The sequence below is a fragment of the Hyalella azteca genome, unplaced genomic scaffold (genome assembly GCF_000764305.2).
Source record: "Hyalella azteca isolate HAZT.00-mixed unplaced genomic scaffold, Hazt_2.0.2 contig8436, whole genome shotgun sequence".
NCBI lineage: Eukaryota > Metazoa > Arthropoda > Malacostraca > Amphipoda > Hyalellidae > Hyalella > Hyalella azteca.
In genome coordinates, this window is record NW_025938530.1 from 1 (window position 1) to 72,089 (window position 72,089).

A 72,089-nucleotide genomic window follows, 5' to 3' on the forward strand; every position below is an offset into this window, starting at 1 on the left:
ATTCCCAATTTCGTTTGACCAGTGGTTAGACTAATGATAAAATTTCTAATGACACGAACGAATAAAGACAAGTAAGAAAATTTATATTAACGCTAAAACTAAGATGCGTCATCGATCAAACTAGCCTACTCGTATACATAAGTTTGCTGTTATGATATGATATCTTACATCCAATCTGCCTCTCGCTTTGTCAAGAATTCAACCGAAAGAGTAGCTATCTCTCGCTGCATCAACAACCATATGAATCTAGGCAAAGCCTTTTAAAAATATAACTACAAATAAATCTGGTGGTGAACAAAGAACTCTAAAAATATTTGGTGATTTGTTATGACAAATTTCAATGTTTATATTCAAAGAATGTTAAAAGCAGCATAGAACAAGAATGAGTTGAAAAGAAAACGAAGCGGTGGCATAACCATACTAATGAAACCCGCCTTAGTTGATGCTCGGGGTGGCCAAACATACCCCATTTCGATAGTATTGCCTTAAGGCTTAAATGGTTTTAAAACCGGCGAGAGTTCATCTACTTTGCTAGGTCTCGGAGCTAAAACTATTAGTTGACTAATCTAACAGTGCTTAACTAAATAAATAATAATTATTACTTATTTAGTTAAGCACTGTTAGATTAGTCAACTAACAGCGGCTACTAGGGGTCCTTCGCCCATTTCCTCTTCGATCAAACTGCCGGAGTTCCAGGTTTAATTCATGCCTCATCCCACAAATATAAACCCAGCGTGCCCTACCTCCTCAGTTCACTCTGCCTCCCCACCTTCCAGCAGCCAATCACCGGAAGGGTTAGGTCCGGGAAGATTTGCTTAAGCATTGAGTCGGTATGAGCGCGCAGATACGTGCACACTCAGCTTCGAATCTCAGTGTCTAAGCTTCGAATCACCAACATGTGGAACAGCCTCCCCGATGACATCGTTGGCGCTCCAAGTATGAACGAGTTAAAGAACAGACTAGATGAAGCTATGGAATAATATATGTTCAGATTTGAAATGCCTAGCACCATATCGAACCCGGTGAAAGTCGAGTAGCTATTTCTAACTATCATCAGTCTTGAAAAGATCCGGTCAAATGACACGATTTTAGATCTTCTGTGAACAAGTCACGAAAAGTTCAAGAATCGGCGACAGGCCACATCAGGCCTCTTTAGCGCCGACATCACTATGCTATGCTGTGTTATGTTATTATGGGTTTGTGTTGTGACGTTGAGAAGTTTCAAGAAGTGGTTGAGGACTTACGGTTCCTATGGCATTTCATAGCCATTTCCTTATAGACTACTAATAAGCCCTAGATCATACGTACCTACCTAATACAATGTTTTTTTTTATGAAGTATTAGTGAAGGGACCGAAGGTGGTCTTCAACACATATCCCGAAATGAATTTGAGGCAAGAGCGGTGAAGAGGTTTGGGAGTGAGAGGTGAAAGGGGCACGTTAGCTTGTGCGTGGAGAGGGTCGAGTAATCGACGGTTGAAGTGCATTCAGAAGCTCGGCTTAGAGGGCCGCCAATCCAGCGAAATTCACCCTGCCTGTCAACTGCTCAGTTGAGTTGACAAATAAAATATATTGGGCCTCATGGGACGTTTCAGTAATATTTGCAAGCATGGTTGAACTATATAAGGTTGACCCACGAGAAGTTCCGTCTTTCAGTTCAGCTTTCTTGTTACGTCACGTAGATCGAGAAACGTAAACAATCCCGTCCATGGTTAAACTAGTAGAATATAGTTCAACCATGAATCCCGTCATTCCCATGACGGATTTGTTGACTGGTTCGACCACATTTCGGTGAATGGTTAATGCCCGTGACGTCACTGAGATCAGTGACGTCTGAGGCGAACAAAAAGCTCTATCCACGAAAATGAGCTTCTCATGGGTCAACCTTATACTAGTTCAACCATGATTTGCATGTACTAGTTCTAACTCCAGTCTTTTCAGAATAAGAAAAATTCACAATCTCATCTTGTCTAGAGAAGGTGTCAATTTTTCCTTTTATTTACATCTTAAATATAGCTTATTTTTAAGTTTATTTGGTCAATGATTTGTAATAAAGCACTATTATAATATTCAAGACCTATTTATTTGGCTATTTCACCAAATAATTTTTTCAGGAGCATGTATTCGATATTTTCTTGTTTCTATCACACATGTTGTTTTTCCATTAATACCAGTTTGTAACTTTTGAGGTTTTAGCTGATTATATTTACAAAATTCCTTAGAAACCTATCCGAGATACCGCAAAAATTTGCTAAAGTATTGCGAGATTTTCAATGTAATAGGAAACGCCAACATAGTGATAGCACGGGTGCCCAGATTTTCCTATGTTTTGAGCCGCGCATACGAGCAGATAAATAGAACACTTAATAGAACGGGATACTTTTAATTATTGATGCAGAAGAGTGGCAAGAGAAAATGTCGCTAGGCAGTAGTTAACGTACGACGATTAGCCAAGTCTAAACGGGGATTTTAAATCAGGTCTTTTTCGAGTCCCTAATGTGTGGTTACCATTTACCGCTTACCGTTTTCGAACTGAAACGCATCACATCGTCGAGCAGCACACAGCATCGCACACCGAGGGTGGCTGCTCATTGGGATGGACCCGAATTGGGCAGAGAGCGACAGGCACGTGTTTGGTCTTCGAGAGTCCACCCAGAAAACGGACCCTACAAACTCCCACACGAGGCACTGAGAGAAAAGCAGGAGGCTACCCCATACATACGAATACATTTTGAACAAATTACTTTAATTTGTATCTGATGAAAGGAGTTTGATCAATCCACCTTCAAATTCTTTTTACGCACTTGTACAGTTTTCAGTCTTGATGTATTGTTCCTTCAAAAACTTTTGACTTTACAATATTTCGATAAGATAAACAAACGTGCGTTGGCTGAAGTATGATGATGGTGTAATTATACCTCAATAATAGATTGGCCCTTTGTCACTATTCTAATTTCATTGTCTATTTCGGAAACGTGTGCAGAAAATTTATTTTCTTAAAAATACGTTCGTAATAGTATTTGAACAATACAATTCACGTAGTGGGACGAGATCGAGTTATGTGCTTCCACTGCTACTGACTAGTAATGTATGGAACGTCCAGTTGAAACCCCATGCGTCGACCCTGCTAATAATTAACAGTAACGCATGATCGACCTCCGATTATTAGAACGTGGATACTTATTATTCTTCCAACATCAACTCTAAAAACTTATTGTCATGAACTTAATTATTAATATTTTAATACTATGAACATGTGCGTGCACAATCTATTGATTTGAATGTCCAAAAGTTTGGGCATTTGTTGAACTGAGGTTGATCTTTTGCTGACGAAAAACAGAGAGTAATTTCGTGGACTAACTGAATCATCATAAACACCCGACCAATTTTCATTTATCTGTGTAACCAGTCAACGTGTAGTGAACATAATACAAAAATTTTAAATGTAGTGTTCTATTTTTTATTAATTTTTTATTCTGACTAGATTTTCGAGCAAAATATTTCAACTCGCGAAGAAACATTGTAGTTAAAGTGAATAAACTAGCATACTATATTATAGGTTGTATTACAGAATATGTGTCCATCTTTTTCTTGCTATTTGGCATTACTGCTCATGATAATGACTACCGGCCGTGACACATTAATCTATGTATAACTTTTTGTACTATTTGCATGTTTTTTTTTGTGTCTGAGAAAATAAACAGGTTTTGATGTTGAAGCTTCTAAAAAATGTACATAATGTGTATCATGAAAGGGTTCATTAAACCCGCAAAACTAATCAAAACTTTTATACTTTTCTTTAATGGACGAACAACTTTTTCATTTGCCGCTGGTACGCTCCTTAATCTCGCACTGCATCAAAAAAGTTAGCTACGCAGCGTGACGAGCACAATGCTGACATGTGTTTTTTACGCTTACAAATATATTCACGGGAAAGTTCTGCAATTTTAAATGTGATCGTCAATGTTCAGTTGGATATTTTTAAAATTATTTTTCAATCAGTACCCAATCGTGCTGTTGAAGAATCGTATAGCAACTACTAAAGACAAGGCAACGTTTTATTTAGTGCACGTAAATCACGGTAAATGTAACATTGATCGCAATTTGGTCATTCACTCGCTGGAGCATACTTTACCATTGATAACATAACATAACATAACATAGTGATGTCGCCGCTGAAGTGTAGGCCTGATGTGGCCTGTCGCCGATTCTTTTCCTTTTCGTGCCTTGTTCATAGATCTAAACTCGTGTCATTTGACCGGATCTTTTCATGACTAGCGATAGTTTGAAGTAGCTACTAGACTTCCACCGGGTTCGATAAGGAGCTTGGCATTTCAAATCTGAACATATATTTTTCCATAGCTTTATCTAGTCTGTTCTTGAACGCGTTCATACTTGGAGCGCACACGATGTCATTGGGGAGGCTGTTCCACATGTCGGTGATTCGAAGCGAGAAGAAATTTTGTCGCGTGGAGAAGTTGCAGCGCAGTTTTTTTAGCTTATAGCCGTGGCCCCTGGTGTTGGTTCTTGTTTCAAATTCTAGGAACCCTTCAGGGACCTTGTATAGACCATGAGTATACTTGTATACTTCAATGAGGTCCCCACGAAGACGTCGATAACTGAGGCTTGGAAGTTCATAATCTTCAATCTTTCTTCATAGGACTTGCCCTTCAAGCCTGGAATTATCCTTGTTGCACGTCTCTGAACATTCTCTATTAAATTTCTGTCCTTTTCAAATCTCGGTGACCTCACAACGTTTCCAAACTCTAAACTCGGGCGTACGACGGCAACAAACAACTGCTTCATCGTTTCTGCATCTAGGAACTCGTATGAGCGTCTGATTAGTCCAAGAAGTTTGTTGGATGTGTTAGCTTGCGTTTCGACATGCTTAGAAAATTTCAGCTCCTTGTCGACATCCGAGATCTTTTTCCACACTAGACTTTTCAATCATTACTCTTTCGTTGCAACCATGTCTTCTCATACTGTAATCTTGCTGTTCATTGTTCTTCCCGAGGTGAAGTACTTTACACTTGTCAGCATTAAACCGCAACTGCCACGTATCAGCCCAGTTAACTAAGCTGTCAAGATCATCTTGCTATTGCGCTTTATTTGACGCATTCTTCACTGAATTATAAACTTTTGTGTCGTCGGCATACATGGAGCACACGCTGGACACTACTTCTGGCAGATCATTTATAAAAGCAACGAACAAAATAGGCCCCAGGACGCTTCCTTGTGGCACGCCACTGCGCACTGATGCCCAGTCTGACACGGTTCCGTTAATACTGACACGTTGTCGTCTACCTACTAGAAAATCTCTGATCCATTGGAGTACGTTTCCCTCAATTCCCAAGGACTTCACTTTACGTAACAGCCGCTCATGCGGAACACTGCCAAATGCTTTGGCAAAATCGAGGTACAATGCATCCCCTGGCTCCCTTTCGTCCAGCAGGCGAGTCCAATCGTTCAACGTAGATAATAAGTTAGTGGTGCAGGATCTGCCGACAATAAAACCCTGTTGACAATCTGATATGAGATGGTGAGCAGTCAAGTGATCGATAATCCTATCCCTCACAACAGATTCCATTAGCTTACAAACAACACTTGTCAGACTGACATGGCGATAGTTGCCGGGGCTGCTTTTGTCACCTTTTTTGAACAATGGTGTTACTTGAGCTTCTTTCCAGTCGGACGGCAAAAGCTGAAGAACTGATTAAGAACGTTAGCCTTGCCCTCATCAGAAAAAATCTTTCGTTGGTCTACTTTCAAATCAGAAATACCGTCCTTTGACTTACATTTCGAACTAGCGTACAAAAAGAAGGCTTTCAGATTCTTTTTTGCATTTTTAGCAATATTTTTTTCGAAGTTTTTCACTGCAGCGCGACAAACTTTTTTAGCATGATACCGAGCTCTGGCATACAGGTTATAATCAGACTCGCTGCGAGTTCGTAAATAACGCTTGTAGGCTTCTTTCTTGGTCTTTAGCTGAGTCTCAACTGCACTGTTCATCCACTGGGACTTTTTACTCCTCCAAGCGTAATCTTGGGTACACAAGCATCAACTGCAGACATAACCGTGTCTTTGAGAAACGACCACGAATCAGCCACATTCATGTCCTTAATACATTCCGAAATATTCGCCGCATTCACCGTTTCACGGAGTGTATCATAGTCGCCTTTCGCAAAGTTCAAACGTTCACGCTTCCGAAGCGTCTTTTCTGCACAACACTTAATATTGAAAAAACAATGATTGGTGGTGGCTTTTGCCCAACGGAGCCTCGTGGCGAAGCTCATCTATCATTGATTCTTCACTAGTAAACACAAGATCTAGAATACTTGGGGTCTGTTTACCCCTAAAATGGGTTGGCTTGGTGATGTTCTGGATTAAAAATGAGTCTCGCACAGACTCCAATAACAAGGATGCTGGGTGATTCTCATCTCTTGGAGAAGATTCATCTGCCCAGTCTATTTCTGGATGGTTAAAGTCACCAACGATCAACGTATGCGACCTGCTGAATGACATGCTCGGTAAATGGCTGTTTAGTACTTTATTGTTATCAGAGGAGCTGTTAGGTGATCTGTAAATGACCCCTATGAGAAGGCTATCTTTGCCTTTTAGAGTAAGTTCACACCACACTGACAACAAACACCAAATATTGGCTGACAACAAACACCAAATAGTTCAGTATATCACCAGGTGAAACGGGAGGTAGTCCTACAAAATCTGCACACCACTGCTTTGCTGGAACTACGTAGGGATCAACATCGTTAATGTTGAACAATTTTCTTAAATACTGGTCTCTCGCTGGAGGAAGGAGTTTTTGACAATAGCTTAATCCTTTCTGCTTTGATCTGTCTTTTTCCATTGCCACCAAAACATCCAAACGTTTAGGAACGAAAGAGTAAGCTAAGGCGCGAGTGTGCAACAAACATGACGGCGTAGCAACGCCACGTAAATGGAAACGCGGGAGCTTGGCGAGTCCGATACCGGGCATTACAGCAAGATTGAGTACAAGTAAATAGGAGAAGTAACAGTAAGAGAAGTACAAGTAAGAGAAGTATAGAAAATTGTGACGGTGTCAGGGATTATCCATGGAATGGGTATTACATGGAATGATGGCGAACTGGATAAATTGGAGTTTGTACAGAATAGATAGCTAGACTGGCACTTGGGGCCTCCAGATGGACTGCGATAGAGGCTTTGAGAGGAGATATGGCTTGGATCACGTTTAGAGTGAGAAGAATGAAAGCAGCTTTGAGATATAAAGTACGAATGGAAAGAATGGATGATGAACGTTGGGAGCGAAAGATGTGCCCGTGGAACTTGAGGGTGAGCAAATGGGAACGTAAGTGTCATGCAATATGACAAACCCGTAAGTGTCATCAGAGGTGGGCAGTAGCGCGCTCCATGTAGCGGCCGACATGTAGTCAAACTCCACTTAGTTTTGAATCAAAAAGTCATGAAGATATTATTTTAGTGAATGATCATAAAACTCTTAGATACGAATATCAAGATTTGCTTGCAAATTATAGCACAAAAGGAAAAGAAATTAGCTGGCATAACTTGATTGAAATTTTTTTTCTCATTGTCTCCAGGCTGTCTCTTATACACATCAGATGTGTATAAGAGACAGCAGAGATACTGTCAAGTATTTCAATGCTAACAGCATCAAAATCCACACAGAAACGTAAAATTTTAATAGGTTTTACACTGAAATTTACGATCCTNAATTGTCACTGAACTAACTAGAGAGACCCTGCTGTTAGATGGCTCCATTGCAGACCCCATCTGTCCAGATCCAGCCCCATACCAGGTCCCCAGCAACAAAACTTTCTATATCCCTGTCAGCCAACCAAACTCAGCGGGTCCTCCTGGGGCAACAAATACGGAAACGACAGAGGACCACATTGAGCCATCTCCTGTCATAGGAAAAAACAACAAGAAAACAGCCCAGAATGCAGCAATGATGGAGGAGGACCTAATTGAGCCATCTCCTATCATTGGAAAAAACATCAGGAAAACAGCCCAGGGATCTTCAAAACTAGGCCGGAATCAAATGGCAAATCAAAGTAAAAGTAAACCCAAAAGCGTCTTCCCTCTGCAGCCAGAAAACAAAGATAAAGCTAACACAAATACTAAATGTCTTCCCATCAAGAAATAAGGATACTCCAGTGGAACTGCCATAGCCTCAGTAACAAACTCAGCAACCTAAAACTGCACATTTACTCCAACAAGCCACATGTAGTATGTCTGTCCGAAACATGGCTTTCACCAAACTTTGAACCAACATTTATTAACTATAACACCATTTATAAACATAGAGAGGCTCCTCAGGCTGGAGGAGGGCTTGCTCTGCTGATCAGGAGTGATGTTACCTACTTGGAACATGACTTACAACCCTTTCAACGGGGCCTTCTGGAAGTTTGTGGGATCAAAATATACCTGAAAAATAACAATGTGCCAGTATCAATACTAAATCTCTACAACCCTAATAAAAATGTCACCTATCAAGAGTTTGATTTCTATTTCTCACAGTTAGAACCCTCATGCCTCATCGTGGGTGATTTCAATGCCCATAGTCCAGTTTGGGAGCCAGGCAAAATCCCAAACCAGAGTGGAAGGAACTTAGAAAATATCCTACTAAACAACAGCAGACTAGCTCTTCTGACCCTGTCTCTTATACACATCTAGATGTGTATAAGAGACAGGTAGTGAAGTGTTTTGAGAGTCATGTGAAGGCAACAGAACTTACGTAACGCATACGTTTTTTTTATAGTTTTTCATTTCTCGATGCGTCCTTAAATTGTCGGAATATACCGCGTTTACCCTATAAGTAGACCAGTAAAGTATCCTGGATACCAGCAGTATCATACATAAGAAATTGATTTAAATCTTGGGTAAACGAGGAAATTAAAAATGAACTGATTCTAAAAAATCTGTGGTTTGCCACTATGACCGACTTGACCGTGGCCCCTGTAAGGCTGTAAGAGTCATTCATTGTTGATGTTGTAAACTTGTAAATGACAATAGGTATAGTCAATAGTGAATATATAGGCTAGCATGTCTGTGGCATACAATTAAAAAACAGTTTTTCCTAGAACAAAATTCATCAATCATTAAGTCTACAGATGAATTTTTTTAGCACATTTTCTCAGTTATGGCACATTTCTTTTTTTCTTTAGCATTTCTCATAATGCACAATAGTGCATTATGAAACTGCTCGCTATGTCCGTCCATGGTGGCAATCCATAGGTTATTCAAAAGAACCTGTTCTTATGTCATTTTGAACCGATCAACGCTTCTTTACGGACCGATCGTAAAACACATTATGAGACCATAACTGAGAAAATGTTGCTCAATGGGTTAGTCCAGTCGTAAATGAGACTTTCGTTATTCCCTTCCTACCCCCCCCCCCCCCCCCGCTGAGCCGGACCGGGCGATGCTCTTGCAAACGCATAAGTACTCACAATAATTCCCTGCCACCATGTGTCCGTCTGTCTGTCTATCCATCCGTCCATGTCCCGTGACTTCAACTTCTCAAGTTATCGTCAATGATTAGGTAAATGCGCTCTCTGTAACTCACTGCAGTGAGTACTGAGTCACTACTGACTCTGAGTTACCTATATTAATCATAGTGGCAAACCAGAGATTTTGTAGAATCAGTTCATTTTTAATTTTCTCATTTACTCAAGATTTAAACAAATTTCTTAAGTATGATAGTGCTGGTATCCATGATACTTTACTAGTCTACTTATAGGACTCAAAAATGAACTTGAGGCAGTGTCTAAATAACTCTCTGCTTTGCCACTATGCTATATTTCTTTACTCTATAGGGCAGGCCAAGATGTTGTTAAAATTTGCGTCAGACCAGAGGCTCCGATCATATTACTGAGATAGTGGCAAACGAGAGCTTTTTTAGAATCAGTTCATTTTTAATTTCCTCGTTTACCAAAGATTTAAAGTGAGATTAGCCTAGGTAGGGCCTACCTAGTTTCCGAGAAACAGTCGAAATCAAAATTCATAAGGTAACTTAGGTTTAACCGTTTAAGTATATTATCCAAATCAGTGAGTCGCTCATCGATAGCATTTTTGTGAATTAAACATAAAATAAATAAATCAATAAAAGACATTACATTAATGATTTAATCAATTACATAATTACTCACCATCTCAAAATCCTTGAACAAGCCCCCTCATACACAAATGTCATTCACAACTTGCCGCTGCGGAACGCAATGACACCGCTCTGTACTTGTTTTTACGTGTATACTTGAAGTAATGCGGACTAGTCGATGGACAACACATTCACTTTATCCTAATTTGATACATTTTAATGAATTAATAGTTTCACTTTTAGACAATCGCTCGAAGCAATACAAATTGAATGAGGACATATGATTTGTCAAGAATCTCGTTCCCTCATTTTTCAGAATGAGTTTGTGTTTGAAAATGAAGTTGGAAACCTGAATGTTACAATGAATGAGGGAAAGTGACTTGGAGTAATAATAGTATAATAATATAGCGATTTCAGCGTTTAATATGCCGTCGGCCTGTCGCAGATTCCTAACATCACAGAACCTCCACAGTGTGTTGCGGTCTCAATCTTGCAATCACTGCTACAATTTTGCTTTGCCTAACCGCCAAAATTACAAACGGGGAGGTGTGTAGTGACTTGAATTATATCTCGCACTAGTATTTCTCTTGAAGGCCATAATTAAATTATATAAAATTGCATCAATCAATTACGGAAGAGGGAAGGCTGCCGTAAAATCTTACTCAAACCCCAACCACTATAAAAACCTCCCTCTTCTTCAGGTGAAACGGGCGGTTGAGCGACTGAAAAATAATAAGGCAGCTGGAATAGATGAGATACCATATGAGATGTATAAGTATGGAGGTGGGAGTGCAATTGGCCGACTGATTGATCTATTCAATGTTGTTTGGGTTTGATGCATGGAATGAAAGCCGGGCAACCTTGTTGCACCAGGGAGGCCACAGGAGCAAGAAGGAGCTGAAAAACTGCAGACCAATTGCTCCTGCAGACATATTTTTCATATCATATCATATGGATGTTGGCGCTGAAGAATAGGCCTGATGTGGCCTTTCAACGGGTATAATTGAGCTTGGCAATTATTTTAAGGGGACCGGCTATCATCCGGAAAAACTTCTACAGTTATTATCCGATCATCATAAAACTTCACATACGTACGTAAAATGTAAAAATAAGAACATTTTGCTTCTATGAATTTTTCGACTCTCACATCACTTTTTCATTTTCCACATAGTTTTTTATGGCGTTTTTTCCCATTTTTCTCATTTTCCCCCCATCCGCCCCACCTTCTCCCCCATATAAAAAACGAACCAGACTGAAATTCAAAAAAGTGATGTGACAATCGATAGGTATGGTCTTTACGGATCGAATGGTATATGTCTCATTACTGTAGCTTGAAAACTGTAGGAGGAGATAGGTTTGCCGTGAGACCAATCGGAGGTTTTCACCACGCCCAAAAAACTGCCGGGCGGCACGTAAAATGACGTAAAAGAGTCGTAACGTAGCCAACATACCGTAAGTAAGCCTCAAACCAAGTCAGGAAGGCATAGAGCAACTGGCTGCATACCTTTCACCTCGCTGTCATGATGGGCACTAACTGCTTTGGCGACAGCAGGCTGTATATATAGTCCCGCTTTTGAATTAGTCTCATAGGGATTACTGAAGGCCGCCCAGTACCGCCCCCTGTTCCACGGTGCGTTGTGTATGTAAAAATGCACGTAGAAAGATGATTCTGGTACCGTTACACGCGTCAGAAAGCAAGCTTTAAGATGAGTATATACACCGGATAATGCCATAATTGGCCGCTTTACGTCAGACGTTCCTTTTTAGTGTGTCCAGCCTTCGAATTAATCCCATAGATATTATTGAAGGGGCCTCAAATCCGCCCCCCTTTGGGGAGCTGTCACGAAATCATTTTTCGACGTAGAGAGATGATTCTGGTACCGTTACACGCGTCAGAAAGTAAGCTTTAAGACGAGCACAAAAACCGGAAAACGCCAAAATTGAAAATTTTAAGGTATTTAAGGTAGCCGGTCCCCTTATTGTGCGCTTTAGCCCAGAGAACAATCAGAAGAGACAGGTGCTAGTTGTGACTGGAACAGCTGAGGATGTGGATAGAGTGTGGCAGCTGGAAGTGATTGGGATGACAAATGAGTATGAGTACTTAATAATGAGTGTTGAAATAAAAGGATGCGAGAGTTAAAGCGTGAGTCTTAGCAAAGCAAATCAGTGGTTAGGAATCGGCTTTGAAAGGATGACGTTACGGCACCGAATCGCGAAATGCATTGTGGGATCGGCTGCCATACTTGCCGCACGGTCTGGCTTTTGCCTATGTTTTCTATTTACCGCGCTTGTCTCCTTTTGAAGTTTTTGCTTGAAAATTGGACGTTTCTGCGCCGCTGTTGGATTTTAAACAGACAACTGGAGAATGGAATGCGTTTCTTCAGTTTACCAGCCGTGATGGAAGGCCAAGGCAGCGAAGTTTTCGACGTTACCACATGACGTCGATGGGCATGGGTGGCGGCGATTCGTCGTAGGTTTGAATTATTGGAATAATAATTTACTTATTAAAGATTCTTGAATTCTTGATGTTGCAAGATGTATTGGCTGACTTGCAAAGCGTATTGTATTAACATAACATAGTGATGTCGGCGCTGAAGTGTAGGCCTGATGTGGCCTGTCGCCGATTCTTTTCCTTTTCGTGCCTTGTTCATAGATCTAAACTCGTGTCATTTGACCGGATCTTTTCATGACTGGCGATAGTTTGAAGTAGCTACTAGACTTCCACCGGGTTCGATAAGGAGCTAGGCATTTCAAATCTGAACATATTTTTTTCCATAGCTTTAACTAGTCTGTTCTTGAACGCGTTCATACTTGGAGCGCCAACGATGTCATCGGGGAGGCTGTTCCACATGTCGGTGATTCGAAGCGAGAAAAAAATTTTGTCGCGTGGAGAAGTTGCAGCGCAATTTTTTTAGCTTGTAGCCGTGGCCCCTGGTGTTGGTTCTTGTTTCAAATTCTAGTAACCCTTCAGGGACCTTGTATAGACCATGAGTATACTTGTATACTTCAATGAGGTCCCCACGCAGACGTCGATAACTGAGGCTTGGAAGCTTCATAATCTTCAATCTTTCTTCATAGGACTTGCCCTTCAAGCCTGGAATTATCCTTGTTGCACGTCTTTGAACATTCTCTATTAAATTTCTGTCCTTTTCAAATCTCGGTGACCACACAACGTTTCCAACTCTAGATTCGGGCGTACGACGGCAACAAACAACTGCTTCATCGCTTCTGCATCTAGGAACTCGTATGAGCGTCTGATTAGTCCAAGAAGTTTGTTGGATGTGTTAGCTTGCGTTTCAACATGCTTAGAAAATTTCAGCTCCTTGTCGACATAAACTCCGAGATCTTTTTCCACACTAGACTTTTCAATCATTACTCTCTCGTTGCAACCATGTCTACTCATACTGTAATCTTGCTGTTCATTGTTCTTCCCGAGGTGAAGTACTTTACACTTGTCAGCATTAAACCGCAGCTGCCACGTATCAGCCCAGTTAACTAAATTGTCAAGATCATCTTGTAATTGCGCTTTATTTGACGCATTCTTCACTGTATTATAAACTTTTGTGTCGTCGGCATACATGGAGCACACGCTGGAGACTGCTTCTGGCATGCAAATCGCTTATAAAAGCAACGAACAAAATAGGCCAAAGACCGCTTCCTTGTGGAACGCCACTGCGCACTGATACCCAGTCTGACACGGTTCCGTTAATACTGACACGTTGTCGTCTACCGACTAGAAAATCTCTGATCCATTGGAGTACGTTTCTCTCAATTCCCAAAGACTTCACTTTTCGCAACAGCCGCTCATGCGGAACACTGTCAAATGCTTTGGCAAAATCGAGGTACAATGCATCCACTGGCTTCCTTTCGTCCAGCAGGCGAGTCCAATCGTTCAACGTAGATAATAAGTTAGTGGTGCAGGATCTACCGGCGATAAAACAATGTTGACAATCTGATATGAGATGGTGATCAGTCAAGTGATCGATAATCCTATCCCTCACAACATAAGCCTATCTCATGGCTTATACAAGGTCCCAGAAGGATTATTAGAATTTGAAACAAGAACTAACAAATGGGGCCACGACTAAAAACTAAAAAAATTGCGTTGCAACACATCCATGCGACAAAATTTCTTTTCGCTTCGAGTCACCGACATGTGGAATAGCCTCCCTGATAGTGATAGCATCGTTAACGCTCCCAGTATGAACGCCTTCAAAAACAGACTTGACGAAGCTATGCAGGAGCATATGTTCAGTCTTAAAATGCCTAGCAAATTACGGACCTATGTGATAAGTCCAGTAGCTATCTCGATCAATCGTCAGTTATGGAAGGATCAGGTTCCAAAGGCCGGATCCCTTGTGAATCAGGTCACGAAAAATTCAAGAATCGGCAACAGGCCATGGGCCTATTTGCTTCAATGCCGACACTTCTATTCTATGCTAGGCTCGCTCATTCGTTCGGTAAGTGCTGGTTTTCTACCAGACGACATCCTGATCAAAGGCAGCGTCAGGTAACTTTGCTAGTCAAATTTTTCTTGAACGTCACTTAGCCCTCTAACATATCACATTTCCGCTATCAATACGCAACCACAGAACGTTTAACCCAGCCCGTACACGCAAGACGTTACAACGTCGACCCAAAGAGTATCATGTCACATTTTGTTATGAAGATCATCGCGTCGAGTCTTAAGCTTCACGGCGAAGTCGGTGCTCCAGATGAAGAGCAATCTCAAAATTTATACGGTTATATTGGCCTCAATAACTTGTTGAACTGGAAACAAAGAAAACTCAATACATCGATGTAGATATGTGATGACACCAGTCCAGGGGAACTGATAAGCAGAGGTGGGCAGTAGCGCGCTACATGTAGCGGATGCTACATTTGCGGTGGCGGTAGCGGTAGCGGCTCTATATTCAAGGCAATGTAGCGGTAGCGGTAGCGCCCGCTACATATTTAAGTAGCGATACGAGGTTTTGCCGCAACAGCGCTACCGCTACATTTATAGATAAAGCCTTTAGATTTTACTTAAGGAGGCCGGCTACCCTCCAACAAAACTTTTTTGTTTACAGACGGATCGTTTTGAAACTTGGTACACATATGTCAAATAGAAATCTAAGACCTTTTTGTTCATGTAAATTAAAAAAAATGAAAGAAAACGTGTAATTAATAGAAAACGGCAAATAAGGGGTACTCTAAAAAAGTTTATAACTTTTGCAAATCTTATGCTACAATGTCGAGGCACATATCATTCGATTTGTAACAACAATATCTAGCGACCGTAGAGCCCCGATTTTTGATTTTCCTCATCGTTTTTTTCGCGTTCTTCCCATTTTTTCACATTTTTACCCCCCACCTTCCTCCCCCTCCCATATATAAGTCAAACCATGCTCATATTAAAAATAAGGCTTCTAGAGTCGCTAGGTATTGTTTTTACAAATCGAATGGTATGTCTCTCATAGCCGTAGCTTAAAAACTGTTGGAGTTATAATTTTTTTAAGATGGCGTTTTCGGATTTTTAAATTGTTCAGGGGAGCCAAATAAAGTAAAATTCAATGAAAACAGAAGAATATGCCCAAAAAGTCTTGATATTGTAGCCCAAGCTTTCCCATTGCCAATTAATTGCATTTAAGGTACCAGCATGCGTCTTTAGACCTATTTATATTAAATTCAAAGTGAATAATAGGCTATAAATGGGACTTTTTATATATAAATATATATATAAGCGTCTTGTTTGTAGCTTTCAAACGAGTGCAAACACTTTGCAATTAACCTAAATAATGACATATAAATACCATTTATTTGTAAATAATGATATAAAATGATCATTTTATAAAAGTTTAAGACTGCATTACACAAAAAAGTATTGCATGTACATCTATGGTAGTTGTTTTGTTGAACGCGTCTCGTTTGTAGCTCCCAGTAGAAATACGTGCAATAAAGCATGTTCCCCTAGGTTGCCCTGGATATAACTGTTATAGAACTATTATATAATCACTACGGAACTTATTTATAACAGTTATATCCAGGACAACCTAGGGGAACATGCTTTATTGAGAGTTGGTTGCATTGGTTGCTAGAAAAAAGGCTCCCAGTAGAAATACGTGCAATAAAGCATGTTCCCCTGGATATAACTGATATAGAACCATTATATAATCACTACGGAACAGTATGGAAGCAAGGAACTGAGAGAAAGGACAGCCTGAGGTTGTAAAGATGAAAGAGATACCAAAGTACAACTGCATATATGATAGCAGTAGAGATTGAGACCTAATGTTCTGCATGAGAGCAAATACTTTGAGTGTGAATGCACGGACATACAGGTGGAATGAAAGATAAGAGGATATTTGTTTTATGTGTGACAAAGGTGAGAGGGAAACTATGGAGCATCTGATGATGGAGTGTGATGCATATGAGTGGGAGAGACTGGAGAGTGATACTGGATGAGAGGGGTGAGGGTGATGGTGTAATGTATGAGTATGACTGTATGAGAGAACGGGAGACAAATGGATTGCGATGATAGCGGGTTTGTCAGCAGAGGTGGCTGCTGCCATGACTGAAAGTGGAAAGCGATATTTGCATAGTTAATGGAGAATGCGGGAGAGGAAGAAGTTGGCGAGAATGGAGGCCAAAGAAGAATAAAGAATCAAGCAATAATAAAATTATAATAAATGTAAATAGGACACAAATAATAACTCGGGGTCTGGGAAATACCAATATTAATATGAGCCTTAAAACTACAGTGCAATAAGTGATACATAGCAAAATATAATAGACCAAAGAACTTTCTTCTTGAACTTCTTTTCCTTGTTTTCTCTTTATTGAATGTTGAATGTTAAGAATCGGCGACAGCCTATGGCCTAATAAACGCTGAAACCTCTATTATTATTATTATTATTATTATTATTATTATTAACACAAATTTTTCACCTTCTAGCCTCTGCTATAATATTCTCTCTACCTAACCTCGTTTCCTTTTTCTCCTGCTAACAAAAACGAAACGTGACGAAATAGGTGACCGATATAAAGACCTGACTCCTGAAGACAGGCATTTCTCCTGATAAAGTCTTTTTCAGGGTAATCACGCTCCGCATATGATATAAAAAATGATTTCATAGTGTTACGAACGAGCAAGTAAATTATTATTTCAATAGTTTTTGCACAATTTTAATTGAAATCAAGTGCTTTAACAAGTATCAGCTATATAACAGTTTCGATAGCACTTTCCTTAACAGAGCATTGCTAAATACGACTTTTAAGAGCCGATAAAATTTTACCGAGTATATTAGCGTTTTGCTAAGTGGCGCAAACTCACTTATGGACAATAAACAACAGTCTATCAATCGATTATTTAATGTTTATTAAACACTTATATAATCATAAATTAAGATGTTTTCTATAGCAATCATACATATACAATTCTTAATAACCTTCTCATGAAAATCAATACGAGCGGTCCATTGCATGCTTAAAAAAATTTAATAATAAATAAGTCTTATCACACGTACATTCATGCTAACGCAGAGACAAACTAATGTTTTATTAGGTCTTTTAAATGACATCAGAGTCATGAGCTGTTGTTTCGGCATAATATCTTTCATGCCTAATAGGTTTCTCACGGCTTAAACGACCGCTACTATTTCCGATATGCTTAAGCCCATCGCTAACTCCATTTCCAATGTCATCTAATTGTCTCTTAGGAGTTTCGAATCCTTCTATGGGGTTGAATTTTCCATCAGGTTCGATCTCCAACTCCTTACCTCGATTAAAACCTCCGCCTGGGAAACCTCGGCCTATTGTTCCTCCATGCGAGTGACCAATGAACCCTGGACCTCCGTGTCCTCTTATATCATGTCCTCCATGACTTGTTGGGTGTCCCAAGTGCTGTCTAGTAATCAATGTGTGCCTCGGCCCCCCATGCTCGAAAATCTGGCCTATTCCATGAGCCTCACGTAAATCATGCGCTATTAGGCCGCTGTGACCAATGTCATGAATACCCACTCCTCCTATAAATCCGCCATGTCCTCCAACTGGCCCACCTAGACCTCCATGCACACCGTGGCCTATGCGCCCATCAAAACCTCCAGGCTCAACATGGCTCCTGAAACCTAAAGGAGCACCATGGACTCCTGGCCCAATGAATCCCACGCTTGGCCCACCAGGGTTTCCTATGTGTCCTCTGGAACCTAATTGTCCTGAAATAGGGTGACCAAAGAGCCCATGACGTCCGTGATGTACGGGGTGGGAAGTCACTACAGACGTGAACGGGCCATCGTTGAGACCTCGTCCATGGAACGGTCCGCCACCGTGAGGATGGATTCGGACGTGTTTAGTAAGACCGTATCCCGACGTGATCCGATTTTCATCATAGTTCTCATCATCGTCTTCATGGTACTCGTCATTGTTGTCGTCATGGTGATTATCATCTCTGACCTTATGATGAATCACTCTGTGCTTATGTTGTTGCGTCCCATGGATGGGATGACCTCCGATGTCGTAAGTAAAATCATACCCGAGACCTCTTGATCGCACTCGGCCTCCAACTGGTCCTCCTTGAAAGTTAAAATCCGGATGACTTAGATGCCTAAAATTGTCTTGATGGCTCTGATGGCCTGGATGAACAAGATGAGCTCCTGGGTTTGGGGGCCTGTCATTTATATGCCCACCAATTAGATGTCCACCAAGTCCAACAGGATGCCCACGAGGATGACCATCATGTGGATGACCTCTAAGGATATGTATACTTTGGAGATGATCAGCTCCATGGTGCGGAGGTCCGTGACTTGGGATGAACGCGTGTTGAGACGGATGCACCTGATGAGGATGAAATGCTCCAAATGATTGAGCTTCCGCGGAAGCTGAAGCTTCAGCTATTGCATCTGGCTGTGATGTGGCGTCAGAACTCGCGTCCGCAACCGCTTCTGGCGCCGGTTCAGCTTCCGCGTTTCGCTTATTGATGTTGTGCTTTAGTGAAGCATCAAATGCATTGGAGAAGCGCAGGGTGGCGTAAGGGGCAGCGTCTGCTTCGAGTAACGAAAGCCAAACGAAGTAGATGATGCCGAGAAACTGCACGAAAGAACTCGACGTTAGCTTGACTTTGAACAAACACACTGATTATCACTTATTCTTTAACAAACACACTGATTATCTCTTATTCTTTAAATAGAATTGAGCCCAACATACATCAGCATATTTGCAGAAGACTTGTGCGAACAACTGACTTGCATGGCGACAGTTAATATCTGGATGTAGTTTTGATATATTGTGCAACTCTACCGCTGGCCCGCGGTAGAGTTGAACGAAATATGATTAATCCAATTCTCACTATTTGGAAGAAAAATGATTCACTACTGACTACGGCTAAATTATGAGCCAATGACGAGGAAAGATCGAAGAAGAAATCCCGACAATGAGGTGCGAAGGTGAATTCAGAGCGAACATAGACTTAATTCTCTTCATGAACTTTGAGAGTACATTTTTAAAATAAGACATATAATTAAAATAAGAGGAAAATGAGTTATTTGATTATATAGTTTCTGATATAAAACTTTCTGCTCCATCGAAACTATTCGTTCATACATATATCATATACCATTGTGAATAGTAAAACAATTCCGTACATACTATTTATTTATCAGTATGACGAATCCTGCGCTATTGTTTTATGCACTAGTTCCGCTTAGAAAATTTGTTCTGGTGTACAAAAATTACATATTTCATCTTAAATATTACATTCAAATTCTCCAATGCATCGTGCGGAGCATAGTAGTGTGTCCGACATAGCATTGGGGTCCGACATACCTTGGGATCAAGCATCGTGGAGTCACTTTTTTTACTGTAACCTCAAAAAACTGAAAATTATTCTAATGGAGACTTTCAATTTTTCTTTAATTTAATGGACAAGTTTCGTTCTCCGCTGATATCGTTCGCAATTATCCTGCGTACTTTGAAACTTTTTGTCCGTATACAAAGCAAAGACAAAGTTATCTATGTATCAATCATATATATATTTCCTTTTAATATTTCACTGTTGAACGTGGAGACACAGAGTGGCACCAACATAGCTCCGGTGCGAAGGCAGTCCAATGAAAGGAACGGAGACTGACAATTGTTTTTATAGACGACAGTCGCACTGGCCGTGACCATTGCGATGTGAACTCATCATAGCGTCACGCAAACCATACGCTTATGCAACTTCAGCGCATCATGCATGCTTGCTCGGTACGATGGATCGTCCAAGTCCATGCAAGACGATACATCTCACACGAACAAGGCCTTTGATGGCCTCAACGACGGACACCGAAGTATTGAGCCAAACCACACAACGTGATACTTTAATTAAAGAAAATTCTCATTTTTTAAATAATGTATTGTGATTACCATTCACACAAAGTATATTTGAAGTATTATTTTGATTATCTAACAGTTTATTCACATAATGTAATATTATGCATTAAAACTTTATTTAAAATTGCACATCATGAGCGTGGCTCGTTTTGGCAATATTTGTAAGTTTACATGAGCCGCGTAGCCACATCCTTAGAATCAATAACGAGTGTGTAGTTTTTCTTCAAAGCGAGCTACTGAAGAGATGAGAAGCCTATAAGACTAACACATTTCTGGAACTACGGCTCGATGTACTCATTAAATATATTAAAAGCACATAAGGAAATTACCCGAATTACAGAATGTAGTTGTGCAACTGTGATATCCCCAAAAAACTCAATACAAAATCTGAGAGCGCGTTTGTTCTATCGCAGGCAGGCACAATATTATTATGCGCTATTATATGAACTATCGTTAATTATTCGTCTGAAACTCGATAGTTTTCAACCAATTAAATAGTACAATAATATAACTCAGTACACACTGCAGTGAGTGACAGAGAGCGCATTTTCTCGTCGACGAAAACGTGGTCACGGACGGACAGACGGACAGACAGACAGACGGACATGGCGAGCACAATAATGCATTTTTTCCATAAATGAGAAAATGCGCTAATAATACAAAAAACATTTGAGCAAAGATAGTCAAATCTTATGTGATATTTTTTTGGAATGAACACCCTACCAAACTTTCCTTTATATATGGTCACATAGTTCGAGGGTTGGTGACGAAAATTTAAAGAGATCCGAAGAAAATATGACGTAAAGATTCGGTTACTAACCCTCAAGTGCGTTGCCGTTTCATAATAAATGGAATTATTGACGCCATTTCTATGCAAAACAGGACATCCAATCCACATGTAGCAAGCAAAATAACTTCATTAACTAAAAAAGCCTCCAAACTAAGCGAATTTAACAGAGGCCATCTCAATTTCGAATGAGATCCTGTTTTCCTGTTATAGTACCTTACGAGTTGATTATTTTAATATAAAGTAAAAAATTCTATTACATCGAATAATACGGATAATATATTTATTTTTGTATGGTAATGAGGCATATATGATATGAATGCTACGAAAGGTTCTGCCGTTGCAACATTGCGCGAACTACTTCTAGCAGCAAACGACAAATTCGAGCGGAACATTAAGAGTGCAAATCATCGGATAGTGCATATATCATCCGTCACTATTTACGATGTTTGTGTAATGCGCATCGAGGCCATATCAATGAGCTTACGATGCTTGCGTTATACTCTGTTTTGTCACGCACGCGCCAATCATTGATGTTAAACTGCCGCGATTTTTATGAGCTCTAACATTCAATGGACTATCGGTTGGTACTCCTGATGTTCCTTCATATAAACGTCACATGAAAAGAACTTGCACACACCAACAGAAAGAAATGTATTTAACTTAATGGAAATAAACGGAGGAACAAATTTCGGCTTTTATTAACAGTAAAACGTTTTCCGTTCACATTTAGCAAAGATTTCTGTTGCAGTCTTCCCTTCGATTTTTTACAGTTTATTTATGTTCTACAAGTCCTTTAATTGAGGCCAATAAAGGAGAGGCAAATGCAAATACATTTACAATCAAACATAATTTGGATCGTACTTGCAATTGAATGATTACGTGAAATTCATCAGCAACATGAAATTTTGGTAGGTACGTTTTCTTAAGTGTGAAACAAAGGGATAAATGCAAACGCCATGTATACCTGAATGTTGCAGAAAAGAATTTCTGCAATATTAACTTTAATTAAACCATAAATTATGCATTGACCAATGTCAGGGATACCTTCATGTATTCCTCTGGTTGCATCTGATTTGCCTCTCCCCTACGTACGTTACCCGATCACAAACCACTAGCTGTGACAACGCTTCCTTCGAAAGCTTTCCTTTCACCAACGCTGCCCGTGAGAGCCATCGCGTCCAATGTTTGTATGTCTTACCGTCAAGAAACAGACACTCGAAATCGCTCAATGACCGTACAGTGCAATATTTTTCATTTGTCCGCGCATTCAACCGACGTTCACGTTTCCCTTCTTTTCTGTTGTTTGATGCTGCAACAATGCCCCGCAGCCAACCGTTTTGGTACAGTCATGATTTCTCTCCTTCACACGGATACCTCAACACATTGAAATCTTCACGACTAAGACTTCTGACGTCATTTGTATTTTTGTAGAAACCAAGGAAAATATATTGGTCTATGAGTGTGTATCATTTGCCATCATATTCAACTTACTCAAAGATATTTTAGCATTTTGACGCTGAAGCTACAAGTTTAGTCAAGGCTTGAGCGATTCATGGTCATTAAAATGTATTCCTATGGCATATACCCACCATCTTCAAGCAGTGACGACCTTTGCATCCCTAATAATCTAACAAGTTAATGAATCAAAGTAAATTTGCTTCACGATAACGATGATGAAATTTTATCCAATGCACGGGAAACTATTTTAGTTTTTCACAATTTTTTCAAGCTTTCGTATTTTAATGGAATTTGTGAAAGCTCCGCGTAAAATTAAATACTCCACATCGTGTTTTCTTGATACGTAGCTGAATAAGTAGTTTAAACTGATGGAGTGGCCTATGCAGCCTTTCATTTTCGAATTACTTTTTCATAACCTTCGTTTGAGAAGCAGCTCTACTCCACTTGCGCATTAATTATTTTATCATATGTAAGTCAAGGCTAGAAACATGTATCCTTCAAATCATAATTAACCGTTATCTTAATAAATTTTACTAGAAGATAGCTAAGTGTCTGTGTCAGATCTCTGTGATATGTCGTCACCTCCTTGCGTGGCAAGGCCAAGCAGAACGTGGAGGGCGTCTGCCGCGCGACCATCCTAGGCTGACACTTTAATGAGCTTCTCGTGTGCTCGTCTCGAGATTGTTTCCCAGCGCTGAGCATTGAATAAGTTTCGCTGCGATGGCATTCGTCTCATAATGTCCAAGGTGTTACACGAATTAGACTGTTACCAAGGAAATTAACTAAACGAACAAAGGTTGGCTTCACTTTATTGTTCTTGTAAGCTGGAAGTGAATCAAATACGAATCTTACTAGAGGCGTGACGATGGGAGATACACAATAAAGCAAAGCCAGAAGAGAAGTCACTCCAACGCTAGCGCCAGTCTATTGGTGGCAATATGAAGATCATAAACCAGCTTTGACACACATCGCAAGAAAAGAATTGCATAAAGTAACTACGCTGTGGTATCAATGGTCTAACATTCACAGCAGTGACTAAGACTCTCAAAACGAAGCTGGGAACAGTCAACGTTTATCACTAACATTTATCATGCAGCTCTTCTCTCGCAGTCCTCGTTTACGAAAAATGTTCTCGCAAAGAACTACGCGAGGTTTACTGATCGTTGAAGGTAAAAAGATTTTAATTTCGTAGACATGACACTTAGCTTGAGCAATTACATCAGCCTCCATGATGATGAGGACCTCATGAGTTAAAATGAATGATTGCCTTTCTTATCAAGGTGTTTTCTTGTCAGGGGCCCAAATTCTTCATGAGTGTATGGAAATTTCATAACAAATTTGCCCTTTGATTCTTGAAAATTTCCTGCATTCGGCAATCGGAGGCATGGTGCTAACTGCGCGAATTTTCAGATTAAAAAATCGACTGTTCCTTTGCCGAGGATCGATTTTTACTCAAGAGTTTTTCTTCACACATTAATGAGAAAATTCATTATTTCAGACATTTAATCAAAATTATTGAAATAATTTACAATTTTGAGCGTTTTAAATTATTTTTAAAACTTCTTCGAGAGCACGCATTTACCACAGAGTTACATGCAAAAACCATTAATTTAACTTTAACAAAAATGTACTGTGCAAAATAAAATACAGAGAGATCATTCAAGCTTATTGCGAAAATTTCAAATAGAAAATGCCTAAAATTAAATTATTCAAAGACGATGAGGAATAAATTTTACACTGTAATTAATTAAAAATGTAAACGCCGTTGAATTGCCATCAGTGCTGGGTATTTATAATAAAAATAAACCTGTAATATATCTATTAAAATATATTGTGCAATTTAATGATTCATCTCAAAATATGAATGATTCTGTCTGCCTTTTCAAATGAATAAAAATATTCTAATCTCCACAACAATTTACATTATTCTCATTGGGACGAAATGTTCAGACGAGCATCTACCGGCTAGAAATATCAGTCCTGTAAAACTTTCCTTCAAATGTCGACGTGAGAAGCTTCTCCGGTTGCGATAAAATTTATTTGCTCAGATCATAAATTTACGCTTCAAGTGGCGAAAAGTCGATTTCGGCTCCGTCATGAGAGATCGTGAGAAACGTAAAGGCGCATAGAACTGTGGATTGTTTGAATACTTATAAAATTGTGATTTTTTAGAATAAATATAGTGCAATTTTGCTCACGAGCCACAGTGAATCCACTTGCTTTTGAGTAACCAATTGGATTGGAATTGAGTAACCCATCGCGCAGGGTTACTCAATTAAATATAATTACTAGACAACGTTAGTGACGTCAGAATTACAAGTACTTTGTTTTGATCGTCTGAGTGCAACATGAATATTTCTGTGTCGGTACTTAAGAGAATATTTCTATGAGATACTCCTTTAAATTACCATAGTATCTTATTAGAAAGATTCTCAACAAGTACTTCAGACTCGGACGTAGCTATTGTGGCCGTCAAGTCGTTTCGCCTTCAGAAATTTACTTCTGCTCGAAGCGGATGTTACGGTTAAAAGGACTAAGAGTAGTGACAGAGAATGGAGAAATGGTCGTCAAGATAGGTCTATTGAACCCAACATCGATGGGCTGATTGAAATCGAGACCAGGTCTGACACCGAGACTGTTGATCCCAATACCGCCGATGCCGGTAAGGCCATCAATGTTGTTGATGCCACCAAACCTGTCAAATCCGTCTACGCCACCCACAAAGTTGGTAGGAAAGACTCGTCGGAAGTTGCCTAAGTTAACGCCACTGAAACGAGGGTCGAGGTATCGGGAGTCAATGTACTGGCGAAGTTGAGGATATTGGATCAAAAGTTGAGGATACTGGAGCAGAATTTGAGGATACTGGACCAGAAGTTGAGGGTACCGAAGTATGAGATGGGGGTACTGCAGCAGAATTTCTGGGTTCTGTACAAGAATTAATGGGTTTCGGGCGACGAGGAGTTCAAGGTAACCGGGATCGATTCCACCAAGAACACCTCCAAGACCTAGACCTCCAACACCGCCAAGACCCAAGTTTCCTACACCGCCAAGACCCAAGCTTCCAACACCGCCAAGACCCAAGCTTCCAACACCTCCAAGCGTTCCTAGACCTCCAATGCCTCCAAGCGTTCCAAGACCACCAAGACCTCCAAGCGTTCCAAGACTCCCAACACCTCCCAAGCCTCCTAATCCTCCCAGGCCAAGACTAGAGCCACCAAAAGGGACTGCTGTTCCTGGAATGAGACGGTCTGAAATCCCAAACTGAGCATCACGTCCGATTATGAGTTCTTCATTATTTCCTCGGTTATCCTGAGTGACACGGACCACAGGGGATGTTCGGACACGCGATGGTTCCGGAGTTGTGACAAATGTTCTTCTTTCACTGTTGTCGCCGACGATGATGTCGCTGTCGCGTCCTGCGCCGAACGTTACTCGCCTCTGCGCAGACGCTGACTTGCCGCTGTTCTTCGCGTCTTCTGGCAGAGCGATGACTGCCCCAAAGAGCACGACTAGCATGACGCACACCGTCGTCTGAAAATGTGGGATAATTATGTGGAGGTTAAGATAAACTAGTGGAATTGCGGCACAGCTTTATAATTTCTGAACATGATTCCGGTGTAAGGCACAATGTCCTCTTTGAATCAGCTATAAACTTTGTGTCCATTAAACTACCCAAGCCTCACATTCACTCAGAAATTTAGAGTTAAAATATTGGAATATGGCCACGTAATGCACATGAGATTATAAAATTTCACTGAATTATCGCAATTGTCAGTGGTAGCAGGTATGATTCTTGTTATTAATTCCTTGTAAATTCAAGCTAACTGAACTTTCCACGAGTTAAAATTTGAAATTCTCAATTGTAATGAAAATAGATGGCACGACCACAAAGAATCATTTATCGTGTGGAATATGTTATTATTCAGGTAAAAATAATTTGAAAAGAGTAAAGTAGCATTCGATAGAGCTCAATATAGATGTCCTCGCTCTTAACGGTTCCGGCTTGACTGCCTAATTTGCAGGTCCCATCAACCCCACTCCGGCCAATCGTACACGACTTCCTTTTTTACGTTCGATCTATCTCCTGATTTTGACATAGAAATTTAATGTCTCGTATTTAGTATTGGAATTGATAGCCACTAAAGTATAATTTTAGCCTAGAATCACAAAGGATTGATAAGATATTGGCCCGTATGCTAAATAGGGCACTAGCACTACGAAGTAGCACTACGCACTACAAGCCGTAGTGCCTACTATAGTGCGACATGGAACGCCACGGTTGGCATGCTAAATAGGGCACTAGCACTACGAAGTAGCACTACGCACTACAAGCCGTAGTGCCTACTATAGTGCGACATGGAACACTACGGTTGGCATGCTAAATAGGGCACTAGCACTTTGAAGTAGCACTATGCACTACAAGCCGTAGTGCGACATGGAACACTACGGTTGGCATGCTAAATAGGGCACTAGCACTATGAAGTAGAACTACGCACTACAAGCCATAGTGCGGCATGGAACACTACGGTTGGTATGCTAAATAGGGCCAAAAGCATAACGCGCACTACAAAAATCTGAAGTGTCCTACACACCGCACTTCACGACGACACTGCGGTATATTTAACCTTGTTTACTTCGGCAGCTATGGATCTGTTTGGCTTACAGCAAAGGCATCATCGCGTAAAAACCTCAGTAACTACATGCCAAGAATATATAACAAAGTGTAACGCATCAGTGAATAACATGTTATTCTTATGGCTGACATTTTCCTTGGCGAAACAGATGAACAGCGTAGAAGTAGAAAATACTTTTCTTGTTTTTGATACCATGTTTTGAAATCTTTTTTTTTTAGTCATTTTGAATTCTTCTGCAAGAACTTTCCATGCTTCTCTCTTTTGTTCGATGTCTTTGGAATTTCAGCTCACCATCACAATTTTCACTAGTACCATTACCATCACAATTAGACATTTTACATCAATCTTCTGCAAAGAATGAGAATTACTTAGGGAATAACTAATTATTTGAGCACTTAACTACCATTCTTCAATAGACTCATAGCGTAGTACGGCACTATAAAGTACTCTAACAGCGAAGTAGCACTTCAAAGTCTTTCTGCATACGAATCAGTAGTGCGACACTAAGCGACACTAAACATTGTAGAGCTACTTCGAAGTGCTGAGTGTCTGTGACGTATTTAGCATACCAACAGGACACTTCGTAGTGCATAGTGCTACTTCGTAGTGCTAGTGCCGTATTTAGCATACGGGCCATTGTAGCAAGATTCGTGCCTAAGGTTCCTAGCGCATAGAGGTTCACACCAGCGCTATTGTCATTCACTGCGTTATCACTCGCTGAGACTTTCCCGCTAGCTGGGAAAGTGTTTCCCATTCACAGGAAAGCTCCCGCTGACACTCGAGCGTGAAGGTTAATCCGCTAGTAATTGGATCCAAGTCGACACCTGTAGATTACAGCACGAGGGAAAACCTCACCAATAAGGAACGTCAATTAAATTCAAGGACATGCTTGATTACAAGAGATATTCTGTTTCAGTACCTGCTCAATGTACAAGAAAGTCGGTGTGTATGAAGTTTGCATGGAATAGTTATTAGCAGCTATTGTGTTCCTTACTTGAAATGAATTGTTAGATCATTATTATACTGAAATTTTATTAAGGAGATTATTATTTTCAAAAGTTATTATGCAATTGATGGAATTGAGCTCATGCATAAGCAACGCGTACCTACGAGATTTGGTCGTGAAAATAAACGAGTCAGGCTTCTTAACTTTGCTCACGAATAAAAAATCAACATTGAATAACAAACTGCTTATGATGACATAATTCTTTAGTACTATAGTTGTAAAGACTAAAGACAGCCGCCCGGAAAAAAGACCTTTATTCATCCATTGTAGTAATTGGTAGTAACTCGTTCGCACTGGTGAAACTATAGTGAGTATTGTCATTGAATTATATTTATTGGGATCGATTTATTTAGAAATAAAGATAGTGATATTGATTTGAACACACAATCCGTGGTAAAATAAAATTTAAACCAGCTTTTCTTTATACTTGATTTGAATTTGCATGCCCATATCACAGCACTACACTCACCCTAGCTCCAAAGCTTGACATTTGAGAAGTAAACACAACATATAAGCAACACTCCATTTACGGAAACATCACTCCATTCAAGAAGTGATGCTCTATTGAAGTGGTACTATTGGTCTGACGACAACATTTTTCCATCGTCTGAACTGCGCAAAACCTTTGCTAGTTAATTTATCGCGCAGAGAATGAATGCTTTCTCAAACCTCCACTCCATAAACCCGAGTTTGTGGAATTGAGATTCTGAAAACAATTTTAATAATCGATGGTGTATTATTGGTTATCACAATTATATGCGTTAATAAACCTTATATACATAGCACTGACAACGTATGATGCATATTTCCCGTCGTAGCATTGCTTCAATGCCGATCATTTGCATACCGCGGACAAACCGCTCGTGCGGATCTACGTTTTCCAATTTGGCGCTGGCTCAGTGACCTGCTTATACAAACAGGAAGGGTCCTTGAATAAGATTTTATACGCAGCTTGGTGTATTAATGTACGCGTATTACATGCTCTGCTGACGCCTTCATGCGCAGGAAAAGCATGAGGCGTTCATGCGTTGAGATGCTGGCAGGAAGAGCAGAGAAATAATTAATGAGGTGTGGCGAGTGCTGTAAAGTACAGGATACAGTTCACAGTGTTCTGCACAGTGCGTAATGAAGCGTCATACTAACTATAGATAAAATTGTCCGTATTTAGCGTACCGTGTATTGTACGCTTTTAAGGGCTGTGAAGAGGGAGGGGGACCAAGATGTACAGTACACCTAAAAGTACAGCGCGAGGATAGGGTGCATAATTTGCACGTCTCTTAATGCGCATGTCTCTTCAAGAATTATTTGATCAGGAGGTCGTAGCTCTGTACTATATTATAGTCTCTCGCATTAGCGGTTCAATATTTTCCGTATGTTATAACCTACTCTACCTAGTCTTGTCATTACATGGCCGTGTGCTTTGAATGGAAAGCTGAGTGCACAACATAATCAGTATCTTATGTACCATATATACAAGGTGTGCATGGCGATCAATCTGCAGCTGGGTGAAAGTGTGATATTTTTTTTTGTACGCATTACCGTAGAAATTACTTACCCCGCATTATGCACGTATTGTAAAGGTTTTTAACTTATAAAGTGCGTAATGAACAATAGTTCTGTGTCTACAATACCGTACTGGCGTAGAATTTTTTCGATACTCATTACAGCGCGTACGGCTTCATGAATCGTTACGTTAAAATTAATGTAAATTCTAAAAGTCTACATATAGCAGTCTAGCTAAACACATTATACAGAAAACAATGCTCAATGCACCAATTTATGTAATTCAAAGGACATGTTCAGTGATCATCCAGAAAGCAGCGACTTACATATAGGTAATTTTCAATCATTAAATAAACATTATTATGATATTTGGCTAATCAGAGATTATTTTGATGATCCCAATTTTCTGTAGTTAGTCCATTTACCGTACTTTATATTAGGAATTCATAAGAAATCTACGGATAGTTTTACACTTCGTTCCGTCAGATGTCAACTAGAAATGATATTTAGCCAAATTGACGGTATAATTTGAATACACATTTCAGAAGTATGACTTCCAAAAATATTTTGATTAAACAATATATCGGGAAATTACATGCATTACATAGAGTATCATTGATAATTCTTTGTGATCAATGGAAAAAACATGCCAATTGAGTTGTTGATTCGATCAGCGGAGTTTCTTGAAGTCGGGTTAGAAATAATTTAGGTATAAACGCAGCTTCATTACAACGTAAAAAATCAACTGCAGTTTGACGTTTACATTTTTCTCAATGTCACTTCAACAATTAAATCACCGATTGACTTACAGCGATTGAGTACGATGGTGGCTATTATAGTGTACGATGGTGGCTATGATAGTGTACGATGGTGGCTATGATAGTGTACGATGGTGGCTATGATGGTGTACTATGGTGGCTATGATAGTGTACGATGGTGGCTATGATAGTGTACTATGGTGGCTATGATAGTGTACTATGGTGGCTATGATGGTGTACTATGGTGGCTATGATGGTGTACGATGGTGGCTATGATGGTGTACTATGGTGGCTATGATGGTGTACTATGGTGGCTATGATGGTGTACGATGGTGGCTATGATGGTGTACTATGGTGGCTATGATGGTGTACGATGGTGGCTATGATAGTGTACGATGGTGGCTATGATGGTGTACGATGGTGGCTATGATGGTGTACGATGGTGGCTATGATAGTGTACTATGGTGGCTATGATGGTGTACGATGGTGGCTATGATAGTGTACTATGGTGGCTATGGTAGCGTCGTACGGGCTGGACTTTTAATTATAATTTGTATGGTTAGAAAAAGCAGAATACTTTTCGTTCAATGGAAAGTTGTCGACCAGCTTTTCAGGATTTTCACGAGGCATTTACCATAAAATAAAATTAGCGTAGAGTAGTCAACATAAAATATTAATATCGGCCACCATTTATTACTACCCGCTAGTTGGCAACACTAAGCCACTTCACGACAATACTCGCATCGAAGTAGCGGGAATTCCTTCTATGCAGTTTAATAGCCGCCTCGAGGCAAGGCTAACGATGCATGTTGAGCAACTTATTTAGGCTCAAGACCAATACAAGGTGAAGGCCGAGCTGCTAGCTCCTGTTCTCTCGATAATTGCTCTTGGCAGAAAAATTAATAATATAAAATATTGCTTATTTGGAACATTAATATGTAAGGAAACTTCTGAGAGTGGGTACGATTATGAATTATTTTATGGGCATCGGAAACAATTTAATTTACTTATTTTTGCAGAAAGAGAGTTTTAAGTGATAAATTGGATTCTAATCGATAAGAAATTGATGGCTGAGACGGCTTAATATTCCTTGGCTGAGATTCTATGCCAAGGAATACCAAAAAAATGCGTGGTTCCGTTTTAGCGCATTTTCTCATTTATGGAAAAAATGCACTCATGTGCTCGCCATGTCCGTCCGTCCGTCTGTCCGTCCGTCTGTCCGTAACCTCAAGTTTTCGTCGACGAGAAAATGCGCTCTCTGTCACTCACTGCAGTGAGTACTGAGTTACATTTTTTTCTTATTTTGGGTGCTCTGCACACTGACCCGACATCACCTTAGATAAATCCTAGATACGCTGATATCTAACAAATAAGTAAGGAATATTGAGCAATAATATGGCTACTATATTTCCTACCCATTAAACCAAACGAATGTTGATCAACCTACGAACAACATGAAGATTGAGCGTTCCCCCAGGCGACACAAAATATTATCGAAATGCGACCAAATGCTTGCAATGATTTAAAAAAAAATCAAAATATTTTCACGCATATTTACGATGATTTAAATGGCGGCAAGGAGGGGGGAAGGGTACCACATAGAAAGACCTTGTCTATTCATTAACTTTTAAACGACCAAAGTTGGCATTGTAGGCATAAAAATCATGGAATCGTGAGGAAATTATTTAACTCTGAAACTAATATGGAACGAAGCAATTTATAACTTTTCACATATTGATTGTTAGAAAACTCAAACTCTTACCATTTGCGTCATTTTTGTTTTTGTTGTTCGTTGCCGCTCGTTGATTCCGACGTGGATAACTTTTGCGGTAAAACTTTTCGTGTTTCGTTCAGTGATCCTATAATGGAAGTCCAATGGATCGACAGCTCTGCGGCCGGCGCTGTGGTTGAAGCTGAAGTGAGTCTCGTTAACGTCACGCACTTTGTTATAAGCAAAGTCTGGTCTCGCATGACCCTGAGCTTAAAATAGATCCTGCACGTTTCTCGAGCATAATATCGGCGAATGGATCGTTGCATCTTTCTATCGTTCCTAATTTTAGTCTTCACTTCGGAATTAAGTTTCTATGATGAGCATATGACTCGTAATGAATTAGAGTGATAATATTAAACTAGAACCATATAGATGTTGAGAAGGTTGTTTAATTTTTAGCCAGTCCCCGGCTCAGTGAACAGGGTAGTTGCAGGAAATGCGTGTCCACAATGTACCGATAGAGTATCGCTACGTTAAATGTGCACGTGTGATACCACTTATTCTGGGGAACGAACACGTGACACATTATTGAAATAAATGCTCAAGGATCTCCTAAATACTTTTTAACTGCCATATCTGGCACGTAATTACCATTGTCACGCATTAAACCTATGGATGGACTGTAGTCGTACTCGTACGTTATGCTTACTGAACAACCACTGAATTTGGTTCATAAGAAATAATTTTTTAAATTTCTGTCCTTGCCAGCGTGATGTTATTGATTATCAAATTGTGCACTGTATGATATATTTAAAGTCTACTTTAATACCACAAAGCGAAACCTGGGCGAAATTGTATGATTAAGTGATCAAGTCATTCCAATCACGCAGGCTATCTCCGACTTCGGGATGCTGATCCCCTTATGCCCAAATAAAAATTAAGGGTGGAGCACCGATGATTATAGGTGGCGATAGCAGATTATAGGTGGCGTAACGGTGGGTGGCCAGATCTGCCGAAAATCGACAATAAAACGCCAATAAATCGAAAGAGTGGCGAGTATAGGTGGGAGCCATCGATGAATCATCGATGATATATAGGGTCTGAAACATCTATGGCTCATTGCAGACAAATCTCTTGTGAGCCACCGATAACCGTTTGCCCAAACTGCACAGTGCACGAAGGTATTTGCCATGCCACTGTAATTTATCCAACGTAGAGAGGTGTTTTTGGGTTGCAGGTCATTCGAGATAAAGGCGAAACCATGACTTGTGCTTGGCGTTCTGACGTTCGTTCGGCGTTCTGAGACGAAACGTTCGGTGTGCTTAGCATTTAAGATTAAGTTCTGTTAAGAAAATTTAGCGTGAATTCAGTAGGTACGAGTAAAACTGACAGATAGAAGCAAGGTGTTCACAAATTTTCCAAACCAAAGTGAAGCCACGGGGCATGTATCACACTGCTTGTGATATAAATTGTCCACAGAACAATGGAAAATTTTTGTCGCTAAAAATTGTTTCTCAAAAGTAGACAGCGAATCCAATTTTTTATGTTCATATGAGATATTGAGTGAATTTATTACGAATTATGCTTATACGCCAACTGGCTGTGTTGGAAATATTGCGATCAATTCAGACTAATTATTGTATCATTATGTATAATTTGTATGGATCGATTAAGTGTGGTATCAATATTCTCAAATCGCCCCAGTTATCTAAACTCTGAAGCCACGTCGACGTAGTCTGTAGAGGTAAGGCATCTCTAAAGCACAGCGGCTCGGCGGCTCCCAAGCACAGCGAGCAGTCGAGTAAGCACACGTTCACACGAGTTGGGTTTACGGGAGAACATGAAGTGGAGCAGGTAATTCACGCCTGAAATTTCAAAATAATCGAGTGATATCAATACTTATATCACGCAAGAATGTTCTTGATAAAATATTTCGAATCAAACCGTAGTCAAAATTGGTGTAATGTTCACATTATGAAACATCGATGCTTATTAAGCATTTTTCCGTAGCCTTTACTCTGAGCTGAACCATCGTTCGTTACTAATAAACGGAGTTTGTTTCAGTGGCTGTTTATTTGAATGTAGCAGCATGTTCAAATAAAATTGTTGATGGAACCATCTAATCTTCACGGTGGTAGCACTAACTTCTGTTATTCGATGAAATTAATACTTGCAATACTTCAGACAAATATTTTAAAATTACTCTAGTGCCTAGTCCTCTCCTGTAGCTCAACGGGAGAGGCTCTGCTTCGCGTGTGGGAGACCGGAGTTCGAATCCTGCAGGCAGGGAGTTTCTTCAACTCGATTTCTCACGAGGTATGTGTATGTTACTCTGAAAATTTGTTCCTGCTACATGTCTGACATTGTTACTTGTACAATAATGGTAGATTACATACGCAGCCCTTAGGATGGTGATTGTGTGGAACTATGTCAGTAAATACATACGCATCGGATCAGAAACTAAATTTAAAGTTTTTATCGACTCGTTTTAAAAGTGGCCATGCCTGGCTCATCAATGTGCCACTGGTGCCAATGGGTAGTTATTGGCGGAAGGAGAGCTTTACGTTTAGGGGGGCCATAGGCAGGTTATAGGTATGGTAAAGGTGGTGCACGCCACCCTTAATTCACTGTATAAATCAAAGCTGCTCCACCTATGGCGTCCGCCTATAGCCATCATAAAAACATAGGTGCTCCACTCTTAATTTTTATTTGGGTGATGCTGAAACGCACCCCAAGTTATAAAATTTTTCGATTTTTTGCGAATAACTAGAATTCCGCGATAGCACAAATCAATTAATGAAACTTAATCAAATTTCATTTGGCAGCAGTGTTATAAATTTTATAAAATTATTTACACGACTAGGTTTTTTATACAATACTAGATACTTGCTATTCAAATCATACGGTAATCAATTGTCCGAAGTACGCGCGGTCAGATATTTGGTACGCCCCGGCCCCCGCGGCGGCTGCGCAACGCTTTGAGGCTGATGTTCGGAGGGTGGGCTTTGGTCTGCGGTGTCATGCAATATTAATGTGACGACACAAATGTAATTTATTGACATTTAACATTCCATGGTGTTCCATTTCTCGTGGTAAGCACCACTTATGTAAGGGCAATTATGCTAGTATTTTGAAAATTGTCTGTGAATTTGTTACAAAATGTGTTACTGACAAGAAGTTTTAAGTTTTGTTATGTAGAAGACAATTTTTGCTATGATATTAGCCGTTGTTTGAGTCATACAATTTGAGTCGTTTTCTTTTTGCTTTTATTTATATTTCAATTACGTGTTTTGCTTAATTTGCTTCAATAATTGTATTTTTTAATTTAATAGAAATCGTAATCTTTTCTACAATTTTAAACATGAACTAAAGATAAATTTTCTTGTAAAAATTTAACAAAAAACCTGGCGTATTTCATGCCAAGAATAAAGATCAAACTAACTTCAGAGCACAATAACAACATAACCTATAATATGCAAAATATTAAATTCTCTTTCTATGATCCTGAAGTATACATCGAAGAAATGAACATCAAAACTTATCGAGTGTTTATAAATTCATGAAGTGCTGTAAATAGAAGTTCTTCTGGAGTAGCACTCCAGAAAATGTATTTGCTTCAAGTCACCTGAAAGGATCGGGTTATCCGAAGTAGAATGTATGATCGATAGCCATCATAATAATCTCTTCGTGAAAGGAAAGCCTTCTTGTGTGAAAAGAATTTGAATTAAGGATAGTGGTCCTTAATTGTAATGACATTTCCGCATTTCAGTATATGATCTCTGCTGAAAACCAATACCATGAAATTTTCATGGCGTTGGTTTAGATCATATACCAGCTTTATCGTGTTGGAGAATATTTAGGTGACCATGGTCAGTCAATATATGCCCATTGTTTTTATGGTGCAGCGCGGTCTGCTTGCTGACGATGCGAACGTTCGCTGTTGGAGATGGGCGGTTATTTTTACGTTAAAGACAGAGTTCGTTTGCTGCCAATGTAGCACATCCTGCATGTAAGAGAAAAAATTATTTGTGTATAATCCTTTTGGTTAGATTATTTACTTGATCAATCTGAGTGGCAAGAATTCATTTAAAAATAAGATCGCGGATCGAGGATGCGAAGGAACTTCGCTCGTCAAGCCGTTCTGCTCCATCACCGGCACAGCCCAGAGATGCAGCTCCCTATTTAAAATTATAGGGGTGTTAAGTATGGCTCGAGAAAATCACGTGTTAGGACGACGATGGTTTGCCTGCGTTATATAAAATAGGCTGAGATATTCTACGTGAATGTCTGTTGAAATGTGTCTCTCCGGATGTCTATTCTCGCTTATTCCTACTGCAATTAAAAGGACGAGTGTGCATGAAGATAAAAAATATTTTTCAAGACAAAGAATAATTTTATCGTGGTGCAGCCCGCAAAATAATTACAAATTGTTTTAGTACCAGTTAAATAATCAAATTTTCATCGTTATATGTGCGATATTTTGAATTAGTTGTGACATTGAGGTACACTACGATTCCCGTAATAGAAATATTATTTATGACAACCGTAATTTATGCAATCATTCAAATTAGATAACGGTGGAAGTGAAAATGTGGAAGAGAATTTTAACAAAATCATAGGAAGGAACTAATTATTATACATATGTTCTTTTTTTAAGCATCATGGTGTGGAAATTGGACGGTGTTAATTTTTGTCCAGTCATAAAGGGAGAATATTGTTTAAAGTGAAATTTATCGAGTATAACTGGAAAAAATTTATGGTAAAATGATATTAAATAATATTGTCATTTCAGACATGTGGTGAAGCATCCACTAAGGATAGCATTTAATTTGCAAACGTAAATTTTTCCATTTTTATACAAAACTTTTGTCCAATTAAACATGATTTATTTAATTAAAAGGAAAATAAGCTGATCGATATATACAACGAAAAAAATCTGCATATTCAACTTAATACTTGAGAAGAATCAGGAAGGATCTTCAGTGCAAAATGGATTCAATAATGATATTGAGTATGGCTCCTGAATCTGAATCACTCATTCTGTGTAAAGACTGCCTATTGAAAAAAAGATATCATTCAATTGCAAAAAGTTAAGAACAATGCATTCAGCGATGGCAGGCATCTAATATACATTTAAGCAAAGCAAGTTCCTATTTAGGTTAGGTTAGGTTAACAGACTAGACGAAGCTATGCAGGAGCATATGTTCAGTCTTAAAATGCCTAGCAAATTACGGACCAGGCAATAAGTCCAGACGAAGCTATGCAGGAGCATATGTTCAGTCTTAAAATGCCTAGCAAATTACGGACCAGGCAATAAGTCCAGCAGCTATCTCAATCAATCGTCAGCTATGGAAAGATCGGGTTCCAAAGGCCGGATCCCTTGTGAATCAAGTCACGAAAAGTTCAAGAATCGGCAACAGGCCATGGGCCTATTTCTTCAGCGCCGACACTTCTATTCTATTCTATTCTATTTCGTAGGGTATTTAATCGTAAGTATTAGGATTAATGATCCAGTCTTTGATTTATTGCGTATTACAAGTCTTTCCGGGCTGGGTGGTTGTGATACCGCACACGCAGCGCATACCGCTCCACGTAGTGCTACAAAGCTGCTCATATTTCTGCTTTGTAACCTAACTTTGCGACCATAATTCGGAGACTATCCTTACGAGCTCTTTGCAAACTTAATGTGTAAATAAACCTGGGCTTGTCCTAATATTATCGTTAGTTAGAATTGAAGTTCGAATTTATAAACATACATTATATTTGTTGATGGTCATTCTTGCAATCATTTCGACCGAATTGCGTGTTTTCGGACACACAGTTAACTAGTGGACAGGCTTTGTAAGGGCCGGTGATCTTGAGCCGAAGGCGACGCAATTTCCTAGGCACGACAATGACCGGGAAGTTCCTTAAGAACTCATATGTAACGAGGGGACTTGTAATGAGGGGAAGTGTGATCTGCTGTATCATTTTCCTAGTTCCTGAGTTAATTTACGGGTTATTTTACTTCCGTTTGCAGCGTATCATGGCTGTGAACGTTAGTGGTTGGAAATATTGTGTAATTGCGTCATTTGATGCCCGTTTGGAAGTACGTTAAAGATTCCAACAAACTCTGGTAATGTTTACTAATATTGCTGCAATTTCATGATGAAATTAAAAAGTTTCAATTATCATGCAATTACATTTGCGATGCTTTGAACGCTCTTCATGATTGAAAATGCAATTAAATGTAACGAAATTCAGCGAAGCACATTCAACGGTGTACATGTGAATAAGCATATCCATGCTTCAAAACTATCACAATTTGCCAACTTTAAACCAAATTTATTTAAGAAACTAATGGCATATATGTCAATAATCAATTTTTAAACACCACGTAATGTTAATTAAGTGACATAACTTTCTCGGCAGACTTTCGAGGTTGAAGGATAATTACTTAGCGGACGTTGCAGTCACCTGACCGAGCTATAATGTGTACATTACTGTACAATGTTTGACTGCATTACGACGTCATAAGACAGTTTCTTCTTTTTGTTTCAATGGAATAATAATGTGAGCATTTTCTCATAAGAGAAACTAAGAGCTGTCTAATAAAACTTCAACGAGGATTTATGGCCTCCTGAAGGCTAACGGAATGAGGGGTGTATTTCATCTTTTTTTTTCGAGCGTTACATTAAAAGTGACGATAGTTAAAAAAATAATTTTTCTTTCTGTTGTTAATGGTTGATAACATTCTTAAATATACAGGTGCTCATCGACTTAAAAAAATATTCCCCTGAACTTATTGATATTTTTTATTCATGCTTGTTGATGCTTAGCAATAATTTTTTAGGAAATTGATGAACCTTTTGAAAGAAACTCTTACTGGCTACGATGGCCGGCTGATGGATTTATATAGGAAACATAATAGAGGATCGACGCAGCGAGCCATGAACTGTCGAACGGAAGAGAAATATTCTCCGTACAGAGAGTTGTGAAATGTGGCGACCTTCTGCGCAGAGTTATACATCGGCATCTGGGGCCATACTGGCTAAGTGAACGTAAGTACTTACGCTCTATTTTCTTATCTATGATTGGTGGATTTGGCTTGAAAGGCGTCAATGATTGGCTGATGAACTTACGATCTCTTAACGTTTTTTGAGAGTATAATTGGCCCTGGTCTGGATGTCTCGTCTTTTGCAAGAAACGTCGAGTCCTCACTCATATTAGATGACGATTTTTTCCCCGGGAACTATAAATATCGATGATGTTTCGTTGGTTGTAATAGACGTCTAAGCGTCATCTATATTAATTGAAGACAATGCACTGTACAGCAACTGTATACAGATACCGTGACCCTATACAACGGAATATAGGTCGAAGTTCTAACAAGCAGTTTTCTTTGTAATAAAAGTTCAAGCCTGTAGTCAATGACACAGTCCTCCAGCCCGTAGACGTACAAACAAAAGTCGCGAACTTTGCATAACTTGAATAACCTTTGCAGGAACAGAGTCGAAAAACAATAAATAAATAAATAACTACAGCGTTTACAGTAACCAGCAAGCCGCAGCTGTCAGAGGGCTAGTAAACAGCTTACATAAGACATAGTGAGCTTTCAAATTCAAGGAAATTCATATGGTGGGTTTATTAATATTAAGAACTAAAAACATTTATAATTATTTATAGACTGTGCTAAATGAAAACAGGAAATGCTACATTCAATTTTTAATCAAATAAACATTTAATTTACTAACTTTCAAACAAACTCGGTCTTAAAAAGTAGATAACAGTCAATGCATATATAATAATATTTTTTGTTAGGATTGATGCGCCTCTCATTGCAAAATTGATTCAACCTTTCAAACACTTTTTTAATAATTTCTCAAGCATGTAACTTTGAACTCAATTATTTCAAGAGTAAGTCTTGCCCGGGGAGTTCAAATCAACGATATACTTACGAGTTTAAAGAGGACCGTTTAAATAGTGTAAAAATTGAGTTTTACAATAGCTAACTTGCTATTCTAAGTGATATTATCAAGAGTTTAAAGTATTAATCATGAATAAAATATCAACATTAAATGATTAAGGTTCCCATTATGAATGCAATGTTAACATGAAGTGATTGAAGTATTATTCGTGCATGTAATTTTAACATTAACATGTACTTTTCATACATGTCATGGTAATACTAAATGATAAATGTTTATCATTATGGGTGTTAAACAATGTAGGCCAAGTTTGTAGTGATTAAATAAACCCTGAACAGCGTGCTTGGCTTGCAAGTGCAAAATAGATTTTTTACAGATTTTCCATGCTGTTTCTTGCTAGCTGTCTACGGTTTACTCAGTCCTTGAAATATTTTTCAATACAAATGTGAAATTTGTTGTTGTCTGCTAACTAATCTGTATTGATAATAAAAAGTTCTACATTATAATTTTTTAGATACTGAGTGTGTTGTTTCAATTGTTTTCTCTGCTCCAAGGAACAGGAAATTTTTTAGGGAAATTGAATTTACAGTTTTGCAGAGCCTACAATATGTCTCCCACTCCGAGTATAGCCTGTTTTTAATCAACAGGAGCCAATATTTCCGTTTCACCACAGTTATGACATTATTCAAAACACTTTGAGTCAGGAGTGTCGAGATGTTCAGTGTGTTGCAATTTGTCGCAAGCGCTAGGCGCAGGAGCAGAGCCTGCCGAACTCCTGCAAGTTTGCGGTCGTATAAGCGTCACCTGGCGCTGGCCTTGCGCACTTCACACTTTCTGATCCCTGACACGAAAAAGTTGCTGGCAAATCTGTAGGCATAATTGGCCTTGTCTTCCGGCTGCGTTATGAGAAATATGCTAAAATGAAATCACGGAGGCCGTGGTTATTCCACAATCAGGACGCCGATCAAAGTTGTAGTATGGAAACCCAGAGGCCGTACAACGCGAGGTGCTTCTTCAAAAAATTAGAACTGGAAATCAAGTTTTAACAAATCCGATTCTTCGAATAATTCATCTCTCTCCAAATATGTCACTGTAGTAGAACGATATTAGAAAAAGAGAAGCGCAGCTCAGTATTGGAGAAAGAATGTCTGGCTGTTGCGCACGGTATCCATAAATTCCATTACTAAATTATTAATTTAGTGAGGAATATTTCATGGGTACACTCATGGAAAATACACTCATGGGTACGAATAATGTCATCTTAATGTAATGTACCTGATTCAATGAATGTTAGGAATATCAGTAAATAATAATTTACTGATTTCTCTGTTCAGAACTCGTTAGCGCTCTTCTCTTCAAAAGCAGAGAACAAAAGATTAATATATATTATATATATGGGCAGAATCTCGGTCCTAAATAATTTGGGTAATGTTATTAGTTGTTTGGAGTTCAAGTTCAAATTTTGGTAAAATCTCAGAATTTATAATAAATTAATAAATTACTGCTATTAACTCCTGAAGATTTTTTTCTAGAAATTCTAAGAATTACTCGTGTGAGTAAGAGCAACGCTCAACGTTACGTTTGTTTGGGCAGCTCAAAGTTGAATACAAATATGAAGAACACAATATTTCTCTTGATGTCGAAAGCCGACAATTCTGAAGGAACAGTCTCACTGGCAAGAGATAAAGATTCTGTAGACATAATTGGCCTTGTCTTCCGGCTGTGTTATGAGAAGTATGCTAAAATGAAATCACGGCGCCAGTGTTTATTCTACAATCAGGATTAACAAAGAATCACAATCACCACACTCACAATAACCACAATCAGGTTATTCCACAATTACTGACGTCCGTTCATCTGCCCAGGAGCCAAGCGCGCTGTGACTTTGAAAATACAAGCAAATTTACTTTGGAAAAAATCTTCAGGAGTAACAAATTCCTCACGACGAGCGAGCTGACGATCGATTTCTGAATAGAGACTACTGAGATTTTACCAAAACTTGAACTTGAACTCCAAACAACTAATAACAATACCTAAATTATTTAGGATTGAGATAAATGCTTTATCTCTTGCCAGTAAGACTTGTGCATTCTTATACATTATTAAACTTTATTGTGTTCTTCATATTAGTATTCGACGTTGAGCTGCCCAAACGGAGGTAATGTTGAGCGTTGCTCATACTCGAACGAGAATTTCTTAGAATTTCTAGAAAAAATCTTCACGAGTAATAAATATCAGTTGTATATTTTTTACCTATTTATACCTATTGTGAGTCATTTTCAAGTGAATAGCAACATTGCCCCTCTTATTTTCAGTTCATGTTTTTTGGCCAATTAGACATATGTTTTCCTTGAGGTATTTTATTGAATTTCCATCAGTAGAAAATTCCCATTCTCATGCAACAACTCAGGATAACGCGCAGATCAATGAAGATCGAACCAAAGTTCAAGGAACTACGCAAGCTATTTTGCATTTAATTTGTTTATTTCCCGACCCTATTTAATTCTTCACATTCAGGATGGCCTGCTGCATTTCAAGTCAGTTCCTCTGCCCAGCAGTTAAGCGCTCTGCGACTGTATATGCCTTGAAAGAACTGACCACAAATATTGTAAGCTTCAATTATATTGATTGCGCTTCCATTGACATATTTCAAAGCTTTTGTGTGGACTTCTCCGCTCATTATTGAGCATTTCCTGGTGCCAATTATAATGTTTGTTCTGTTGGCGTTTCTAGTCGTCTTTCATAATTGAGTGTACTGAAATGATTAGCTCTATCAAGGCCTCATATCATTGATACGCAAAGCATGGACATATATTAATTCTTGTTTCCTCTAAAACGCGGCTATAGTGGCCGCACATTCTCAATAATTAGTGATTAGTTAAATTAGCGCTCTGTAAAATTAGTGTTCCTATGCATATGACTTAATGTAAAGAAGTTGTTAAACCTTAGTAATACTTATCAAACAATAAGATTAAGTTAACGTCTCTTTGTCATCTATCACCAGCAACAGGGAGGATTTCTTGGCGCATTTTATTACTTATGAAAAAAGGGCGCTATTGTGTTCGTCATGTCCGTCCGTCCGTGACGTGAAGTCACGGACGGACGAGAAAATGCTCTCTCTGTCACTCACTGCAGTGAGTACTGATCCAATTTTTTATACCCTTCATGTTTTACACACGCAATGGAAAGATTTTTTGCGAGCGCTTAATTGTAGTATTCCTCAAGCCCCAAATTGTAAGCTGCCGTGCCATTTCTCGCACAATAAATTTGATATCATGCAGCGCATTAAAATTCTGCAATACACTGCTGCTGATTTTGTTCAATACTGTAATATTTTATGCACAGTGTTTCCGAAATTCATCCCAAGTTGGTCTTGTATGTAATTTAATTGCGACGACCTCCCAAGAACTTTGGATGAGAAGGAATTTTAAATAGAAATGGAGTTCTAAACTTAGATGGAGCATGAAATTTAATGTTAAATAGAATCACTCAAACTAAAAATGCTACATATAAAGCATTTATTTTATTCGTCATTTCCAAGCCTCCCTAGCCGCTATATAACACCTCCCACATGTTGGATAATTCTAAGCTCGTGACAAAGAATGTTGACATATGTGCGCAAGAAATTCTGCTATTATCTACTTGTGTCCAACGTATAAAATAGCCTCAAATGGAGGCAAATAATATTGTACGCACGTACTATTTCCCTCGTTAAGCCTGGTTCTTTAATTAGCGTAACTGCAATCAGTCGGCCCTCAATATCGGACTGCCGCTGCACGGTATCCTGTTTACCGTCCGTGCGTGAACGTGACATTGAAAACCTATAGTGTGAAGTGGACCTCCGATCTACTTGGCATTGAAATACTTCACAAAATTCAAGGCTAAATTAATAATAAAACTTAGCTGTACTTTGATCGTACTCTCGCTAAAGACATTTATTTGGATCTCGTCAGCGGCGTGCAGAATATATTGGATCAGTTGAATTATTCACTGTTACGAAAATGTAATTTCTTCCAAAATTGTAATTGACAAATTTTTTTTAAATATACAGCGGTTGTAAGCTGACCCGTATTGGCAAGTATTCATTAGTTCCGAACCGAACTTATTGTGATGAATGTTTCATCATCATTTACTGCAAAAAAAATTAAACATGAACGCTCGTCATAAAAAGGATTTATAATTGAACAACTGCTGTTATAATGAGCCAATTGAACACCATCCATGAATTGTCTCGATTTCAATAAATAATATTGAACTCATTTTAGAAGCGAATGCTCGCGTTAGGTATGTATTATTATGTGAATGTATATTTGGGCTTTTACTAGTTGTTTTGTCTACAATCCATGCCATTGATTTCAATATAAATTGAGTCACATGTTGTTAAAAACGATTTCAATTTGGCATGACACACACTAGCCAAGAGGAAACTACCTTGCCTACATCCCATACCACGCATGGATTCCAATACAGATTGAGACTCATCGAAATTTAAACTTATATAATATGGCATGAAACACACTAGCCACGAGGAAATGGACTTGTCTAGACCACTAGCTTACTTAGAGATTAAGTTTTGTTTGTGTTATTTCAAATTATTATAATTTGCATTTTAATATCGAAAAAGAATAATTTGTTATAGTTATAGTAGAAGTAAGTTGTAATTTGGATTGGAGTAGCGACGAGGAAACTGCCGTGTCTACAATCCAGGCCAGTGGTTTGAGTAAAGATTGTAGTTAAGGTACGTAGGACCAGATCAGCTCCGTGCGTCACTCACGGAACCGAACTGCAGCGGCAGGGCAGGAAACGGAGCATTAGGCCAGAGATAAACCTGCATCGGCTATGCTATTACCAACTCACGCTCTTAACAGATAGTGTAACGAGCTGGTGAACAGCACGAGGTAACGGACGAAATGCACGCACGGTTACTTCGATTTTACAACGCACTTTTTGGTGCGTGGGTGCTTGATGATTTTTTTATAAAAACGCAGTTCAATGCGATCGAATGAGTTGTTCTTTGGACAACCACTGTATCCCAAGTACGAATTTGGTCGCTTTAGTTGATTATAGGTAATTTTTATTAGGTCGCTCGTGAAATTTCTAATCCTGGAATTTGGAGTGATGTCACCCATCACTCGGTTAAAAACGTTAAAAATTCGATTAAAAACGTTAAAATTGTCTTTAAAAAAATAATGAAGGTCTGCAAATCATGTAACAGCATTATTTATAAAGCGCGATTTGTGAAGGTTTTCTTTTTAGCGCATTTCTCATATATGAAAAAATGCCCTATTGTGCTCGTCATCTCCGTCTGTCTGTCTGTCCGTCTGTTTGTCCGTCTGTCCGTGACTTCACGTTTTCGTCGACAAGAAAATGCGCTCTCTGTCACTCATTGCAATGAGTACTGAGTTATATTTTTTAGTTTTTTTAGAAATTCAAATGTTAAATAAATCAATATAAGTTTGTACCAATATTACAAGCCTACGTTCTATTCCCACTTTAAATTCGTACGTTACTCCTGCCCATGTTACATGCTAACTATACCTTTCACTCTATGCAATGATGATCTGGCTCATAATTTTTGGCAGGTTGACTCGGCACATTTAACCCAGTGTAACTAGTTAACATGGTGAAATAAATCATAACCAGCTTCTATCGTATCCAATTAACAAGCAGGTTACCCTGGTTAACTCGACGCTACTTGGGAACGAAAAATCTTATAACAGATGCCACGAGACGCTTGAATCATCACATTTCATCATTTTAAATCGCGCTCTTCGAATTCTCTGTGTCAATATTTGCTCTCAGGACGACAAATGAAGTGTTATGGTATCCCCGATACCAAGCTATTCAAACCTACGTGTATGCACACTGTCAAACTAAGTAAAACTGGTTCATGGGTTACGTTTTTTTTGCTATTTACTACGTTTTCCGTTTTATTAGGTTTATTATAATCATTGCTGCTATTACGGTTCTTCAGGTGCTTGAAGTTTTGTCTGATGACTTCCATTGTATGTAGGGATGTAATATTCTTGTAAATATTAGATTATTAATTTCTCGTTTAGGTTTATAGTCACCACTGACGTGACCATTACGTATATAGGAATCTGTTATACCTTCTCATTCATACATGCGATTCTACCACGAAGTTATACGTGGGTTAATTAGTCATGTTTATTTCTTGGTGGCTGTCACATCCATGATGTTTAAGTGATGTTTTTATTGACGACTTAACGAATATTCTTATTCATATTATTCCTTTGTTTATCTTATATCATCCGTGCTATATTTCTACGTTTACTAGTTTATTTATTTCGTTGGTTCTAAATTTGTGTTTTCGTTTTGTATGCGCAGAAAGGCTCCGAAATAAGGACTTGAACAGATCATTATTGGCGGTCGATAGTTGGCCTAAATAAAGCGCTCATAATAATAGGTTATTTCAATTATTATTTTTGTTAATTTATTCAATTTTCTTCATCCGTCTTATAATGGCGATAATTTTCGCCACACTAGCATAAGTAAATATCTGGGCCGCTAAAAGCTTTATTTTCATGTTATTTATTCATGTAGTATGCCCCGACGTATCGTAAATATATTGGGGCTTTTTGAGCGAGCATCCACATGTCTACCGCGTCGAATGTTAAACGAATCTGAAATTTTGTATATAACTGGGATCATGAGGCCTTGCCAAATAGGGTTCCAATAAATTTATTCTATTAAGTAAACTAATTAATTTATAAACTTGAATCTCATTAAAAGATACAAATAAATTTTTTTCTTATTGCAAGATAGGATTACAGCTCGGTTATTAGTTCCAATGAGTTACTTTGTTAAATAAGACTTTGAACAGGTAATTCTGAAAGAAAAATTACTTCATTTCAAGAATTAAAATGATAATAAAAAATTATTCTGAGAAGTTATTCTTAACTTTCATGGATTTTCTTTCCCGAGTTAAGACGGATTAACCTGCAGAAAGTTTATTTGATTAGAAAACAATAAAATATTTACTGATAATACATGGAACCTATTAGAAATTTGAGCAGTACCATCAATTAGCTTATGCCCAAACACGAGTTAAATTGAATATCTAATGCTGAAAACTATGCTACTGTTCATAAACATGATTCCTCCGTCGAGCAAAGTTTATGATTTAACATCTGGTGTATAACTTTTCTAAATTACTTAGTGCTAATTATAAATGAAATTCTCAAGCCATTCTCAGGCACTGACGAAACTCATAGTAATTTTGAAGCTATTCTTAAAATATAACAGTGGGATATTCCCATCCCTGGGTCAGGGTTCCCTCACTCTCCACTCAATCACGTATGCTAACTCATGATTAATGAAGTAACAAGTGATATAAACACAGGGCTTATCAGGGTTCGGGACAGTACCTGCTGATTACAAGTCAATTAATTTCTACTTGTCGTTGACAATTCCTAGAATAATTTGACGAGTTTGACGCAGCCAGGCGTTGGACCGTATTTACTCGCATGAGTACTCGTATACTCATATTTTTCACACGTTTGTCCAGTACAGTACGCACGTACTGCAAGGTGAGTAACCACTCACTTCCTGGTACCAGCATGCATGGCGTGACTGGTATGGTATGCAGGCACAGCTAAGGTCTTTCTGTGCGAGTACAATTAATGAGAAATTAACTTGAAAACCAAGCAACATCCTTATCAAGCGCATGGCCGACACCCCGCCTTAGTTTCCGTCACACTTCGCCTTGCTTTGCAATCTGTTGTAGTTTGACATGACCTTGCGCCGGCCGCACGGCCACCGTATATAGGAGTCGCTCACTCCTCCAGCGTCATTCAACTCAAGTTTGTCGACGGTTAGCCAACTTTGCTCCTTTCGTCAACATGAAGTTCCTTGTAAGTTACAAAACTGGCTCTACTTCTCAGTAATATCTCGCTTATGCTATTTTTTGAGTGACCCGTATCTTACTTATTATCAGTTCTGATTTATTATCTTCATTTTGGTTTTAATTTCATGCGCACATTTTCGAGAAAAAACCTTAATCACCAATTCGCCAGGGATTCAAGCATTAATCGCCAATTCGCTGTTTGGATGCACTATACGTATTAGCTCCGGTTAAGTTAGTGCATGCTAAATTCAATTAAAGCACAGCCTCAACTCTAAAACACTCGTCTCAATGACCGGTTTATTTTCCTTATTAGCGATTAGATATTTGAACGAGCTGTTGGTTTTTTCTAAGCTATTTGGTTTAAAAAAAAGAGTCTCCGTGCCTGAAATATTACGAATAATGGTTGTTTATTTCGACTATACCGTCGTATTTACTATAGTGTTTTCTTTTGTAATCATTCACGAACTAATTCTTCGCCAATGCATTCCGAGTAAGAATGTAATATGAACATATTTTGTTACGTCTTGCTTTTGCTTATGTGTACTCACATACACGAGCCGAGAATAATCTTATATTACAACAAAGATAATACCAGCTGGTACTACCTTATTGAAACTGTCATATTAGGTGCTACGCATGTAAATATTCTGATGTCTATTTTATTAACCGATAAATTGTTTAGCTTACAGATGTTAAGAAATGTGAAATGTTTTCATAAATTTCAGTGATTTAGATCTTGATCACTTTATATAAATCAGTGACGTCCTAATTTTGTGCGGTTGAGGCTGGCGCAGGCCAACTGTTGTGTAATATATTCAACTCGCTGCATAAGTGTCGTGAACTCTTTCTCAGCAGATTCATTAGCAGTCGTCATAGCTACTCGTGACTTACGACCTTCACTAGAATTACCATCAGCATACACAGAACTCTAAGACTTATTCTTAAATTAATCATCAAGAAACAATTTACACAAAGTTTTGACCGTGCATGGTTTATGGTTTTTTTAAGGAAATGAAAGTCTATGTTATTCACATAGCAAAATTTGGCTCCGGTTACATTTTGAAGTTGGCCTTGCCTTTCTTTATTTTGTATTTTATTCATCAATGAGATCAATAATCCTCTGTGTACAGGCGATATTCCTCGCTGCAGTGGCGGTAGTCCGAGCTGACGCTGACGCCAAGAAGGAAGGAGGTCCTCAATTCGGTGCCACCTACGCACACGCTCCAGGCTTCGCCAAGGCTTCGATTGTCGCTCCTGGTCTCCACAAGACCGTCCTGAAGAGCTACATCCCCGGGCTTGGCTCCAAACAAATCGTGCAGCAGCAGGGCTATGGAGGAGCTCTCGCATACGGTGGTCTCGGCTACGACGCACCCGTATACCAGGCCGGGTACGCCAAGACGGCTGTGACTCCTCTCGGCTACGGTGGATACGGTTATGAAGGCGTCCATGCTGGTGGCCTTGGCGGTGGTCTCGGACTTGGCGGAGGAATCGGCCTTGGTGGAGGATATGGCCTTGGTGGGGGAATTGGCCTCGGACATGAACTTGGAGGATACGGTGTTGGTATCGGAGGTCTAGGTTATGGTGGCCCTCTTGGTGGTCTTGGAGGAGTTGGCGGTCTAGGTGGAATCGGCGGTCTTGGAGGAATTGGCGGTCTAGGTGGAATCGGTGGTCTTGGTGGCTTTGGAGGAATTGGAGGTCTTGGGGGAATTGGTGGACTTGGTGGAGTTGGCGCCTATGATGGAGTAGGTTTAGGATACGATGGCATCGGAGGAGCTTATGACGGAATTGGTTTGGGCCTCAACGGAATCGGACATGGCGCTAGCTACGTGAAGAAGGGTTACGGCCACGTTGTAGATCACGGATACGGAGGAGGCGTCAAGAAGATCACCACTTACGAGAAGGCTGGTCATAAATACGACCGTAAATAAACATGTATGAATAGCCAAACTCAATGATCTCCTCGACTTATAAGGCATCGTAGCTACTCAGTTGCTTCATTTTAAATAGCGAAGGACTTGAGTAGAACATTTTTATATTATTGTTCCAGGGAATAATAAAACCATGCTACTGAAGAAGACTTTTATTTTTTGCATATGATGCATCATCTATTTTCTATTATGCGAATTGGATAATGATATTATGCAATGATAAAGAAAAAATTTATACAGACTTCAATTGTAACTTTTATTAAAGGGCGATCATACTTCAGCTCATAACCACTTAATTTAAAAGTTTGCGCATTTATTGCTTGACTCCCTGATCATGATATTACAACCTTAACCAAACCAGAAAGTTTATTCATCTGCATATTTGTACTCGATCTCTTGTATAATTATTTTAAGTACGTTTGAGAAATGAGAACCTCATTATATTTATTAAAGCTGTGAACATCTCGTTCAGAAATTTGCTATTTCTTATAAAAATGTAATCTAACGATAATCGTGTATTTTCAAAACTCTGCTCAACGATCAATCATCGATTCTGCTAATATATTTCAACGGAAGTTAAAGGACTCGGTCATCCTTCTTGTAGTCGACTTCCTTACTCTTGCCGAGCCCATTTGTGTTGTGGATGCCGGTAGCTTTAAGCAGCGATGATGAGTGTGAAGGATTATCCGACAAACCTGGTCTTGAATATAGGAGATCGTCGGCGTGGAGTTTTGCATTGAGCTTGAAACGGTCCAAAGCGCTCAAGTTGGAGTTGAGTAAGGCCGGGTGCAGCCTGCCATAAGCGGAGTATAACGGGTTGGAGTAAGGGATTGTTGACCCGTAAGGACCATGCAAGTTGAACAAATTGTTGAATGCGTAAGTATCAAAAGGATACCCATTCAAGAACAGCCAGCTCAAATCATCATCAGGAGCAAGAGAGTAAGACAGGAGATGCGGTGATAGACCGCCATAGCCTGAAGTTAAGTAGTTCCTGAGATAAGGTTTGCCATGAAGTAAATCGCCCCATCTGGGTAACACGGAATGGTGTGGCAGGCGGTTGAGGTATGGCAAATTCAAAAGATAAGGATAAGCGCCGTATAGATCTGGGTAGGCTACGGATGGATCGACGTTGTAGGCAGAAACCTGAGCTGAAAAGTGGTTCGGCAGATGCGTGGTCGACTTTTCGACAACGCTGAGGAGGCCAGGCTTGGCTTCGGCTTTAGGGTTGGCCTCAGGCCGAGCTTGAGTGAGCGACAAGCTCACCATGAGCAACTGGGTAGAAAAAAATGTGATTGGGAAAAATCGGTTGTGAGCATTTATTAGTCCTATACATTTTTTTGCAGAATGAAAACATGCGTATAAAATGTTTTTATTTGGATTCTGTCGACGAAATTCATCCGTTATTTCATCCCTTCAGGTGCAGATTAAGCGTGAGATCACGACAGTAACGGAAGATATTTGGCGATTAACAGGTTTGTCGATAGAACAGTTGGTCACACAACTGTGCCTTCGTAAATTAGATTCTCATATTTATTTTACCTTAAAACTTAATCTTATTTATTTTATTATGATCCACTTAAGAAAAACTGATACTGATGGGCATTAAATAAATAAATACATTTTTTTAACCTGCGCTTATATCATTTGAAGCTTTGATTGCCAGGCATTAATTACGGACTTAGGACAAAATCATAATCCATTTGAGAATGATTACGATGAACACTTTATGCAAATAATTTTTTGATAACAATCTTCCGTGAGGTTTAGCAGAATAATCTAAACTCATGAATCGCTTACATCTATAATAAAAGACCTCGGCCTCATATACTTACCGTTCCAAGGAACAACAGTTGCATCTTGAGCTGCTATGATATGTCCTAAATTCTCTCCAAAAGTCCCGCCTCTTATCAGATCAGATTTAAACCAGCTAGCGGAGCAAAAAGCAAGTAATTTTAAAACCTAGAGTAACCCCTTCCTTCACAATCTCCTGAAGAAGTTTCTTCGTGGACGGCTGAGGCTCATTTGGTGACAAGCGACAATTGCGTCGCTTAAATACATACGCCATCGAAAAATGCTGAGCAAAAAAAGTGTTGGCGAGAAGATGCAACCTTCTTGACATCCTGCGATCAGCAAAGAGGAGCTCAGGAATAGAAAAAATATGGACAAGAAAATCTTCGATGTCAACAACAGAGACAACCCTGAAATCTGCAGCGAGCAAACTCATCCGTCGCTATCAAAAGATCTAAATTAAAGTTCTTGTAACGTGTCTCCACAGACCATTTCTAAAGGTCTTCCTGCATAGTAGCGGGCATTTAATTTAAAATGCATTTTTAGGTCATTATGGAAAACGCAAGTCATCACAATCCGTTCAAGAAACTTTTCAAGCGTGTGTCGCGTTCCGTTGCAGAGGACGATGTAACAATCAAAGGAAATTTATTGGGATATTTCCTATTGTAGTTACCGTAGACCGGGAACTTGACATTGAGGCGGAGAGGTTAAAAAAATGTTAGATAATTACAAAACTTTGTGGTTATTCGCTGACTAAAGAAAGCCATGATTGGCTTTTGTCGATAATTTAATATAAATGATTGGTTAAATCAACCCATGATTAGCTTTAAAAGATTGATTTTCATTGAGGCTGAGCAGTCGCTAAGAGATGATAAATTAATAATTTTCATTTTTTTCTTGATAACTAAATGGGAAATGCGAGGCGTTTGTGAAAAGTAGCATATATAACATAAATAAATTGCGCATATTTATGTCTGAGTTAGCAGGCTTCTTAAAGCTTTTCAAATTTATAACGAAAGTTGTGATCCCCTGTTTTCCTGTAACTGGACTTGAGAGCTGAGAACTAGACACCGCGGTCTCGAGATCATGTACCACATACAGACGGGAAATTTGTGACCTCTTTATATATAAAGAATATATTTATAAATCAAGATACAACATATCTAGACTCTTATGTCACCAAGGGACGAAAACACTCGAACAATTAAGAAGACCGGTCATCTTAGCTGGTATAGGTCGCGATATCTTGAACTATTTCAGTATATCACATTATTATTTGATGCTCGAAAACTTTTTTTTTGTTCATTCAGCTGCAGAGATCAAGTGATAATTTTTCTTCTGTAATGAAAATTTATGAAACCACACAAGTCTTCAATTCTGATTTTTGTCTTCGATTAAAAGTTATCAGACAGGCGGTTTAACAAGTTTCGGTCGCCCACTATTTTCGGAGCAGGTACATCAGCAGATCTCTCTGTTTATTACATACGCAGCTCTTTTGAAAGAATTATTCCCTCTTATTTGGTCACTATATTATGTAGTACTTACTGCCATTTATATAACTTATGTCTATGAATCGGTACGGATGTAAACCGGTTTCATGCACAACCCTGCAAATATCAGCTCATATGATGTAAAATTAACGATACTTACTCAGCGTGAACCCAAAATTTTTTATTAAATAAGAAATGTATCTATTTTTCAACCTCATTATTCCACCGTTAACGTTGGCTTCGTATTTTTACTGAATCGCAATTATAAATTAGTCTTTAAAAAAGTATTCACTTATTTTCAAGGCCCAAGGTGATGATGACCTTGTCCGAATAAGAGAATTTAAATAAAACATTTAATTAAGTTGGAAATTCTAAATCTCGAGGAGTTCCTCGCAAAAGCATTTTGACGAGAGAGGAAGCTCGTTCCATCACAAAAGTCTCTGAATTGAAGAATTGTTCAGAAGTTTCCTGTGTTTTTGGTCTCTCTAAAGTCTAAACCTTCCTTCAGCTGCCGATGCAGGACGTCTCTGCGTAGGAACAAAACAGGCACGAGCTGACAAATCGGCCAACTTGGCAGGTACGGCAGGCTGCAAATAAATTATCATTAAATGTAAATTCATCCAAGAAATGAAATAAATTTTCGGAAAAAAATGCGACAGATGAGATTAGCACACACATAAATACAGTTTTTAAACGTTCTTTTATATGAAGGTTGTGGAAAATTGAATTGTATAGACTAGCTCCGAGACGTGAAATGATCTTAAATAATTTCATTGGTTGTTGATTCAACAGGAATAAGTTTGATAATGCGCTTGTTTATGTAGATCGCACTTCGAAGAAGGTATATCGTCGCAAGGCCAACGTTCAGATACGATTAAGTTCAGAAAACAAAGGAAAAAAAAACTTTAGTCTTTACCACATAAAATTATAGAATGATACTCAGTTCTGAATGAAGCTCGAATAATTTATTAGATCCCTGCCTTTTCATAACCCGATTTTTCAACACATTTTATGGACCGTCACGGCTCCGTAAAATCTATAAAGCAATTTATGAAGGCCTATTGTGTGGTTACAGGGTGGCCCAGTGGATTACAGTTCATAGTATCAGGATTGGAGCAGAGAGGTGCGGGTTCGATCCCAGCTCTGTGCGCCAGTTTCTGGTCAGAATCGGCGAGGAGGCCGGGCGGTTAAGCACAGCAGAATTGTAGCAGTGAGTTGCGAGTTCAAGACCGCAACAAGCTGTGAATGTTCTGCAATGTTAAGAATCGGCGACGGGCCTGCGGCCGAATAAACGCTGAATACGCTATTATTATTATTATTATTATTATTATTTATATTATTATTACTATTATTATTATTATTACTCAAACGAAGAAAGCAAGACTATTAATTTATTATTCATAATAAGCGGCATGAAAAGTGAGAATTTGAACGATAATTCGATTTTTAAAGTAATACAGGAACTATGATGGACCTAGTAAGAGCATTAAAATCTATAGTGCATAGTTCGTCCAACACTATATTATACTCTCTTTATCTCTTCCGGACGTTGTTCTAATGTGACAAGTGGCAGGATGGCCCAATGGTAACAGTTAAAGAGTACCAAAATTGGAGCAGTGAAGTTGCGGGTTCGACTCCAGCTTCCTGAGACGGTTACGGTCGAAATTGGCAAGGTGGGCGGGTGGTTAGGCACAGTGGATATTGGAGCAATGAGTTGCGTGTTCGAGACATTCAAGAGGCTGCAAAAATTCTGCCATGTTCGGAATCGGCGACAGGTCAACCGGTCTAATTAATTTTAACGCAGTCACCACTATTACAATTATTATTATTGTTATTATTTTGTTATTACTATTAGCATTGTTGATTTTTAGTATATTACTTTATAATTATCATTGTTATTATATTATTGTCTTCGTTCCTGGGTTGTAGAGCAATAAGTAGAGGAAACATTGAAAGAATTTCAGTGTTTTGCTTAACGAAAAACAAGCCGTGTTTTTTTGGAAGATTTTTTTGAATGAAATGAAAGGCTTTTTCTATTTATTAGACAATAGGTACGAATATTTACTTAACTCAATACGGATTAACAAGTTACGGCTTTTTCGTCATAATATTTAAGAAGTTAAGTTTCTGGCAAAAAACTTTTTATAAATCGTTTTCTATTCCTCCTTCAATATGTAAAAAACTATATCTTAGATGGGATACCATTTAAAATGGTATCTCTAGCTTACAGTTCTTTTTTAGCTCATTCATAGCATGGTTGAATTAATTAACTCAACCATGATTCATAGCACGTACACTAAATTCATTGTGTACATTTAGCTCATTCATTACACGTACACTAAAAAGCAGGTTTGATGATGCACAACGTAGTGTAATATCTAATAGCTATAACATGTTAAATAATGATGATTGCTAAAAATACATTAGCTGTTGAACATTACAAAGTTTCTCATATATTATAAACCATTTCTTTGGAAGGTGATAATATCACTCAAGTAATGAAATGAATTGCAGTTCTACTTTTACCAGTATCGATATTATTCATCACAGTTTGTTGCACTTGAATTTTTATTGTTGAATTTTCATTTTGTTTCTGTACAGGTAAAAAAGGGCACACCATCCACCTCGACGACACGTTCAAGACGCATCAGTCCATTCAAGCTGTTCAGGTTCAACCATGAGATGAGCGTTCTATCAATTCAGCGCTTGAAAACCGAGATGAACAGCGTAATTGTTGATATCAGTTTTTTTGGTTAGAAGTTCATTAGTCAATTCACATCGTATCAGTATGGACTGTATTAACAGGTAAATATTTGCAATCTTCTGTTATAATGCGTTGAGTATTTTTGAGAGCATAAATCGAGTTTTTGATTGTTGCTGCGTTACTTGATACAACAAACAACGCAAAAAAAGGAGTGCATGAAAAACTGAGAGACAATAATTTTATTTATTTAATTTCAGATGTTTTTTTAATTTGACAAATTTAATAATACGACATACTGGGAGACTGAAATTTTTTTTACAAAGAGTGCAGAATCGCTCATTGCGACTTAGTCTTTTATACCTTAGCGTGGAATGTAATAATAATGTTTATCAATTCTTCTGAAATAGTTATCTCAGTTTGAATCAACCTGATACATTATTGTGTTTCACACGTCATAACAATTCTATTCTGTTAGCCTGTTTCTAAAGAACTAAAAAATTAAAGAAGTACATAGTGCAGTTACTTATCTGTTTCAGAGTAGCTATTTGAGTGCCGCTATCACTAATTGTTGTTTCAACACAGCAAAACACTACGCAGCAATCCACAACAATGAAATAAAGACACAGTGCATTAAATTGCATCTTCTGAAATATCAATATTTTATTTTGCCTCGATTTCCTCGCATCTTATTTCGGCCAATCGATGTTAACAGATTATAAATGTCAGCAGCAACTCAAAACATTGCACGCGGCCGTCACTATAGCAACGAATTGGAAGCGTTATGACTTCCTTTTAGTTGTATCAAATATTGTAATTAATCGGTAACTGCAGCAAATGAACTTGAATTTCATTCAAACTTGAGAATTTTCCTATTTTAAACCTGGCCAGAGATTGAAGTCATTCATCACTGGCCAGTCAGTCATTCTTGAATCAAACGATTAACCGATAATAGTGCAATAATAATATTGCATGATCTTGGATATCCACTGAACTTCAAACAAATTATCCTGATCTCATAATGTGCGAATTTTAGATGAGATGCTCAATTGCTTATGAATTATGTAATTAATCGATACCTGCCGCCAATGAAATTAATAAATTAAGGTGAGTGGGTGCAGTCGTTTTGAATTCGGTAAAAATTGGAAACTGCCGTACATGAACTTTGATTTCGACAAAACTCCACAATTTTAGCTGATCTTCCTCCTGCGCAGTAATTGTAATAATTTCAGGCCGTTCGTTTCTGAGTCATTAAATCTCCATTATATATTCAACTCAGCAGTGTAGGCTAAATATTTGCCATAGTGACCTCAGACAAATTACGATTAATTCTAACAGAAGAGGAATTGGAAATTCATTCATATTTTAGCAACGGTTGACTGATTCAACATTGCATTTACGTGGGAAGTCTAATTTCTGACTTCAATCCCAATTATTTCTATAGTGCGTCTGAGACGCTATGTAAGCTGTGATCCAAGGTTCATTGATGGTTTTCTTTCTTTGGAAGTAAGCAATTGAAAAAATTCGATGATCCGCCCCGAGCGCAGTCAAGTGAATCCAAGCAGAGTTGACGGGAATGTTGACAGGTAAGATGCAACGCGCGTCGATATTGCCCAAAGCGTGCCATACTTACGCAAAAACAGAAAAGCCGCCAAAAATATTTGCAGGCGTATATAAGTAACAAGCGAATTTGAATGACTGGGCGAATAAGTTTTTATGCCTCGGAATAAAGCACAAGCTAGGTTAGAAAATGCGTTTTTTCCATAAATGAGAAAATGCGCTAAAAAGTGTGTAAAGAAATTTTGGACGTCGTATACGCTGGTGCATGAGCATGCAACGATCTTTCGACTCCCAGTGAATTTGAATAATTTGCTGACAACGACCCAGAATTTTATTTTAAAAACAAGAGTATTTAGGGAGATGAGGTTTATTGCTATGCTTACGACCCGGAAGCCAAACAACGATCATGGCCGTAAAACACTAAATATGATATTAAAAACATTAATTAACCCTTCGTAGCATAGAAAGACATTTAAACAACTTATACAAGATTGCACGATGTCGACGTTGATCGTCCTTCCTCAACAGGAATGATCATTGATGACATCAACAGACAACCAACAGTTCAAGTTCTAGTATCAAAGGCACGCCAAAAACAGTCAAACTAAAAACATTTTTAGATTTTGTCACCTAGCTTTATGTTTGCAAATACTCATAATACTTGAAAGAGCTATTCGCATCTTAAGGCCTCTAAATAAAGTTACAGTCAGTAGACCAAGTATTGTCAACTGTGAACGCCGTAAAAAGAAACTGATCTTATGATTTCTGCCATGCCAGAACAAAGAGAATTAATCATATTCAAACAACTCCGATCGTATTTGTTATTGTTTATGAGCGCATCGTCGAGCTGTAGATTGAATTAGAGAATTCGAAGAGAATTTATAACAATACCATGATTTCATTTTTATAAATTCCTCGTTTATTCGATGACGGTTAAAATCTCCAACCCCTTGTAAAAAAAGAACTACAATGCTGCTAGGCGGTATTTCTTTTAGCGCATTTCATTCTCATTTACGGAAAAAATGGCTTATTGTACTCGTCATGTCCGTCCGTCCGTCTATTTGTCCGTCCGTGACTTCATGTTTTCGTCGACGAGAAAATGCGCTCTCTGTTACTCACTGCAGTGAGTACTGAGTTAAATTTTTTTAGTTTCAATTATAATTTTGCTCATTCGTGTTCTGGCGTTCGCAACAAAAAAATTTCCTAATTTATGCATTAAAAATGCTAGTTGAATTACGGTTAAGTTTTATCAGCTAACTGCGTTAAGTTTCTTTTAATTAGTCAGATTCAAGCTGGTAATTATCCAGCAGTTTATTCATTAGGATTGTCGGGATTGTGAAAATTTTTAAAATTTTTATTTTGTTCAAGCCACCACTTGCCGTCACGTTCTGGAAGATGGTCAATAATCACAGCGAATCCGAACATTAGCGAAGCTACGAATTTTGAATAATTCATCTAAATTCGAATATCGACGGTTTTTATATAATTTCCTCCCAATTTTAGGACACAATGTTTGCATTTTTCAGAAAAACGTCCTAAATAATTCAGTTAAATCGGACACACAATCATTGGGAGACTTTTAATCTGTTACCTTCTCTTTACAACCCGCTTCTCTTTTCTTTATAGAAATATTTCAAGTACACCAGAAATAATACATTTAATTTTCATCAGTAGCAAAAAATTTGCGTTCTTTTTCATCTAAAATTAAAGAGGAGCCGGACAAATTACAACAATAAACACTTTTAAAATTTTTATTTCTCTGTTAAAGGTCGTTCGTTCGAGTCGTAGTCGTTCCTTATATACCAAGTCACTCAGCGCTACTCCACAGGTCGTGTTTTCTATTAACATATCTCTCACTTATTCAAGAGTTTCTTGACTAATATTCCTAGACCAAATGACAACTACACCACTCTGTGTATAATATGGAACTTTGTATATTTTTTATATGCGCAACAAAATTCAAATGGATTAAATACGGAAATCAGAAATAAATTAAATTCGGATGAGTAGGTCATAAAAAAATCTACATGATTATTAGAAGTTTATGCTATGAGTTAACACGTTTAATATCAAAGCTCAATGCACGTCTGTACTGTAACGTTTCTGCGCTGCAAAAAATAATGATTTGCATTATTTTATCCATTTTAGCATAAGGTTCTGTTTTTCACTTCAGGGAAATTTTTATAGCGTTTGTTGTTGGGTGCTATTAATGTTGTTAAAAGGTTTCTCCTGCCATTATTGTTGATGCTGTTTTTGTAGAGCTGACATAATTGTTATTTATAAATCTTTGGTATGATGGTTATGGTGTTATGATCATGTTATTGCATTGGTAAACAAGATTGCAAGCTTCACATGCAATGGTGAATCTTAGTAGGCGAGTTTAAAGACAATTTGGGCGTATTTTTCCTTTTTTTGAGGTAATATTATCTTTATGATGTTCCTCTTTTTGGAATGTTTGTGTTGTGTCAATAATTTGAGCCAAATTTTTTATATCTCAACATTTTTTCGTGAAAATTTCATGAGGTAAGCGTCATCTTTATGACGCTGGAGGAATCTTCACTATGTTGTGCTATGTTCATTATGTTGTGTTATCTTCATAATATTGGTTAGTTTCCATTGTGTTGTGTTATCCTTGCTATCTTTTGTTATCTTCACTGTCATATGTCATCTTTAATAAATTGTGCTATATTGACTAAGTTCGTGTTATCTTCGCTATGTTCGTGTTATCTTCACTAAGCTCGTGTTATCTTGGCTAAGTTCGTGTTATCTTGGCTAAGTTGGTGTTATCTTTACTAAGTTCGTGTTATCTTGGCTAAGTTCGTGTTATCTTGGCTAAGTTCGTGTTATCTTGCATAAGTTGGTGTTATCTTCACTCAGTACTTGTTATCTTCACTAAGTTCGTGTTATCTTCGCTAAGTTCGTGTTGTCTTCACTAAGTTCGTGTTATCTTCACTATGTTCGTGTTATCTTCATTAAGTTCGTGTCATCTTCATTAAGTTTGTGTTATCTTCATTAAGTTCGTGTTATCTTCACTAAGTTCGTGTTATCTTCGCTAAGTTCGTGTTGTCTTCACTAAGTTCGTGTTATCTTCACTAAGTTCGTGTTATCTTCATTTAGTTCATGTTATCTTCCCTATTTCGTGTTATCTTCGCTAAGTTCGTGTTGTCTGCACTAAGTTCGTGTTATCTTCACTATGTTCGTGTTATATTCATTAAGTTCGTGTTATCTTCACTAAGTTCGTGTTATCTTCACTGTGTTCGTGTTATCTTCATTAAGTTCGTGTTATCTTCATTAAGTTTGTGTTGTCTCCAATAAAGTTCGTGTTATCTTTGCTAAGCTCGTGTTGTCTTCACTAAGTTCGTGTTATCTTCACTAATTTCGTGTTATCTCTATTATGCTTGTGCTATATTCACTAAATTAGTGTTGTGTTATCTATATTGTCTTCATTATGCTGTCTTCACAGTTGAGCACCATGAGAGTAACGTCTGCTAACGTAACTACTACAACGTAGTAACGTCTCAGCCATGCAGTGCTGGCAGTGATTAGTGACCGTGACCACCGTGACCGCCGTAGCCGCCGTAGCCGCCGTAGCCGCCATGATGGCCATGTGAATGACCGTAAGCTCGTCTTACATACACGTGAGCGTGAGCACCGTGACCGTATCCACCATGGCCGTATCCGTGACCGTAAGCGAAGCCTCCATGACCATGACCGTATCCACCGTGGCCGTAACCGTGACCGTAACCAAAGCCTCCATGACCGTGGCCGTACCCTCCTCCGTAACCGAAGCCTCCATGTCCGTAACCGTAGTAAGGGAAGTGATGATGGTGGCCGTGATAGCCGTAGGACGGGTAAGTTTGCTCGTAGCCGTAGGCGTAGTGGCCGTGGTCATGGCCGTATGAAGCGTCAGGCTTCGCGTCAGCGTCGGCCACGGCCGTAGCATCAGCGGCCGCGTAGCCAGCGGCTGCCAACAGCGTTAACTGTTTGCAGGCGAGTTAAAAATTAATAAAAATAATAAATTTAAAATTGTGGAAAAACGGGCCAATCATTACTATCATGTGAATTTTTTCTTTCGTATTCGTAATATTTTGTTTGACAGTTGTCCATAAAATGGTTTGGGTCTGAAATGTTGCAAATAGAATAGTTGGGACTGTAAAACATTTGAAGACGATAATGTAGAGAACAGTGATGTTACAGTTGAAGAATAATGTGCACGCCTAAACAATCAATTCTAATAATGACAAACAAAAGTATTATAATAACAAGACTAATTATGAACGGTATCTTGCTGTTCTTCCGAGAGAAAATCCTGTGGGTCGCGATCTTGTATTTCCTTCTCCACTTGATGAAATCTATTGTCTCTTTAATCTCATATTTTTGGCGCATGGCGTAAACTTTTAGCTGATCAACAGGCAGTTCCATCCCACTTCATTTTTATCAGTAACTTATGTTAGAATTTTTAACTTTAACTGAATTCTAGACTATAAATTGTGACTCCGTCACAATTTCAAGAAAGACTTAATTACTTTCATTTTATTTTTTAAGTGCTCTTCGGAACCTAAGCATATATATCATCTTTCACTTATTTCCCAGCTAACAGGAAATTAAGTCCATTATGGAAATTGTAATGTAAGTAATTCAGCAACTAAATGTGTATGTAATAAAATATGAATCATATATAACTGATGACTACAGGGGAAGAAGATGGCTGAATTTTACGTACCAGAATAAAACACCTCATGACGTGCACAGCTCAGAAGTGAGAGAACGTGCGGAGATGGAGGAGGACGCGGAGCGACTGATGACCCTAGGGAAGGACGGCTCCTTTTATACCTCAGTGTCACGGCCTTGCTACGCAGGGTGACTCGTGTGCGGTGACCTAGGGCTCTTCGTAAGCGCCCTCAGACATGGCAAGGCGCTGCTCTTGGTCACTTTAGCTTCATGTAGTCAATACGGCTATAGTCACTTTAATAACTTGTCTCCGGGGAGTTAATTTTACACAAAGTTGTCAATATGGCTATAGTTACTTTAATACCTTGTCTCCGGCGAGTTACTTTTGCATCGTATTGTCAATATGGCAATAGTCACTCATATAACTTGTCTCCGGTGAGTTACTTTTGCATCGTGTTGTCAATATGGCTTATTACCTTATAAACGTGTCGTCGGTGAGTTACTTAGTTTCATGCTGTTGATGCTGCTGGTTGCTGCATTACCACATCACCGCGTGTACAGAACAAGGCTCGATCCGAGTTGAGGCTGCTACGAGTTCAAAATAAACATCTAAAGCAACGCGTCACCAGCTAACGACTTTTCCTTGTTAGATGGTCGATCTTATATTGTTATTACTCGAATACTTATACGGTTGCCGGTGAAAAATTGTTTACAACTTGTTTATAGAGGTAAAAACGTGCACATCTTTGTATATTTGGCCTATTAAATCCATTTAAATATATTACCGTACATTGGATGTCTCACGACGCATCTAATTTGGATGACAGTCTTAAAATGTCATCAAATTTTAAGTGCGTAAGTACGTAAAACTCTCAATTCATTTTTCATTCTGAATATTTCACACCTGTAAATAATAAAATTTAAACTTTTTAATCGCATATAACCCAAATCCTTGAAAATTCTGCCAGTTTTAAGTGTCAAAACTATTCGGACTTTCGAAGCCTCCAACACTGGGGATTCAGGGGCGGCGACCTGAAGCGAGACGCAGGATCGCGTGCCGCGTCTCAAGTCCTACGCCGCGAGACGCTGGCGAGGCGGTGATGCAATCCCCGATACGCATAGGATTATCATTAGCAGTCCTCGCCAGTGTAAGAAATTTAGCTAAAAGCGCTGAAGTTGTCCTGCTCGTGTGATGGAAGCGTTCAGGTCTGAGGGTCATTTACTGGCCATAGGGACTTACAGTATATGCTGAGAATCAGCAGATCAGCTATGGACTATTATTCTGGTGATCAGTTATGGACTGATCTACCAGGTATCAGCTGATCAGCTAAGAACTGATTAGGATAGCCTATGAACCGATTAGGATCAGCTAAGGGCTGATTATGATCAGTTAAGAACCGATTATGATCAGCTAAGGACTGATTATAGGATCAGCTAAGAACCGATTATGATCAGCTAAGGACTGATTAGGATCAGCTAAGAACTGATTATGATGAGCTAAGGAATGATTATTATCAGCAAAGGACTGATTAAGATCCATTAAGTATTGATATGGGTCAGCTAAGGACTGATTAGGGTCAGCTAAGGACTGATTAGGATCAGCTAAGGACTGATTATTATCAGCAAAGGACTGATTAAGATCCATTAAGTATCGATTAGGATCGGCTAAGGGCTGACATACGTAATAAGACGTGATCAAATTAGTTGTGTGGTGGGGAGGGGAGATATGACGGGTCCCGATGGCACGTAATTGAGAGTGATAATTATATTTTTCTATTTGCGTCTTGAATTAACTCCATAACTGATTATTATGAAATAGAAACTACAATCAAGCTGTTCCTATTTTCTCCTATGAGCTCTTGAAGACTTATACATTTTATCAGAACCTCATTATTTAGGATATGAGGGAAATCATTACTTAAGGCCAGTGTGTGATCGGTTGTCCGCCCTCGGTTAATTAGCTAAGAAGATATCAGGAACCACCTGATACTGAGAGTAGTAGGAACATTGTTATCTAATGACATTGAAACATGTAGTAGAAACCGAGTTCTAACCCTGCATGGGAGCGTCTCGATAAACCGAAGGATACGTCAATTATCGCGCGAGATAAATTCTGTTAATGCGTTGAGCGGCGGTGGCTGCAGCGGCGCTATATCGGAGCCGCGGGTAACAGTGGCCGGGCGTGGGTAAAATCCCTTTAAAATCACAACCCTCCGTTGACGTTGAATTAGCGTTGATTAAGAATTGATTTAGTTAACAAAATTTACAATAAACTTCATATTTTTCTGGTGATTTTAAATCACCATGCGACACCGACAAGAGTTCAACGGTGTTGATAAAAGTCAGACTTGTGATCGTCAAAATTTTTGCTAATGAGAACTCAGCAACAATGCACATTAAATGACCTAATGCACAATTCACTATTCTATCATATGATCAATCCAGTTAAATCATTAAAAGCGAAAATGCAAGGCACTCACAACAATATCAAGACGGTACAGATTTTAAGATTTGTTCACATTATGATGAATATCGCGGTGCATAAGCAGCTGTACAACAATGATGGTAACCTATGTTTGCAATGTGTCCCCCGCTAGCCTTAATTTTTGCGCAGACTATTTACCGCGACCCCACGACTATTTACCGCGTCCCAACGACTATTTACCGCGTCCCAACGTCTATTTCCCGCGTCCCAACGACTATTTACCGCGTCCCAACGACTATTTAAACGTCGGGACCATGAGTGGCATTACTGTATGCACGTCGGAACCATGAGTGGCATTAATGTAATGTTGGGTAAAGCAACCTCAACATCCATGAGTTTTATGATAAATCAAGTTTAATCATTACCCTTTCATCTATAAACCAGATTTATATGATTTCTTCAAACATAACTAGCATTCAGTGCGCTAAGGGTTATTGTAACTAATAATCATTGAGTTCAGGGGAAATAGAACTATAGTAATCATTGAGCTCGAGGTAAATATAATAATTATTTATAACGACTTAGGCAAATGATAAATAGAACTATTTTTCAGTGGGCTCAGGGTAAATTAAACTCTCAGCAGTGCAGATTTTAGAGATTTGTGCATTTATCACACATTTAATAATGAAGAAATTATTAATAAATGTTATTGTCTGACACGAGCAATTGGTAAGATCATTGACGCTTGTTACATCACAGGAACAATCACTGTATGATGAAACCGATGCTGTGATGATAGCGCACGAGATGAGCTCGTGTACTTTGATGGTAGTCTACTCAATGGTGCTTCGAGATTAACACCGAATATTTTATTTCAAATAAAAAATTTCATTTAACTCTTGCACAAGAATGGCTTTTCTTTATTTTAGTTTTATAACCTGACTTACACTATTTTATTTGAAACTCTAAGTAGAAGCTTTAATAAGTTCAAATGTCTTTTAAAAGACAAGGCGGACTGCGCAATTATTTCTTCAAGAAGTCGTATGGTCCGTAATGGGCGTGGAGACCGAACATGCCGGGACCGTAGCCTAAGCCGTGACCGTAACCGAAGCCGTGGCCGTATCCTAAGCCCATGCCAAGGCCGCCGTAGCCGTACAGGCCGTGTCCGTGGTCGTGGCGGTGGTAGTGCATGTGCATCATTGGCATGCCGTAGCCGTAGCCGTAGCCGCCCACCATAGCCGTGCACGGCCATGGCATGACAGCCATTACGGTCAGGCACAAACACACAAGCTGGAAGAGAAAAGGAAAGATGATATTTTATATGAATTATGGCATTAATCTTATACTCAAAACGAAATTTTTACTCAAACGAAGTTTTGTGTATAGATTGAGTTTGTTCGAGTATACTCAAAACTAAGACTTGAGCATAGTTTTAGAGTTCTAATGCGCTACTCCGCAGTACAACAATATTTGGTTCTCCTAACGTATTTATCCGATACTTCCTACAAAGTAGAAGATCTTTAACTGAAGGATTGATCAACTTATATCTTGCATGGATTAAATTTTCCCAAAGGCATATCTCGGAAACAATCAGTAGAATAAAAATACGGAAACTCGTTTTACCGTTTTAGATATTTCAACAATAACCTATCGGAAAAATAAATGTACTCAAATATGTTATTCATCTATCCGTTCTATCGCATTCCTCACCAGAACTCGAGCAGTCATGTTGCTGGCGCGTGTGTCTCCCGAAGACGTCTAACAAACAATGAGGTTTGAGTAACACAAGAGCCGTGCTAAACACTTGCCCCATGTATGACATCTTGCCTTATAATTGCCGTAATGAAGGCTGGCATTGACGACTGCAGTGAGAGGGAGAAAAAGAAAGGATCCGGTGCAATCGAACCTTCGAATCGAGAATAAAGTCAGATATTTTAGACATGAAGAAATCTCAAAGCGAAGCTCTTTTTAAATGAAAATCTTATTGTATATATATATTTGCCATTGTTTGTTTATGGATGTGCGTGTGTTTGAAGCCTAGTACCGCGAATATATAGTGGTTGTTTGGGCGTGTATCTAGGATACATGAAATTTCATTGTTAGAAGGAAAATTGGAGAATCTGGTTTGAGCAAATTTGTTGCAACTCTGTCATATTAACCTGTCAAACTTTAAAAGAGGACTAAATTGTGAATGACTTGCTGGAGCATCTGAGACTATGACACTATGTATTGTGATTTATTAGGACTCAAAGTAGCCATAGTATTGGTAGCTCAAAACCAAGAAGAAGGACTATAACCACATAAACAGGATTAACTATTGTACAAGAAGAAACTGTTCAAGAGGTTCGGTCAGTTACTAAAGTCGGTAGGGTAGTTTCACTTTCCAATCGCTGATTGCAGGTAGTTCGAGTCGTCCCGCCGAACACTGTAACACGAAGAGAAAACAACAATATCAAAATGAAATATGCATTTCGGTGATTCAGTTTCCTGTTCTGATTTCAAAATTAGTTGGTATTTTCGATGAAATTTTTGAAATATTTTGTATTCAATGAGTCATTGCATGAAGTCTCTCATCTCATCGCATCCAATCAACAATTGCTTGGCCTGCAGCTGGTCTACTGATTTAAGTGAGACGTTCCAGTTAACATTAGCATAGCGAAATAAGACAAAATTATATTTTCAAAATAAGTCGTAATGCGAACGTTTCCCGTAGATTTTATTGTTATCAACACAATTTGATGAAACACAATGGAAACAAACCTCTCCTTCCCACCCCGAGATGCTTCGCTATCCGTTTCAGCCGCAGCAGCCAAACCCGAATTTTGCCATATTTGCTAATAATATTGATATCTGCTCAATTTAAGATATTTCGTTGAAGCTAATCATAAATCATGTGAAATATACTATATTGATACTATATGCAATGACCAATATACTTAATAATATACACCCCATCACTATATATAGATATACTATATTGATAGCTGCATGGTGTACGATAGTTCGTTTGCGCTGCACACATATCAGTAGACATCGCGCATAAAATGCTACACTCTAAAGATGAGTTTCGAACCCACGTCCTCCAGGTCGGTTCGCTCGGCTGAGTTGATGTTCCTAACGCGACCTTAACGCATCTCTAAACCTGCTCGTTCCATGCGTAGCGACGCCCAATTTACGGACAATAAAGACATTCAAGCGTCAACCTGCTGTCTGGTCCATGCTGTCGCTGCCGCTTGCCATCCGCTATTGAAGAGTAAAGGCAATATCTTGCAGGGTAGCTTGATCATCCGTGGCAGCACACGATCCATCCTTTTTGAGAAATAATCCAGACTATGTCCAAAAAACGATGCACTTTTTATTCTTGCGTGTGTCATCCTGAACCAATTTATCCCGTATCCCGGTAGAAGGCTTTCGGTGTTACATCCATTCTCTGCTCCTGATGTGGTGAAAAAGTATGTCACTAATTGGACACAATAATCCGTTCATTTTTCTGAGCGCAGCCCGGATGCATAGCTTCGGATATACAAGACTATAACATGGGATATAGCCTCATCCCCTCAGAACCCCTCAGGAACAAAAATTTCCTTAACCAAATTCAAGAACCCTTCAAATTTCCGTAACCTAAAATGCGGTTGATAAAAAATTAAATTTTAAATCTGAAACCCCAAATATCCCTTCACTAAAAAGTGTAAATCTTTAGAATAAACTGAACAATTTTCTTTATTGAACAAAAAAAATTAATTATGAATTGGTTAATATAGTGAGTCTATAACACAATGAATAAATCAGATACTGAGGTGCATGAGAGGTGCGTATTGCTCACTCGTGAAATCACAGTTTGCGTTACAGGAATTCAACAGCGAGGCTGAACGAGCAGGACGGTCATGAATCATGTACAGTGTGGAGCAGAAGTTCATGTTCAATGGGAGTGATTATGAGGATCAATGACGGTCAGGTAGATCAATGATAGTACTCATATGCTGACCAATGTCGACCATATTGATAATCTGTGATGACGTTGGATAGTAAGGGTCATGTGAACCAATGGTGATCATGTAGGTCAATGAAAAATACCCATATGTTGATCAATGTCGACCATGCTGATTATCTGTTAACATGTGATATGAAGGATCATGCGAACGAAGCTGATCATGCAGATCAATGATTGTCGTGTGGGCCAATGTTGATCGTGTAGGACTATATGATGATCATGATGATCAATTTCAAATGAATAAGTTAATATTTTATCTTAATTTTTCATTTTATTTTTCTAAGGAAATTATGAGATCAGTAGTGTTGACGGTAATCATATAAGCATGATCCGATGTATGCCTGATAATCGCTCATAACCATGAGATATCATGCCGTACGATGAAAATCACGTGAATCGAAGATGAATGCATAAATAGTCATTTTGGTTACCGAGGTCGTGATTGTTAACGCCTGCGACCAAGCCGTTGTAAAATCCCCCGCATGTGATCTCAAGGGACGATCGCACGCATCCACGGAGGTCGTGTCGGTTGATCGAGGCCGCTACCAGACGATCGAGGCTGCAGATCACCGAGCGGAACTGCACGACATCGATCACGGTGCGTGTAGTCATCCTGGATCAATGTAGGACCAACGGTGCATCTTCCCTCTATCGTAATCTCTGGATGCTCCGACAGTTCCCGTAAATGTGCGACCCTCACCAAGCGGCGTATAAAGCTGAGCGCTCGGCCCTCAGTTGTCACAGTCAACGCAGCGGTCAAACCCACAGCACAACATGAAGCTCATCCTGGTGAGTGGATCAATTTACATCACTCAACTAATTCGTCATTTGTCCCAATTTTATAATTCGTCTTAAATGAGCTCATTCTTTGCAATTCGCTCCAAACGTCAGAGCAGTGATTTCGGCGCCAAAGAGTAGGCCTTATGTGGTGTAAGAAGAAGATCGAGTAAGAAGTGTTTCAATTGAACGTAAGGAATAATTACAAATAAACTAACTTTTTCCTCCGAATTGAGCGTTTTTAACTGTGGCTCATGATTGCTATAGCTCGATCAGCGAGGCAGCAGGTAAAAGTCGTGTAATTTTACGTCACTATGGCTAGAATTTTACATGGGTCCATGGCTAGAATTTTTTTAACCAGGGACGAGTAATGTAACACAGGATCTCATGCCCATACCCATGCTAGACTTGAGTACAGAACGAGTTCGCTGAACTAATGTATATATTCAGGAACCGATATGCATTAACAGTCGGAAAACTGATGTCAAAGCGCCGTTCTATCTAAAATAGTTATGAGTCCGTGATTCTGTCATCAAATAACTGACGGCTTTCAAGCTAAACCATCAATACTTAGACGAGAAATCTGCCACTACGTGTACCCAAGCCTTTATGTATATACTTAATTTCAAGCAACTTTTGAGAGTCCGGCCCCAGGTGTGCATCAGACAGAGATGTCGAGAAGCCTGGTCCCACTTTAGACTATTTCATAATCGATTATTCAGGATCTGACATCTCGCCCAGCCTCGGTGAAGTTTCAGTATTATAAAAAATTCTTTATTTCCTTATTGAGTCCAGTACACAGTCACAAAAATTCAATGCCTTATCCATTACATAATTGATGTGGCATGCAATACTAGAGGCAAACTATAACTAAACTTACGTACACTTGCAGCTCTCTCTGGCACTCACGTGCTTCAGTCTCGCCGCCGCCAAGCCTGCCGCGCAACCTGAAGCTGAAGCGAAGCCTGAAGCGAAGCCAGAAGCCGAGGCCCTCGCTTCATTTGGTGGTGGATTTGGTGGAGGATATGGTGGAGGTCACGGTTATTATGGAGGATACGGAGGACATGGCTACGGCGGATACGGTCATGGAGGATATGGATATGGCCACGGTGGATACGGACATGGAGGATATGGTGGTTTTGGATACGGTGGACATGGTGGCTACGGACACGGATACGGCCACGGTTACGGACATGGGTACGGTCACGAAGGATATGGTCATGGTTATGGTCTGGTATATGGACACGGCTACGGCCATGGAGGATATGGCCACGGATACGGAGGATACGGAGGTTACGGAGGATACGGAGGATACGGCCACGGAGGTTACGGGGGTTTCGGAGGTTACGGGGGCCACGGAGGCTACTACAAGAGATAACTTGAAGTTGTTCTGCTGTGATATGTTGACGAGTTGACGCTAGCGATCCACCAAGCGAACGATTGTTAACGACACGCACTTTAGAATAAAACGAATTGTACGAATAATAATTCCATTCTTTCTTTATCCATATGTTTACAAAATTGTAGTCGTTCGTTCCAAAGAAGTTTCCAATTAAATAGCACGGGAAGTCACAAAAGCTGCTGTTTTTAAACGCAAGAGTCCAAACATTTGTATTCGTTTCAGAAAAAGTTTAAAATTTATGGCAGTCATCTAATTCGTCGGGAAATATATCTTTTCTCCAGGATAAATGATCGGTTCCATTACATCACGCCTATGCTAGATAATTCCAGTTTCAAGTTAATTTGGGAAAAATATGAGACTTTTCTTTAATGTCTGCAACAATATTTGTAACATCTGCTATCTGCAACAAAGGACGCAGGAACAAACTTCCCGGAACCGAAATCGATCCCAAATCTAAAAAAGTCACCACTATATTAAATATGAATCAATTTGGTGGCAACATTAAATTTTTTTAATCAATTGATTTATAGGCAGTCACTATTCAATCACTCGTCCGAGTTTGTAAGAAAACATTATCCAGCTTTGTGCGCTTATTTTTATCGCGGATTCAACAAAAATTTAAGTTCAAAGTTTGATTCACGGATACGATGGACATTGACAGTTCAATGTCCATTTTACTTCAAGGAATTTAGTTTAAATAAATTATGGACTGACAGCCACTTACCTTATTATAATCTGCACTGTTCATTTTATTACAATATTTCCAATGGTTGAGACTACACTAGCTTGTAGGGCTGCATTTACACCAAACTTGTTACATTTATACGCTTGCCAAATTCGAATGCACTATTTCTCGCCAATGGAATTTGACTAAAAAAACCTTCAGTTTGAACACAAAGCATAACATAAAATAATCAGAACATGTATTAAAATCACGTGTTTTCTTGAATCGCAAGTTAAGCAGGAATTTAAAAGCCAAGACAATACCACAAAAATTCACCATATCTTTATGAAAGAAAACGTTTCGTTTTTAGCAAATCGACATTTACCGACTTAAGTACCAGCTTTTTCAGCTGTTGCTCCTTTCGTTTCAAGTTAAATGGCGTCCAAACATTGATAAACCGCGGCTTTCGCATTTGTTCTACTTTCCTAGCCATGCACTCTGAATTGAAATTGTTGCGCAATATCTTTTCACAAAATGGCTTTCCATCCATCCTGGACGCTCTGCGATCAATGCACCCAAGCGACTTACAGACAATATTTCC

At 38.9% G+C, this 72,089-nt stretch overlaps 8 protein-coding genes across 8 annotated transcripts; 3 read left to right on the plus strand and 5 right to left on the minus strand.

Moving 5' to 3' along the window:
• Positions 1-7,727: 7,727 nt before the first annotated feature.
• Positions 7,728-8,664, plus strand: LOC108682688 (the record flags this gene model as incomplete). Its single annotated transcript, XM_018171910.2, is given in 1 exon segment — positions 7,728-8,664. A coding segment is annotated over 1 exon segment (433 nt), but the record flags the coding sequence as incomplete, so codon positions are not given.
• An 8,619-nt stretch (positions 8,665-17,283) lies between these two features.
• On the minus strand, positions 17,284-20,184 carry LOC108682650 (cold-shock protein CS120). The gene is made up of 2 exons (XM_018171859.2): positions 19,912-20,184; positions 17,284-19,176 (listed from the first exon to the last, which is right to left on the minus strand). Exons 1-2 carry the CDS (start codon positions 19,924-19,926, stop codon positions 17,662-17,664), a joined length of 1,530 nt encoding a protein of 509 aa, XP_018027348.1. The 5' UTR covers positions 19,927-20,184; the 3' UTR covers positions 17,284-17,661.
• A 4,036-nt stretch (positions 20,185-24,220) lies between these two features.
• Positions 24,221-32,514, minus strand: LOC125178271. The gene is made up of 2 exons (XM_047881643.1): positions 32,369-32,514; positions 24,221-26,236 (listed from the first exon to the last, which is right to left on the minus strand). The coding sequence occupies exons 1-2, from the start codon at positions 32,378-32,380 to the stop codon at positions 25,202-25,204; spliced, it is 1,047 nt and encodes a 348-aa protein (XP_047737599.1). The 5' UTR covers positions 32,381-32,514; the 3' UTR covers positions 24,221-25,201.
• A 15,534-nt stretch (positions 32,515-48,048) lies between these two features.
• LOC108682714 (glycine-rich protein 23) lies at positions 48,049-50,163 on the plus strand. The gene is made up of 2 exons (XM_018171947.2): positions 48,049-48,098; positions 49,222-50,163. Exons 1-2 carry the CDS (start codon positions 48,087-48,089, stop codon positions 50,017-50,019), a joined length of 810 nt encoding a protein of 269 aa, XP_018027436.1. The 5' UTR covers positions 48,049-48,086; the 3' UTR covers positions 50,020-50,163.
• LOC108682720 lies at positions 50,159-52,134 on the minus strand. The gene is made up of 2 exons (XM_018171956.2): positions 51,852-52,134; positions 50,159-51,291 (listed from the first exon to the last, which is right to left on the minus strand). Exons 1-2 carry the CDS (start codon positions 51,873-51,875, stop codon positions 50,596-50,598), a joined length of 720 nt encoding a protein of 239 aa, XP_018027445.1. The 5' UTR covers positions 51,876-52,134; the 3' UTR covers positions 50,159-50,595.
• An 8,012-nt stretch (positions 52,135-60,146) lies between these two features.
• LOC108682728 (cold and drought-regulated protein CORA) lies at positions 60,147-62,345 on the minus strand. The gene is made up of 2 exons (XM_018171967.2): positions 62,282-62,345; positions 60,147-61,538 (listed from the first exon to the last, which is right to left on the minus strand). The coding sequence occupies exons 1-2, from the start codon at positions 62,297-62,299 to the stop codon at positions 61,101-61,103; spliced, it is 456 nt and encodes a 151-aa protein (XP_018027456.1). The 5' UTR covers positions 62,300-62,345; the 3' UTR covers positions 60,147-61,100.
• Positions 62,346-65,567: 3,222 nt separating this feature from the next.
• LOC108682697 (glycine-rich protein) lies at positions 65,568-66,428 on the minus strand. The gene is made up of 2 exons (XM_018171921.2): positions 66,365-66,428; positions 65,568-65,944 (listed from the first exon to the last, which is right to left on the minus strand). The coding sequence occupies exons 1-2, from the start codon at positions 66,380-66,382 to the stop codon at positions 65,678-65,680; spliced, it is 285 nt and encodes a 94-aa protein (XP_018027410.1). The 5' UTR covers positions 66,383-66,428; the 3' UTR covers positions 65,568-65,677.
• Positions 66,429-69,368: 2,940 nt separating this feature from the next.
• On the plus strand, positions 69,369-70,910 carry LOC108682678 (keratin-associated protein 19-2). Its single transcript, XM_018171896.2, has 2 exons — positions 69,369-69,434; positions 70,315-70,910. The coding sequence occupies exons 1-2, from the start codon at positions 69,420-69,422 to the stop codon at positions 70,798-70,800; spliced, it is 501 nt and encodes a 166-aa protein (XP_018027385.1). The 5' UTR covers positions 69,369-69,419; the 3' UTR covers positions 70,801-70,910.
• Positions 70,911-72,089: the final 1,179 nt, after the last annotated feature.

Coding starts and splice junctions, on each gene's coding strand:
- LOC108682720 (XM_018171956.2), bottom strand. CDS start 51,875: ATGCAACTGTTGTTCCTTGGAACG. Junction 51,292..51,851: donor AACTGTTGTTCCTTGGAACG/GTAAGTATATGA, acceptor TTTTCTACCCAG/TTGCTCATGGTGAGCTTGTC.